This window comes from Haemaphysalis longicornis, unplaced genomic scaffold (genome assembly GCF_048455015.1).
Source record: "Haemaphysalis longicornis isolate Haplotype H1 unplaced genomic scaffold, Haemaphysalis longicornis Haplotype H1 scaffold_13, whole genome shotgun sequence".
Lineage (NCBI taxonomy): Eukaryota > Metazoa > Arthropoda > Arachnida > Ixodida > Ixodidae > Haemaphysalis > Haemaphysalis longicornis.
In genome coordinates, this window is record NW_027526233.1 from 40,129,755 (window position 1) to 40,201,843 (window position 72,089).

The window sequence follows — 72,089 nt, forward strand, 5'->3', positions numbered from 1 at the left end:
ATGTCGCCTTTCTTATGGATTAGGATGATGTACGCGTTCTTCCAAGATTCCGGTACCATTGCGGTCATTAGGCATTGCGTATACAGGTTTGCCAGTTTTTCAAGTACAATTTCTCCGCCACCCTTCAAGAGCCTGGCGTCGTGCAGGATGTGGAAGTGCTCGGAAGGGTAAGGTGTAGTGACCACCGTATAGTAAGATCTCGAATTAGGCTAGAGTTGAGGAGGGACCGCAACAAGCTAGTACGAATGAAGCCGATAAATGAGCCAACAGTAAGACGTAAAGTAGAAGAATTCAGGATCGCTCTGCAGAACCGATATTCCGCTCTAATGAGGAAGCCGAGCCTACGACACAGGAAGCCAGCGACAACTTTGCACGCATTATCACGGAGTGTGCAGTAGAAGTCGGGGGCAGTATGGCTAGACAGGATACTGGCAAACTTTCACAGGAGACGAAAGATCTAATCAGGAAACGGCAAACCATGAGAATCTCTACTGCAGCTGACAGAATAGAACTAGCCGAGCTCTCGAAGTTAATCAATAGGCGTAAGACAGCTGACATACAGAAGTATAATATGGATAGGATCGAATACGCTGTAAAGAACGGAGGTAGCCTGAAAGCAGTGAAGAGACGTCTTGGCGTGGGGAAAAATCAGATGTATGCACTTAAGGATAAGCAAGGCAATGTCATCACAAATAGGGATAAAATAGTTACAGTGGCCGAGGAGTTCTATAGGGATCTGTACAGTAGCCGGGACATACAGGATAATGCCGAACGAGACAGTAGTTAAGAGGATATAGACATCCCACCAGTCATGACCGAAGAAGTAAGGAAGGCTTTGAAAGAAATGAAAGGGGCCAAAGCACCTGGTGAGGATCAGATAACGGACACATCACGTGCCGGTTAATGAACTTCCTGCTTTCGTTTCGCACATTGCGATCTACCGACAAAAGCGGCTCGCTGCCTGCCTGTGCGGCTGCTGGATTGGCTCGCACTCTGCGATCCGCCGACGGGGTGGACTCGCTACCTCTCTGCGCGCCTACGGACTTAGGACAGGCTTCGCGATCTGCCCACACGGCCGAGTCGCTGCTTTCTGTCGCGGCTAGGACGTTAGCTCGCGTTTCGCGGTCTGCAGATACGTCCGGCTCCCTTCTAGTCTGAGCGCCTATGGGCTCAGCCCGCTCTTCGCGATCTCCCAACGCGATCAGACCGCTTCTACCTCGAGCGGCGACGCATACAGCTGGGGAATCGCCATCTGCCGACCCAATCGGCTCGCTACTATCCTGCCCGGTTACCGGTTCAGCTGGCGCTTCGCGACCTGCCGAGACGGTCGGCTAACTACTTTCCTGAGCGGCTACGGGCTCAGTCACTGCCCCTACTGCCTGCTGCATGGGCAGGTATTCGAAAAGCGCACACTCCGTAAACTCGGAGAGTAACCACGCCTTAGAGCTCATCAAGGGACCGCAAACGCATTCGCTAGAACACGGCTGCCTGCCTTCTTGAACTAGTTCAGAGGGTTTGTCTGGAAGTTGTATGAAAACTGTACATCGCATGCTTTCACTTGAAGTTTCCGTCACCAAACTCGCACTGTCCTCCTTGTTGTTAAAGACCTCGTCGCCGGATCAAGCAAGCACGGCCTTCCTGTTGATCATGACTGTCAGCAGCTCAATCTCTGCATTCAGAACTGCCAATTCGCGTTCACACTGAATACGCTGTTCTCGTTCAGTGGCTGCTCTGCGCCACACGCACAGACTGTCCATCCTTAGTGATTGTGCTCTCTTTGCATGCGCTCTAGGTCCCACAGCTTTTTGGCTAATACCGGTTCTATTCTCCTAATAATATCCTCAAGAGCCTCAACGGCTTCCTCGCCGCTTACTTCCTCTGGCTCCGGTAGCTTGAAGATCTGCTATTTTCGCCTTTTTCGTCTCCTTGGGCCAACAGAAATACCCAACTCCTCGCAAATTTCGAGCAGGTCCCGCACTCTGAAGTTGTCCTTCGTGATAGTGCACCCGGAATAGTTTACCCACGCCTTCTTACTACAACGAAGTAGAAACCAGTGACAAACTCAAAACGTAGAACGCATGAGGCTGCGCTATCAAGGTCTGGCAATACGAGAGGTAATCTTCAGGCACTCAACCCAACAAGGTGCTAACGCTGGCCGATGCCGCCGATCTGCCATCCACTGTTGAAAATTTCACCACTGGCGTGGTCGATGTGGGCCGAGGTTAGTGTAGCGCTCGGGCAGTCATGATTGGCAAGTGAACGAAGAAGAAAACTTTATATACAAGTTTTTACATATTGGTATCAGAGCGGTCAGTGCGCTCCCCCATGCGATATATTAAATAGGCGCGTTAGGTCCATTCCCCTTTACCCTTTTCCTGGGCTGACGTCAGGGCGCACCAATCACAGAATTCATGGCCCTGATAGCAGCGCCACCAAGCACAAACACACACGCACACGCACGAGAGACCCGTTCCTCTCCTGCGCAGGTGAGCGCTAGGTCGCCGCCGCCGAGACAATCCGCCTGGGGTCGGAGACAACTTTTTCCTGGGAATGTTGCAAACGCATGATGTCCTGCACCCCTCTGTCGGGATAATCATCGGGTGGCTTGAAGAACATGGCTCCAGCGTTGTCACGCACCTCAAAAAAGAACATGACACTGAGGTGCGGGCAGGCCACCGTGCTGTGCGGGGCGCCAAGCAATGGAATTGGGATCACCGCCGCGGGCAGGTTGGCGCTTGAGAAGCCACGAGGTCGCTGAAAAGCTATTGTCAAGTATCTGCATAGTTCGCCACCGTGAACACTCTGGGTCGTGGAAAGTCGATGACGGAGGGTCGAAGGCAGGTTTTCGGTGATTCACCCAAACAAAAAAAAAGGGGGGTTGCGTACCTGCGTCACAACAACGCATACCAACTAGGCCACCTATTCTCGCTCGGTTAGCCGCTTTCTACACCGAAAAAGCGTAGACCTACTCGGTGGGCGACACTCCCGCGCTATAATGAATAATTCGGCGGCTGTATACTTCCTTTGCTCTTGCTATTTCGATGTGTTTTTGACTACGCCCGAAAGTTCATAAAGCGTTACTGAAATGTATTAAATCATTTACTGAGCTAAAACCTGGTGAGCAACAAACGGTCCGGCAAGCAAATCGAAGTTTTTGAAAAATCATTCGCCCTGGCACCCGACAAACGTTTTGTTTCAGTTTTTGTGCGTACTTATTTTTACAGAACAAATATTTTGCTCACTACTCTTGTGTGTTCAAGTAGCGCTGCGGGCCCAGCAACGCAGGTTCGTATTCCTACCGCGGTGCCTACTTTTGTGATGGAGAAGAAAAGCGAAAACGCCTGCGTGTTTGAAATTTAGACGCAGGTGAACGGTCCCCAGGTGGCTTAAATTAATCCGGAGCCCTCCACACCGGCGCGCCTCATCGTCTGTGTAGCGTCTGCGCGTTATTCCTCATAATGAATCAATCAAGTAGATCCCGGGTGAATTGTGTTTTGGGACTAACCGTGCGCTACATCTTCTTTACGAAACTGAAACAAATTCGGCAACTATTCGTGCTTGCTGCACTTGTGCTTTCACGCTCGTTCTGCTTTTAAAAGCACTCTTGGGTAGTTCTCAAAATAACATGAACAACATGCTGGGTTGTGCGCCATGAAAGCTACCACCGCAATGCTGACCCACAGCTACCGAGTAAATTTGCAATCGAAGGAAGTATTTCGCCCTGAAAAAAACAATAAAATTCTGACCGTGATACTAGACGTTTAAAATGACCGATATGCAGAGTTGTAACAAATAATCAATCACATTGAATTAAAACTCACTTTCAAATAAATAATGCGACGGATGCGCGCTCTGTTGCCCAAAACCCATTTGCACGCCTCATGCGGAAGCACATTGCTTGTGTCAGAGAAATTAAAAGGCCTGTCATGTTTTCATTCCGTTTGCTTGTGGCACCAGTTTAATTTATTTCGTCAGTGTGACGACTCTGGTAACTTGTTTTACCCACACGTGGAGCGTTTAACTGTTTAGCGGGTGTTTAATTGATTCGTTGATCGAAGTGTTCCACGTGCTGACGCTTCACAGCCGATTAGGCGCGTCGTAGTAGAGGGCTGCCGGTTACTTTTGACCAGCTTGAACACACAGGCATTTTCGCTTTTCACCATACAGAGTTTTTATGGGTCGCCTTGTCATGCAAAGCTGTTACGGTAGTTTTGACCGCGTGTCTACACTTGCGCTCAAAGTATACATATTGAATATTTTTTGTGATCTTCGTGAACGGTTCAACAAGCAGCTACCCTGCTTATTTCGAGCAGTTTTCATGAAAGGGTAAATCACACTGTTGACAAATTTAGATGCTCTGAATGCCGGCTATCCGCCCCTGCTCTTAATTTTAGGCAATATACTAGATTTTTAACTGGAGCGCTTCTGTGTCTGCAGTAAATTTCACGGGTTTGTTGCTTCGTTTCAGTGGCTCTGACTGTGCTGTTGTGGTGCGTTGTTCCTGCTGCCGGAGACAAGAAAATAAAGCAGACTAAGAAAATAAAGCAGTTTTACCTCCACGCTCACCACAAAAAAATGCAGTGAAGTGACACCTTAAAAAATGATATGATGGGATTAATTCTATGAGGGGGCCACAAACTTAAACATTTAACTTGCTTTCTTTAGTTTATAATTTATGCTAGCTTGTAAACGCAAACACGATATCATAGGTTTATCAAAGCAAGCTTGTAAAAAGGAATCGTTTATTATATGAAAGTGAGTTCGACGCTGGTCTCCCCACCGACCGACATTATCAACAAAATAGGCAACCCTTCGTCGAACAAAGGCATGTGAACTTAAATGGCAATAAATATACCACAACTGCGCCTTTTTTCATGTTCACAATTTGGCTTGAAAGCATTTTTTTCACGCCGTTCTTTATTTTTCACTAGACGGGTATTCTGCGCTTTTGTTGCCCAATTACGCGACATAATCGTCATTCATCGTACCAACAATCACACATCAACCGAAGTGTTGGTTGTTTGTCCACAGAGTTTTTTCACGATACCGAAAAGCGCCTTGCGCTATGTATTTGGAGGAGCAGAGAATGTTTAACGCGCTTGCAAAACCTACCGTGGGAACTCCTCTTGGTAGAACGCACGCACTGCATTGCATTCGCGGTGGCGTCACGGATCGCAGTTCTTTCGTTGACTGTATCTTTCTCGACTTCCCAAAAGCCTTTCATACCGTTTCCCAACGTCTTCCATTACTAAAATTAAGCAACCTTAATATTGAATATAACATACTAAGATGGATTAAAAACTTCCTGATTATCGAACACAGTACGTTGCTACTAACAACTACGATTCACCTGCATGCACTGTATCTTCTGGTGCACCAAAAGGCTCTGTGTTCTTGTATGCAAATAATCTAGAACGTCTGGTGTATCTTCAATTAAAATGCATTTACATCTACCTGACCTTTCAGTGAGAAAAAAAATAGCCCGGTTGTGCCTTTTTCACAAAATTCACTTTACTATCCCTGACATCAAGTGCGACATTTTTGCAGTTCCTTCATATAATTCCTCACGCATTGACCAGAAATGCAAGTTTGAAGTGCCATCCTGCCATACAAACTTGTGCTTAAAGCATTTGTACTTAAAACTGCGACGAAATGGAACCACCTCCCCGCTTCGATCGCCAGTATCACCGAAGCTTCATTATTCAAGACGGCCATTACAAACTCTTTTTAAAAAACTTGTATGACCCACTCCTCTCTGCAACGCCCTCAAGGGCCTGAGAGTATCGTAATAAATAAGTAAATAAATAAATAAATAAATAAATAAATAAATAAATAAATAAAAATAAATAAATAAATGCATAAATAAATAAATAAACATTTCTTGCGTTGAATACTTTGTGATTACCCACCCTGCTTGAAAATTCAATGGTACGCAGTGTGAAAAAAATAAATCAATCAAAATAAATATATACGTACAGACATACATACATATATACATACATGCCTCTAGTGCGCTTCTAGAAACCTTCTCCATGTATAGTAAGGTTTCAAATATTAAAGATAAAGCTCGAAAGTAAGCCGTCCACGTCTGCGCCAATTCAATGATGTGGTAAGCATTTAGATACATTTGAATGTTTAATTGAAAATTCAGAGGCAACTACAAAGAAACCTCAACTTGTCAGGGCACTTGGAATGACAGTTTCATGAGTGAAGAGGGCAGGGATCAGAATCGCCGGGAAGAAAGAGGCCGAGGCTCCCCCAGGACACACGGTATGGGCTCGACCCCCTAGCTCTCCCCCCTTTTTGTCTTCGCCAATACTTGACACAACGTTTGGCTGTGGCGTATAATGTGTATGACAAATCCCAGCAATGACTCTTGGAGCGTCGACATGTCTCCTTTGGTCACCAGCCTATGTACCCCAAATACTCGTATTTTGCTGTGTATCACGTAGTGTTCGATCTAAGAATGGTATTTTTGTAGACTTCTCATAGGCTACCTATCCCAAGGGATGCAAGGTGATGGCTGTAGGAAAATTCGTGAATAGTCTGCATCTGCGCATGCACGTCCACTTTTATACGACCACTTCCTCCCGGTTCTCATTTCTTGACCGCCGCTGCTGCAGAGGTTGCTGGTGCCTAAACAAGCGCTGTTGGCCGTCGCTGACCCTGAAGCAAACGTAGACCGGCTGTTGCTTTGCGTGTGCCGTTGGTGCTTTATTGGCTCCTCCCGGGCCACCATTCCTTCAACCAGCTAAGACGCATGGCGTGTACTGTGCATAAGATTTCGATGAAGGTTTGTGTAGCGGGGTCATGGACGGCGACGGGGCGTTTCCTTGATCATAGAAGTACCCGACCGTTATTTTCAACGTACATGCTGAGCAGCACTGTAGAACATGGCTATGCACAATTTTAGCTATTGATATTCTAGAATACAGAAAATATACACCGCAGAGCACAATACAATAACAAATAGTACCAAGACTTAGTATCTTTCCTAGGATGAGAAAGATGCTGGAAGGAAGTGAAGGGAGCGGTGTAGAGATAATCGATTGGTTGTACGACCTCCGATAAAATTTACACCATGTTAGCGCGAGGAGAACCATGGGGTAGATGCGAGGCATCGGGGGTTGCCGTTGCGTTTCCGTAATGTTAGCCTGTGGATTGCTGTTGCTGCGTGTCCTATTTACGCAGCATGTTCACCCCCGATGCGTCGCATCTACCCTATGGGTCCCCTCGCGGGAAGATGGTGTAAATTTTACGGTTGTGCTGACCATCGCGGTATCAGGCCAGTTAGTCTCCGTTTGAAATCATCGGCGGTCACCGGAGGATGTAACCGGAGGAGCGCCGGCGGAACGACTGAGCGGAGCCACGGCGCGGCCTCTTTAGCATCCACCGTGGTCCCGCGTAATTCGCAACAACAGCGCCAAATCCTCCCCTAGTAGTACGTGGCGTCTGAAAAACGTTGCACTTATCGTCATGGCAACGAGTGGCGAGGGGAGAAACGAGGTTGGTGACGTCGCGGACGCTGCTGACGTCATTTTTCCCGCTGCAGCCAGGCCGGGCTGCCGCGCGCCGGCCCCTGAAACCGACGCTGGCCCAACTTTCGCGCCTGCCGCCGGTCGCTGCCTCATGGGCCGCTCGGCAATGGCACTAGGCGCGAAAGTTGGACGAGCGGCGGCGATGTCTCCAAATGGCCGCTGCCCGTCGTTTGTTATGTGTGAAGTAACGTGTTTAATAATTGAACGAAGAAAACATGTAGGTGATAGTATGTTTTCTGGTGTCGAATTGTTGTCTTTGTGGCGATAGTAATTGGAGCGTTACACAAACTTTCTTTTTGTTTTGCGTTTATTAAACATTTATATGAGGACGTCTTTGATTCGAAGTCATGAAAACACATGTACTACGATCATATATTTCACATACATTTTTTGTACACACTATAAGACTAAGCAAAAATATGTCATATGCAAATTTAGGCATACAATATTGTACAATAGGAAAAAAACGTGCTACATACACATTTACAATAACACGGTTAGGCGGGCTAGTTGGTATTCTGAATTCATGGCTGTAACTTTTGCGCAACTTTAGACGGAGACAGATACAGGTCTTCGTGTCCCTTTTTGTATCTGTCTCCGTCTGAAGTTGCGCAAAAGTTACAGCCATGAATACACATTTAGCTACAAAATACTTGATTACGAAGAAGAACTCCGAAAGTTCTAGTCCCTACACAGATTTTTTTTTCGCGCACACCTCGGCGGGAGAAGAAAAGAACTTGAAAGTTCCACTCAGTGTATACTTATTTCTTGGGCTCACCTCGAGACAGGAATGTTCCTTAGACATTAAAAAATTCGTTTCAGTTCAGAGACACAATAATTGGGAACCTATATGTTAAACGAAAGCACGCACACGTATGCTTCAAGCCCTGCCTTTCGGGTGAGACAAACGCAAACCCTGAAAGAGATCGTTGAACAGCCCATTAACCTGCATACACTTCGGAGAAATCATGTTCACACCAACAAAATGCAGCCATAAAAAACTGTTGCAACACAATGACCGCACTGTAGACACTCATTGCTGGATTATATCTACGCACAAAAACAATGCGCAACCATGTGCACGTCGTAGAACACAGAACACAAATCGAACGCACCCATCTTTTCTTTTAATGGCGCGTGAAGTCTGCTTACCGCGGGTGGGAGGAAAGGCGGGGGGAGAAGACACCCAGAAATAAAAGCTTTCCTATATTGTAAGCCGCAGATATCGGCCAGGTTGTTACAAGCTACCCTCTAGCTCGTTTCTGAGCAGCGCCTCTTATCTCATCCTGTCCGATACGGCATGACCATTCTAACTTCGGAACGATGGAACACCAAACCCACTCGCGATAAGATGACAAGGCGCGGGCGCGCAGTTCAGATTGAACAGCAAATCCGGCAATGCTACTTGGTTTTATTTATTTATTTTTAATGAGCGAAACGCTTGCAATGGCGGCTGCAGACAACGCATGTATTTCGGTTCGGCCTTCCACTGCTTTATGTGAAAATCGACTTTCATTGAACACCACGGTGTTACGTCGGGTTTTTCGGAGCACTGAAGCAACGCTTGGCAGTAGTTTCGCCGCAAATATACGTTTTGGAGCAAGACGGCGGAGGAAAAAAATGCTTAGGGCGCAGCACCTCCATGCCACCAATCGCTGTGGTAGTAGGTACGCCGTGAAAGGCAAGAAGCGCGTACAGTTGAGCTTGCCTTCTTTGTGAGCCGGTGCGTCGTGATGACATTGGATGGATTGAGGAGAGTCACCGGACGAAACGTCCAATGAAGTCGCAAACCGTCCTCGACTTGGGGCCCAAACCTAGATTCATACCTGCTGCACGAAACAACAAAACATACCTTGATAAGTATACTGCATCGACCTTCCAGCAGTTACTAAGGCAATCAAAAGACGGCAATGCCACCACAAATTGATCTAGCAAGCAAGAGTGTGCGTGCCAAAGACGCGTTTACTTCTACTAAAACTCTGCGTACTTGCACAGCTGGAATATATTTGCACATTAGTTTCCACTCCAAGACGAGTGACATGTCTCATTAACTTCACGTTACACGCGCGAATTAATTTGAAAACAGAAGAGTGCGATCCGTCGGCTTTTAAGGAATTCACTATAACTAGTACAAAGCTAATTTGCTTACTTGTCGTCTTTGGAGAAGGCGAGAAACTTGGCCGAACTTTACCGCCCTGTGTTGCTGCACCACAGAGCTGCGCAGGAGTGGTAACGCTCCTTCCTCCGCTACCTCATATTTAGAATACATTCGAATGTATTTTATAATGCAGCGAAACTTTCAGCCCATGGAGGCGTTTAGGCGACCCGCGCAACTCTTCGCACGCCGGCTCGCTCACGCATGCACCAAACTGGCCCGCCGTGCGCGCCGAGAGAAAGAAAAAAAAATATTGACGCCGGTGAGCTGTTGCGCATGCGTGAGGAGGCAAGGAAGCGTTGACGGCGTGGAAAGAAAGAAACGCCGAGGGAAAGGGAAGGGCCACGCCGCAGCACCGTGCCGCTAGGACCGCCACAATTTCGGAAACCGAAGCTAGCCAAAGTCGCCGACCAGTGGCGGAGCCCCGCAGTTAACGCTTTTATATGTACGGTGAGGGGAATGAGAGAGAGCAGCGCATGCGCATGTGTCCACCCGCACCCACGCACAGCTGGCACGGCGACGGAGCGAGCGCAGCCGAGCGCTAACACGATGATTGCGCTGCGGTGAGAGCGGCGCTAGCACGCAGTTGGCGCGGAGAGGAGAATGGGGGAGAAATGCGGACTACGCCGGACGACGCCGCAGGGACAGGGTGGGTGAAAGAGATGTGTTGCATCTGAAATGGATGTCTGTCCACAGAAAGCAATAGAAAACATCTTCAAGGTATGAAGCACTTTTTGCTATAAATTGCATGTAATGGTCCTATCCAAGGTCATAACACACAACTCATTAAATGTTTTATATAAATGTTTGTTAATTTTTACCGTGGACTTCATAGATTTATTCAAATCTTGTTGTACGGCTAAGAATAACTAGCATTACCTCAGTTAATTATGACTCTGTATTATTGCGGCTGCATTATGGTCAAACCCTCAAAACCGATTTCGCTCAGTCACTACCCACAGTCACTGTTAATAATTGATAGTGACTCTGGCTAGTCAGTGTGCAGTAGCAGTGACCATTGGTAAAAAATCAGGACAGACTGCTCCCATCCATTATATTAATACACTAATGTGTTGTTCTGCATTAGCAAGTGATCACCCTGTGTAGATTTTACCCTATTGGCCCGAACACTTCCGTGTACTGTTTAGCCTGCGTTACTATGACTAATTAGCAGTGAGTTTGGCGAATCAGGGAGCAGCAGCAGTCGGGCGCGTTTGGGGAAATCACACTTGACTGCTCCCATTGCGGCCATGCTTAGCACTAATGAGATCTTTGCTGTAGTAAAATGTCGAAACGGAAGACAAATGGGTAACACACTGGAAAATAATTGAAGTTTGTGGTCATAGACCACATGTAGAGTTTTCGGGTGGCATTTCCCTACTAGAGAGCTCTCCGTTGTCGCGCCAACTTGCCTTTTTCTCACTCTCTAGCTAGCAGCGTACAGTAATATTAGAATATGCAAATATGGAGCTCAGAACACAAATTAACCCGACATGTTCATTAGATAGGACGAGCTCACGTCAATGTACCAGCCCAAACCCAAATAAATAATTGGAGTCGACAATATCTTTACCCTTCCCCCCAAAATAGAGAGCCCTCATAAACCAATCCTCGCCCCCTCCCCTTCTTCTTTTGAACACTTATTTTTTCGCCGGTCTCTTGGTCTTTCGAGCTGTCCCATTCAAACACCATTACAGCATTGCATGGCCACAAAATTGGCTGAAACGGCCATTTCATACTACTTCTTTGTAGCGGAAGTACAAATGCTGCAAAGGCTGGGATGACTTTAGATATTCGCCGATACTGTGTCCTTTGCACTGGGCACTATAATTGCGAACATCTCCCTGTACAGAACACGCCTCTATGCGTACCGCTTATTCTCTGCTTCCTGGCCACGCAGAGTTACAGACATAACGTCACGACAATAAACGCCGCGAAAAGCCACAATAAATGCGGTATTGCGAGCGTTGCAAGCAAAGGCACCGCATCGTTACTTTGGTGAAGGCGCCGTAGAGTGGAAATACTGAATAAATTTGAGGTGCTAAACAAGGGGGACCAGAAGAAACACGTAGACACAGACAAGGCGCCACTTCCAACTAAACGTTATTAGTAAAAAACCCTGGATTAAATACACTGTTTTGACGTCATGCAAAAACGTCACACCAACAACGTGTGCCAACCTGCACGTGTCCATCTAAAAACTCGAGTTCTTTGAATGATAATGTGACCAATGGTGTACTGATGCACTTATCTCCCGCCTTGTGAATGAAGTACGCCTCCCCAATTTCTCTTTCTTGCCTATATCTCACCCATTTTTAAAAACGGGGCCTGTTTGAAGAGCGGAGTGCAATTAGTTCCCTGCTGAGTACACCCTTTGCAGTGCTCAGCCATGTGGCCCCCTGGGTTCTTTTTTACAGCCCAACAATGTTCGCGTGCTCTGTCGTTGAAACATCTGCCTGTTTGGCCAATATAACTCTTGTTACAACTCATGACAATCTCATATACAACTCCAATGGTGCATTTCGTGTATAATTCGCCGTGCTTCTTGGAGCACGATTGCCGCTTCCGTTCCTTCATTTATAAGAAAAACATTCGCCAATTTGCACGGCGCGCTAAACACCACGTTGATGTCGTACCTTTGAGCAACTTTTTTAAGGTTATGTGAGACGCTGTGCCAATACGGGATAACGTGAACTTTCTTTTTTTCGTTTTCTTCTGCACGTCACCTTCCCTCTGTTTTTGTTTAAATTTTTGCAGGAATGCCTCGCAAACGGCAGAAACAACTGCAGAAGAGAATCCCGCGGTGCTCAGCCGGGCAATCTCTTCATTAAATGCGTCTTGTACCTTGTGAGCGCACGACTTGTTTAAGGCTGCCGTGATGCATGTCTTGGCCACACCCCTTTTGATTAATTCTGAGTGAGCGCTATCAAATGGAATCAGCTGCTTGTTAGTGCGCGGCTTGTATTGCCAACACACGTGCGTTTTCCGAAAAGTCAGTATCAAATCTAGGAACAGCAGGCAGTTATTGCTTCCCACGTAAACTTGAGCGATTTTGAAGAGCTGACAAAAATTTCAATGTCTCCATTTACTACATCATTCAAGCTGGTTCCAGCCACCTGATTAACCACAACAAGATAGTCATCCACATATCTCAGTACGGTGAGGTGATCTGCGTCTGCCAGTTTCGACTTTACGCTCTTATCAAAGGCACTGAAATAAATATCAGAAAGAATCTGGGCTAGCGACAAACCAATACAAATTTCATGCCCTTGAACATAAAACCTGTCTTCAAATTTATCAACACTACTCTGAAGGTAAAAATGAACAAGTTCTAAAAAGCTGTCACTGCTAACACCGGTTTTTTCGTTAAATTTGAGTTCATCGAAGTCATCTATTTTGTCTCTCAAGGCACTGAACAACCCATCAAGGGTAACACTGTAGTATAAGTCTACAACATCCAGAGAGAAGGCATGCACTCCATTCCAGCGACCATCTTCCAGTAGTTGTACGACTTAATCGGAACTCCGTACCAGAAAAGGGTCTTGCAGTGGCAAGAGGCGAAGATGCCGCTGCAGGTATAGTCCAACCTGAGCCTGCTACGTAGCCTTCTCAGAAACTATAGCTCGGAAACTACAGCCTTAAACAAGTCGTGCGCGCACAAGGTACAAGACGCATTTAATGAAGAGATTGCCCGGCTGAGCACTGCGGGATTCTCTTCTGCAGTTGTTTCTGCCGTTTGGGAAGCGTTGCTGCAAAAATTTAAACAAAAACAGAGGGAAGGTAACATGCAGAATAAAATGGAAAAAAAGAAAGTTCACGTTATCCCGTATTGCCACTGGATCTCGCATAACCTCAAAAAAGTTGCTGAAAGGTACGACATGAATTTGGTGTTTAGCGCGCCCTGCAAATTGGCAAAGGTTTGTCCTATGATGAAGGAACGGAAGCGGCAATCGTGCTCCAAGAAGCACGGCGAATGATACACTGATACACGGAATGCACCATGGGAGTTGTATACGAGATTCCCATGAGTTGTAAAAAGAGTTATATTGGCCAAACAGGCAGATGTTTCAACGGCAGAGCGCGCGAGCATTGTTGGACTGTAAAAAACAACGCAGGGGGCCACATGGCTAAGCAATGCAAAAGGTGCACTCAGCAGGGAACTAAATGCACTCCGCTCTTTAAACAGGCCACGTTTTTTAAAATGGGTGAGAGATAGGCAAGAAAGAGAAATTGCGGAGGCGTACTTCTTTCGCAAGGCGGGAGATACGTGCATCAGTACACCATCGGTCACATTATCATTCAAAGAACTCGAGTTTTTAGATGGACACGTGTAGGCGAGCACACGTTGTTGGTGTGTCGTTTTTGCATGACGTCAAAACAGTGTATGTAATCTAGGGTTTTCACTAATAAAGTTTAGTTTGAAGGGGCGCCTTGTCTGTGTACGTGTTTCTTTTGGTGCCCGTTGTTTAGCGCCTCAAATGTATTCAGTATGTTCAACCAACTAGCCCTGATCAAGCTTTTGTTACCTAGAGCGGACATTCGTCAACTCGTCGTAGCGTGGTGAAGGAGCGTCCTTCAGATGAGTTGCGTGCTGTCATAATGAAAAGGGGACCATACAGAAATTTAACTTGTTTAATGTATGGCGGGCACAGAACATCCACGATTGAGAGAGTAGCACACTCCCGTGCTTAGAACTCGACAACTCGAACGGGCAGAGTGACGTTCTGCAACTGATGTCGGAGCGCACTGCATGACACTGGCAGTCCGCAGTTGCCACCAGAACTACTAACGGTAACCAAGTGCACTGCGTGTTGTGCACTGCGTGTTGTGCACAGCAGCGAAGTTAAAACACACAAACAAAATCACTCTCGCAGAGCTGAATGGGCGATAAGTCAGACGCCGCCACTATGAATTTCCGCTCTGATTGGTTCTGCCGCAGCGCATTCTCGAAGCCGCATGAGCGCTGAGTGATTTTCCTCGCCCATCTCCAGTGGTATTCGGGAAAATGTCATTGCGCAGCGCCGTTCTGTGCGCTGTCTAAACGGGGTTTTTAAACAGGCAGCAAAACCTCGAACACGCCCGAACTTTTTCTTTTACGCTCCAAGTCATCAGCGCTGCTTTCTGCGGTGGAAACCAAAGGTGGAATGCGAAAACGCTAGGAACAAACAATATATGCGGGAAGTAATGACAGTATGTTTGATCATGGTTGGGTTTTGTTGGCGCAAGGCCGACTGGTGCGAAGCGAGCGAAAACAGTTGTTATATAAAAGAATGAAGATGTAAACAGTAAAATCGGTTATCACAAACGCAAAATGAGTGCAAGACTATGGGGGTGGCTGGTGTAGAAGGCTAGTTTGTGATTATGCGTTCTATAAAAATAGGTGAAGAAATTTCAGTACCACTATATAGTTAAAAATGCGCTTGACAGAAAACATGCGATCTTCCGACAGGAAAAACGTTCTATGTGTTGGGATGTGGTGTCTGTAGAGTTGGGGGAAGTGTTTGTGTCGTATTGTGTCGAGTACTTTGCATTGAAGAAGTACGTGGGTCACGGATACGGCATCTCCAACCCTGCCACAGAGGGGTCTTAGAGCTCGTAAGAAATTAGGAGTGTGCTACATTGGTATGGCCCATCCGCAACTTAGCTACGCCAACTCGAGAGTTTTAAGTGCGAATGCACTTCTTAAGCGACCCTGAAGCACGCGTCCACCGCCGTCCGTCCGTCCGCACCACATACCCACTTAGGGCGATTGGCCAAGAAAAGTTCCTAATTTCTTTAGCACATACCCACTTAGGGCGATTGGCCAAGTAATCTGAATCACGCGTCCACCGCCGTCCGTCCGTCCGCACCACATACCCACTTAGGGCGATTGGCCAAGAAGAGTTCCTAATTTCATTAGCATATACCCACTTAGGGCGATTGGCCAAGAATCGGGCGTGTGAAGGGCTCCGTTTCCGCGCAGCCGCAAGGATCAAGTTACGTTTAGATCGCGTAGTAAACCTAGAAGTGAGGTTAATGTCATTGCTTCTGTTGACTGGTACGCCATGTGCAATGTCGATATCGGTTTCGTCAAGAGGTACCTTACAAACCTGCGCAATTTTCTAGACCAATTCGTTCAGTTTGTCCTTCACAGTTAATGGTAGTCCCTTAATTTATTGGTTGTACGACCGACTGTAGTTTTCAAGCTCGAGATCCCGGTCCTCAGCTTTCGCCAACCTCTCAGTCAACTTCGCATTTTGTTTTCGCAAAACCGCGTAGTACTCTCTTGTCCTTTTTAATTCAGCCGTGATCGACTTGATCTCCTTCAGAGCCGAGTTCAATTATTCTGCAGTGTCAGAAGTATCCTTCAGGCTCTGGTGTACTGCGCGAATTTCGCGCGCATTTCCCGCTGAAGGTCGTGAATGGCCTTAATCACCTCAGATGTGTCTCAACTCATCGCGAGTGACACTTACATGCAAAAGAAACAATTGGCACCAACAACAGAGACACACGCAGTCGGCAGAGGCAGAAATGGCGAGTATTGTAAACACTTCACAGCAATAAACATGGGCACACTCACCTGAAAAATGCAAACCAGATGCACCGTGAGCGCAATGCGTAAGCTGTGCCACTGCCGACTGGAAGTCCGCTCGGAGCATCTTTTACAGCGAAGCTGTTTTGCAACTCGCCATTATTTTGTAACCGAAATTACAAATACCAGTGAAATGTCGAGCGCTCCTGTGTGCATGCCTCTGGGTGACCACGTAGGGTCACCGGCGCACGTTCGTCAAGCGAAGCATAACCACTTAGGTAGATTGACAAAGATCAGACAAAAAAATAAAAACTGCAGTTCGCTGTAAAAGTGGGAACACTCGCTCGGAACGGGGAAGACACGACATAGGGCACACCCCTTCAAGGTTATGACCAAGGATTATCACTTCCAAATAATAATGGAAGCTCACACTGTTAGCATCAAAGATAAAGTAAAGATTGTTGTGGCAGCGAATGAGCGAATTGGCTGGAATCGTGAACTTAAACCGCTGTGCTTATCGTGAAGGTTGCGTACAGCTTAGCTACCTTCAACTGTTACGTGTTATGGTGAGGTTTTCAATTTTTAGCTCATAAGAAATGACTAGAGGGACTGAGAGATGTTGACAATTACGTGTGCTGGAATGGTGTTTCGTTTCTTTTTGAAGATTGTCAAAGAGCAAAGAAATTGTATTAGAAATGTTTTGTATACGGCGTCGTGGCATACTACTATTCTCCAGATTCCTTCTACGAATGACTATAATTGTGCTCAATGTGGGCAATGCTGTGTCCGAATCTACAACCCGCTTGTACCTCAGTGTCTCTAGGGTTACTTCAGTACTGCGTAAATTTTATTCAACTGTCGTCCTTCGATCCTCAGCAACGTTGTTTGCGAATACGGGGATCAAGACTGTGAAGACTGTTTTTTAGAAGGAGTAATAATGCTGGTACAATACAATACTCTTTACTATTTTTGAGAAGCTTGTGATTGCTTAGTTTTTAAAGAATACACCACGATATCACTAACTTTCTGTTTGTGTATTGTTACGTACGTTCTGACTGCCTCTTCGTCGGAAATAACACGACCGTAATAAATTAAAGTAAGGGTTGGGTTTAAACATGTGCAAAAGGAATGCTTCTAAGTATTCGTTATTTCTGGAGATGAAGGTAATCTCTATAGGTACGGTGTAATGAGAAGGGCGAAATTGGTTAGAGCTGTATTGGACAATTACATACGAAGGACCATTTTTTTCGTTCCTGCAAGGCATGCATTGAATTCCGCAAAAAATGTTATACCGAGTATTATGTACAAGTCGCCGCAAAAAGAAATACTGACACAGTTGAAGGAATTTCCTTGGGCAACACTCAAAGTAGCTCTGGCTAAACTTGAAAATTGCCTTAAATCCCGACCTCCTCACGAAGGGTTTTATGGAAAGGTAAAAATTGACAAGTCATTCACTTCAAAATTTGTGAAAACAAGAAAGGACCTTTTTTGGCGATTGATGTATACACAATTATTCGACGGCCCGGCCAGTTGTTTCGTCCCAGAATTGGTTTACCCATGGTGGTCGGTTTGCCGGACCCCGATTGTACCCTGAATAGAAGAGAAGTAGAAGTGCCAGGGCTTCTGCAAGAAGTGAAATGAAGAAGTGAAATCCTAGAATCTTGTCCTCGAATTGGGAGGAGTATAAGTGCCGTAAATGAGCAGACAGAGAGGAACCGCCGAGTGCTTCTGTTGGCCGTGCGGCAGATAAAAGGAAAAGCTTTGCATGTTGCATCACCGTGTATACAAACTCTAATACGGCTGAATTATAACAAAAGTCCCAACGCCATAGGGTGTATAGGGAGCGTGCGCAACCTAAAGCAATCGCACTGCTGTACAATGTCACCGCCACCACTGGCCACACCAGCCTACCGTGACTGATATGCTCGCCGCAGCCGCCTAAACTAAACATGCGTTTGAGAAGAATAAAGTATTCCTTCGAGCTGAAGTTTGTCGTATGGAAAGCTACTTATTTTATTACCGGCAAAAGGGATGACAAGGGCATAAAATTCCTCAAGAGCTAGCCCGTTTTAGGTTCGGTTGGGAAATTCGCAGCCCCGCAGAACTGCATGGACAAAGGTCCGTGCACCCGTCAAGCACACCGAAACCCAGTAAACAAGGAGTCTTACGCTGTGGCCAATCACGTTTGTCAGAAATTTAACCAAATTTACACATCTGTTCATATAAATGGTAATGCAACTCCTTTATCCAACACAGGCATTACATAAAAAGTTACGGAAAAAAGAGCCTTTATCAGAGGCGTTAAGAGTGCGTGCAAGCGTGTCTGTGTGTGCGTGTGAGTCTGTGGGCGCAGGTGTGTGTGCGTGCGTGAGTGCATGTGTTGTGTGCGTGATGTTGTGTTGTGATGTTGTGATGTTGTGATGTTGCGTGATGTTGTGATGTGTTGTGTGCGCGCGTGTGTGGGAGTGCGCGTGCGTGTGTGTGGGGGGGTTGTGTGTGTGCATGGGCGTGTGCCTGCGCGCGTGGGTTTGTGTGTCCGAGCGTGTGTCTGTGCGTGTGTATGCGTGAGCGTGCGTTTGCGCGGGCTGTTTTCATCATCAATATCTTGCCGCCTATCGCTGCTTTGCGTTTCTATAAGCCCTAGTGACATCTCCTTCGCCAACTGCTTACACTAGCAGGCGTTCTAGTGTCCGCTCCTAGGGCGACAATTTAATCGTGCTGGTGGACATTTCTTTCCACTATTCACACAATATCTGCATTCATTCAAATTCACTCGTAATAATTTTTGTAGCTGCAGCAGGGGATAAAAAACGCAACAGAACCACCCAAAAATATAAATTCTGCTGATCCAGCAAAGTTAAATTAGAGCAAAAAAAACCGTGGAAGTAGCAAATTGCAGTGCTCGATGAAATACGCGCACATACGTACTTAAAGGTGTTGATGATGAAATTGTTATCTGCAGGAAGTGACACAAAGCCAGACGCCCAAAAAATACCTGCACTGCACAAGAAGGCAACATTAATGTTCTTAATCATCGAGCAAATGCTCTATCCTGGCCTCTGCTCGGAATGGGTAAAAAGATTTTAACACATGTCAACTATTACCAAATAAGCAGCAGATGTAGTAATATACTTTCCTGCCAGGTAAAGCTGTACGTATGCCATGCAGGTGTCTTCTTGACAACTTGTTTATCAGCCAGTGAACTCCTTCTCTCCCTCCGCCCCCCAAATAGCATACGCTCTGGTGTCCACTCTTATTTGCGCGAAATTACGCCTACTGTTTTAGTTTCGTTTGAATTGTCCCGCGAATAAATTTATTTATGTACATGCACATACACTGGATAATAAAAAGGAACTAAAGTACCTGCACTCAGCTATGACCAGCATTTTGCGTTAGGTTTCGCGAAATACCCTAGCCCGAAGGATGCAAATCTTGGATCCGTCGATTATTTGTCACCAATACAATGGGCACTTATCCTTTTCGCCGGCAACCATTTGGTGGCATCCCCTTATAAGAAAAAAGAAAAACTCACACCCGTTTTTGGCGGAGGATATATATCACTAGTTAAACCTGGAGTTAGTTTACCCGACGGTCACTGTTTATTTGTCGTGTTCCTTCTCATAAAGGGAATATGGTGTTTAAAGTCGAAAGAACTATTTACTAGATGACAATTAGAGTAAGTTTTTGCCCAGCTCACAATGTAACACCCTTTCTGTACACAGTGTGGCTACCGTCTCAGCGTAGCAATGTTAGCGTTGTTTCCTAGTCTGCCCACCATGTAGTTTGGAAAGGTCCTACGAGTCGCCACCCGCAGTTCCGTCACACGATCTCTATAGGAATCGTAAGTAAAGAACTAAACATTTTCAATCAGCGCAGTGTACATGAGACAACTGGAGGCGGGCAAAGTAAGCACGCGTATGCCCTGCCATGACGTCAACATGGCAGCCGTTACACCATGAGGCCCCCGCACTACTTTTGGGCGCAAAGCAGACATTGTAAACAACGTGCGACTCCCGTGAGGAAATTGGTACATTCGCCACATGGTAGGGGCGTCAATGAAGGGGTCCGTGAGAACGGCGCAGCTGTACAGGAGGTAGATCTGATGCCTTTGAGTGCGTCAGCGCAGCCACGCTGCCTGTGCGCTTCCCTCTGACGAGACGTGCACTAGTTCTCTTTAATGATGGGCCCAGTCAGACATTTTAGGTGCTTGGAGTATTCTAACTGCCATTGCTAACTCTGTACAGTGTGGTGCGATGGTAATCGGAACACTTTATTCATTTCTCCTAAGCGAACAGCCGCACTATTCGCGCTCAAACTTCAAAGGAAGGTGCATTTTGTGGTCTATTTTGTTTGACACGGGGAATAACAACGGTACGTACCTGTGTATCCTTAAAATAAATAAAAATGATTTTCGCCTACGGGAAAAATGGCGGTGATTTGGACGTGCATGCCCGAAAACCGGGTTTTCTGATCGTGTGCTAGCTCATTTCTACGTGCATTTTCTGATCGCCTGCTGCACCGTTTGGCTCGGTACGTGAATCCCAAACGTGCGTTTCACTCTGCAGGTGGTTCCGTCGTTCCAACATCAACTTTTGCTGGCTCGCACGTCCAAATCAGCCACCAGTTTCACATAGGCAAAAATCTTTTTTATATTTTTTTCAGAATACACAGGTAAGTACCATCCTTGTTCCCGGTATCAAACAAAATAAACCACAAATTACGACCTTCGAGGCAAGTTTCACCGCGAACAGAAGGGCGGTACGCTCAGGAAAAGTTTTTAAATAGTTCCAATTATCGTCGCAACACCCTGTATGTCCCAAAGTGAAGAGTCGGCTGAAGAACGAAATGGATCATGAGTACCACAGGATTGCGCCTACGTATAACTGTGTAGGGTGCATCACCAGCTCTCTCTCAACGTTCCTGAAGATTGTTTTGAATAGGCTTTTTTAAATTATGCTGAAATATTCGAAACTAATCTATTTCAGGAACGCAAAATTCCGATCGCGTAGTCACTAGCAACAATAATTGCATAGCTGGATTCTTCAAAAGCAGCGTGTGACATGGGATTCATTGTAGCCGCCTTAAATGTTTTGTTTTTCTGAAAAATAAGCTCTGACTAGTGTATTGACAGTGTTTTTCTGAATCTAACCAACTAAATAAAAATTATTTATTGAAAAATATCTCCTGTACATTCACACAAAGTGTCTAATGACGTGAATATTTCTTATGGTAAAGGCCTAAAAAAATACAAGTTGTGCTTATTTATAACACAATTGTCTGCTTAAATAGACACGCACACAGAAAATGCAAGTTTGCGTAATCTGCACATAATCATGATTTCAAATAGAAAATATTTGCACTTTACCGGCCCGAAGTAGTCGTAAATTTTGCTTAACATCTAAAACCTCAGCTAATTTTTAAACGTTGCTTCCGATTAGTAGCCGTCCGGTTGAAATTATTACGCTTAAACGAATTTCGGAAGCAGTTGCGCTGGATCAATGTTAAGTGGTAAAGTGTTGTATAAAGATTGCCGGAAGAAGTTGCTCTCCCAGGCTCTCATGTATTCGCGTTAACTGTGAGCGTATTCCGCTAAAAGTGCTCCAGGAGTTGGGGTTGTAAAGGATAACCACTGAATAAGTATTTGCCAGAAAAAGCATCCATTTGGTAAAATATTTCTGAAGCAAAACATGAACAATTTTCTTGCAATATTGTTTTTGTGGAGCCATTCGGTAAATAAATGCGTGGCAGCGGTCACTGCGCACTATACAGATGCATGTATCCTCACCTCTGTAGATGCAAGATAGAAGGGTGCAAACTTAGCTGTGTCATAAGGGCATGTATTATAACAGGCCCTCCTGTATTTACAATGCCAAATGCGTCGCCCGCTCTCCAAAGGGTGTGAGTGGTACGCCTGCAGTGCCCACATGTCGTAAGATTGGGTCCCGAGCTTAACCGTGATCAACCACTAGTAACTTAATCTGAGAACGACCTCTGCCGATTGCCAAGGCAACGGATCTTTGAAATTGCCTAAGTACCGACGCTTTCGCCAGCGTCAGAAAAGTCCGAACCCCTGGCGAAGCACGTTTTGCCAAGTGGCCGATTTTAACAACGCGTCGCCCAAAGATTTACCGGTCACGTGAATAAAGCATTTGGAACTCCAGCAATTCGGGGAGAGGGGGGGGGGTACAAGGAAATGGCTCGGTTAGCTGCTGGGGGCTGATGCCTTTGGCATTTTAAAAACACTGGTGGCGATGTTTATAGACGTATCTTGATTATGGCTGTGCATGGTCTCAGCCTCTACAGTCACCTGAGACGTATACAAAGCGAGCATGTCCTTTAGGCAGCAAAAAAAAGTGCTCTGTGCAACCGTTTTGCTGGCGCTCGTGCGGTGGTGAGGCAGTGGCCCATAGTCAGAAAAAAATGCAACTGCGACTTCATACCAGACGATAGCAGACCAAACGTATCCATTGACGAGATGGCGAAGAGAGCGGTTGGGAAACGTTAAGTAGCACATATAGAAATCGGCAGTCAGTGAAAAAGCTTCTGAGAGAAGGTACGTCATAAAAAAGCGCGTGCGAATTTCTGGAGCGACTGCAATTAGTTGTTCTGAAGTCGGTACACAAGAAAGGGTCCGCCATATGGAGCCAAAGTGAAAGAAAAGTCCAGCAAGAATGTGAAGTGGTTGCAATAATCCTTCTGGCTGCTTAGTGAGCAGGTTACTATATTTGCCAAAATCAAAATGCCTACCGTAAAGCTTTCGAACAGCGGAGTTTTTGAGGGCAAAGGTCCGATAGTGATATGCCTTGCGGGGAATTCTCAAAGAGGGGATAGAATAAAAGACGTCTACAACTGGTACACAGGATGAGGAACCCGACGCTTCTTAACCAGCTCAGCAGTTTCAGTAGATGTGACTGGGGCCACTCTGCAGGGCAGCCGCAGTAACTCCTGTGGAAGGAGTCGAGTTGATTTCGAAACCTCGGGTTTTCCATCCTCGGCCCTGTTCTTGTTCAAAGCAATGTCTCCCTCTTTGGTAAGTACGAATGATTTCAAGATGACCAGCCATGTGTGTCTGAAACAGCCATTTAAGCAGATTTCCGCGCCCGTGCTGGAAACGATGACTAGGTGGTCAGGAACATCGGCATGAAACTCGTCTCAGTGTGAGCCGTCATACTGGACGCCGAAAAAAATGGGGAAAGTATGTTGTGAACCATACCAATGTGTTTGTGACAGAGCACGGTGAAGTTACCTCCAATATGGACGAAGTCAGAAGCTGCTAAACGGCAAGCTTCACTCTTCGAAAGAGTGTCCTGACGGTTTGACTGTGTAACGAGACACACAGTAGGGGTGCGCACGTAGGCGCCCGTCTGGCAGACACAGAAAGAAAATGCTTCTGAGGTCACTAAGCTGCGGAACCAAGCCCTGTTATGCGGAGTTTCAAAGAGAACTGCCTGAAAAGCGAGTTAGGGCGTTCCACGATGGCGAACTGTTTTCCTTACAACTACGAGCGGAATGTTACAACGGCTGAGATTAGAGCAAGAAATCAGATAGTGTAATTACGCTTGGATGTAGAAACCTGACGACTGGTCCACTCAATTGCTTTACCACAGAACCTCTTGGGCCAACCACTACGGAACAATAAAGCCTTGACAATTTAATTTTGGGCGCAGGCGTGAAAAAGGCCAAAATGAATGCGGTTATCAAAATTAATTTACCTGGCTAAAAGTCTCCCCTGGCTTCAGGGCTTGAGCAAAGGCCACGTTTCTCTGAATGAAGTCACTACCAGGGCAATATAAGGTGAAAATCTAGGATGAAGCGCAAAAATCGAACCTTGAGTAACAAAACTTCTGACTCATGACAGGAAACGCAATAGAAAGGCGTTGCATGAAGAACGGGTAATTTAATGTTGAGGTTTATTCAAACAGTGGTGACTTCTATCGAAAAGCGGCAGAGTGTCCTACACACGAAACAACAAATGTACCGTGAATATGCACGTAAGCGACTCCACAGAAGGACGATGACGGTAGAAAAGTGGGAAAACAAGCCGTTGAGTGCGATGGGCGCCAACCTCCTTCCGGATAGCAAGCCTGTTTTTTTCAGGCTGTGCTCTGGAGGGTGCGGTCATGAATCAGTGAGCAATAATCTAGGCGCAGAAATTTTATTCCGTGGTGACCGCCGCGTTAGCGCAACGTCACCAGAACACTTGGGAAAAGAAACTGCCCCTCTTCCAGATAGGCAGCTTCTACCGCACTCAACGCTGCCGCCGTTTCACTTTTCAACGGAAATCTGCGGATTGCCTTGGAATCATATTTGACGGTGATTCGTTTTTTGGGGGGCTACAGTAATATCCCACCAGCGTCTTAAGAATTGCACCAGCTACAATAAACGCGCGTTGGAAGGTGGCGCTCCAGCCTCCTACGTCTCTTTCTTCCTGCGATTTCTTAGGTTTAAGGAAGCTACATATACCTAGATTACATTTCTCTAATGTAGCGCCTAACGACAGCGCAAGCCTCATGAAGCGGAGCCCCCTACCTAGTGACGAAAATATCAAGATTTGGGAAAGGACATGATACATATGATCGCGCGGTAATCTCTGAAGCTTTCAACAGACTTTCTTGTCGGTTTTTAGTTGCGATGACCTAGATATCTCTTTGATTTGTAGTGCAAACCGCACTTATCAATAGCACAAATTTTTATTAGCGAAGAAGGCGTTCTGAAACACATATTAAAATTAAACACTACGAAATGCAAATGTCCTGACGAGTTCTCGTAGCGTTTCTCGCCCGTTATTCCGTCGTACTTCCCGTTATTTTATCGTCATATTCGAAAACATTCTCGAAACAGGCATGGTGCCTAGCTCTTGAAAATTGGCTAAAGTGGTACCGTTATTAAAGTTTGGTAAAAAGCATAGACTTATGTCATTAAATTCCTATTTATGTAAGATTCTGGAGCATAATATGAATGCGCACATCATGCAGCGCTTAGAAAAACACTTTGTGCGTAATTTTCAGCATGAATACAGGCGTGGATTTAGCACGGTGACGTAACTAACAGAATCTGTATACGACATAATTTCTGCCCTTGATTCTGAAAAACAGTTAACGGCTATCTTTTTTGATTTATTGAAAGCTTACAATGCGGTGCCCATCGTAAACTGATATGGAAACAAAATGTGATATGAAACAACCGTGTTTTGGTAAAATGAATATAAGATTTCTTTGAAATGGCCCACAGTTTGTAGCATTGAATTGTTCCGAAATCAATAAATCTAGCTGGATTTCCGGTGTTTCCAAGGGCTCTGTTCTGCGACTGCTGCTCTACCCTCTACCCTCCTCCTCACTCATTACTCACCGTAACAGACACTCGACTACTCTGGCACATCCAAATGAATGCCCTCATCCCTACCTCCTGCCTATACCTCTAGCGCTATAGATCTGATGTCCCTTGCCCCAACTGCCCCACTGCCTACGCTGATTTACCTCATTGCCTATTCTACTGCCCTGTCGCTCAGCTATCCGACTCGTATCCCTCCCCATCTCTTTCCTTCACAACCTGGACCGACTGGCTTGGCTCTGAAGGAGTAGAACAGCGCACACTGGTCGCCCAGGCGGTTGACATGCTCGGCCTGTAGCTTCGGCCGAATAAAGGTATTTTCTGCTCTACTCTACTCCTATTGAAGTTGACAATATTAATTTACACAGAGACGCGCAACGCAATATTGTGACACAGCGAGGAGGACATAGAGCCTGACATTGCTAAAACAGCTTGAAAAGCGCCGACACCTGAGAGAGGATAATTTACACCTGCAGATTACACCAAAATCTTTATTGTTAGCAAGAAGATAAGAGAACTGCCGTTCAAACTGTCTGAACTAGGGCGAACACGCACCCCTGGCCTTCCCAATGCCGACGACTTAACCGCGGTATATTTCGTGGAAAAGAGAACGGCATCAACTGTTGTGATACCCCACAGATTGTAGAGACTACGTTTAAAGAGGACCAAGGTTCCGCAGTAGAGACACGGAAGGAGTCGTGCCCATACAGGGAGTTGTGACTTAAAGCGGAACTTCGCAAAAGCAGTTCGGGCCTCGCTGCAGCATTCTCTCTCAATACTGCCGATTACAGATGCCTTCCTAATGATAACCGCCGCCCTTTCCATCGCTCCCGCAGTCTTAGTTTAATTTATTGATTTATTGTTTAAGGTGCCGACGTTACGCAGGCGATGAGGCATGACGAAGTGAGGGCTTCGGATTAGCGTAGACCACCTGGGAATCTTTGACATGCGCTGAAATCTCGTACACAAAGGCGGTTTTGCTTTTAGTGTGCGTCCGAACAGCGGCTGCCGCGGCCGGGAATTGAACCCGTGTCCTCGTGCTCAGCAGCGCAACGCCTTAGCCACTGAGCCACCGCGGAGGGTGGACTCAGTTTAATACCGAACCCTATATCCCCCAAAATGACTAATTTGTAGGCCTAAGGCATGCACTAGTCCCGTTCATTATGCCCTTGTTTTGGAAACTTGAAGGCCAGGGACTCGTTAGGAAGCATGCAATTGCAGATAACTGTAAACTTCAGTCTGCCACGTTTCTCTTTCTGATACTAACGCACGGAACGGGATTTCCGGTTTATGCGTCTTTGCTCAAAGAAAACATATCTAGATGTAAGGCCCTTGCCTTCTTAAGACTTCGCACTGACTTATCCAGATTATGTTTCAGAAACAATGCAATGGAGGTTTTCTTCACCTCTGGCGCTTTTAGATCAATTACTCTGAAGTTTTTGTTTGCAGCCGCGCACGCCTTTTCCTGGAAGGTCGCCTCTGGGTCAATATCAAAGAACCCTTCCTTATCCGAGGTCAGGATACGAAGGCTCTTACTAACAGCGTAGTCTACAATGGACTTCACCTTTCAAGGCTTTGAGCAAGAGCCTGCTGTACGGCTAATAGTATCGACACACTCTCTGGTGAAATGTGGAGGGTCCTCCTCAGAAGTGCGGCGCGTGACCTACCGTGCAAGTGCCAATTTCTCCGGTGGGGTCAGCGTCGGCTCTGAAGCAACCCTGGGTCCAAAGGCGAGGGTTCGCGTGTTGCTCAGCAGGGAGTGAACATTCCCCCAGGTACAGAACACCTAGTTCGCCCGGCCGGTTTTTCTTCAAGGTCGGGTGGGTATGCCGCACCAACTTCTACATCCAGATGGCCAGCTGGTCCGATGTCTTGCACCACTCCAGGAGGGTTCGTCTATGTCTCCGCTACTCGTAGGCTGTCATTGAAGCAACGGCCTTGGCTGTACCATTCCGCTCGGAGGAAGTTTCAGAATTTTCTTTTGTGTCCGGTTAAATGCTCCAAGAACACACTGAGTCCCTGCAGTTCTTTCGGGCACAGAGAATATCTTGTGTACCACGAGAAGATCCTGGCTTTGCAAATGCACACAGCCGTCATCGATGCGAGGACACTAGGGTTAGATAGGTCGAAGTAGCAGTTAGAACGAAGAAAAGAGCCCGATGTAGAAGAAATATACTGTAGAAGAAATGAAAACTGGGCTAGTTGGTAGTGCATATGCGAATTCGTGAAGGTAGCGCACTTGAACGCGGGTCATCGATTCAATTACATGAGGGTGAGTGAGTTTTTAAATCGCTCTGGAACGTCAATGCAATACGCGCCTTCATCCACACAGTTTGTTAATGCCTGTCATGTTTTGGAAATAATACGCTGCAATGTGACGTATGTATGATGTGTGGTCACATGAGTTTCGGCTGAAATATTTAGCTGTGTGTCTGCTCTAATAAAAATCAGTCGTGAGTCAGCGCTGTGGTTTGCCGTTTTCTTGCCCTAGTTTCCGTGTTTAAGTTGACTACCTTCAAGATGTCCCATATGCATTACCAACTTTCCCAGTTTTCACTTCTTCTACAGCATATCTCCACAAAAGGACAATGCTGTTTTATTATGCCTTAAGCAGCGGAGTGTTACGTCTTAGCAAAACTCTAATCCACGCTTCGGACCCAGCGGCAGCGTTGTTAAGCGAGGTGCTGGCACCATTGAGCGCAGAAAATGTCGTTTCTTCGAACTACAAATTCATGGCTCGAAAGTCGTCCTGCGGCGATCGTTGCACAAGCGAACTCCTAGCCATACCTGCGAGAACGAATCCTTTTACACGTATCTGTAGGACAACGATTTGAGCGGGTTGTTCGTTAGGAAGGGCTTTGGGCGATTCATGATGGCCCTTGTGAAGCGATATTCAGCTCTTACCGAGGAAGCTGAGTTTGGGACACAGGAAGCCAGCGACAGTCTTACACGCATTATCACGGAGTGTGTAGTAGAAGTCGGGGGAACGATGGCTAGAGAGGATACTGTAAAACGTTTCCAGGAGACGAAAAATCTAATTAAAAAAAGCGAAACCATTACAATCTCCACCGCAGCTGACAGAATATAACTAGCGGAGCTTTCGAAGTAATCAATAAGCGTAACACAGGTGACATACGCATGTATAATATGCGGAGGATCAAATATGCTGTATTGAACGGAGGGAGCCTGAAATCAGTGAAGAGGAGTTTAGGCTTTGTGGAAAATCGGATGAATGCTCTTACACACAAGCAGGGATACGTTGTCACAAATAGAGATAAATAGCCATCGTAGCAGCTATGGAGATCTGTACCAGTAGCCAGGACATCCAAAATAATACCGAACGAGGAAGTAGTTTAGAGGAGATAGACATCTAATTAGTAACGACAGAAAAACTAAGGTAGGCATTGAAAGAATTGAAAGGGCAAAGCATCTGGTGAAGACAGATAAAAGCAGACCTTTTGAAGGATGGCAGGCAAGTTGAACTAGTAAATCTTGCAAACCTATGCACGCAATGCCTAGTGACTACGATGGTGCCGGAATCCTGGAAGAATGCGAAACTCATCCTAATCCTTGAGAAAGGTTGCATGAAGGACTTGAAAAATTACAAGCGGGTAAACTTCTGTCCGTCGTCTACAAGGTACTTACCAAGGTAATCGATAACAGAAGTTCTGCCACCTGAGATTTCATGCAACCCAAGGAACAAGCCGGGTTTTTGTAAAGGCTATTCAACAACAGACCATGTTCACACGATCAATCAGGTAATAGAGAAGTGCGCTGAGTATACTGAACCCCTATATATAGCCTTCATAGATTATGAGAAAGCATTTGTCTCGCTCGAAACCTCAGCAGTCATTCAGGCATTACGGAACCCGGGTGCGAACGAGCATTATGTACGAATACCCGAGGATATTTACAATGTGTCCACAGCTACCATCACCCTCCATAACGTGACTGGAGAAATACCGATAAGGAACGGCGCCAGACAAGGAGACAATCTCTCCAATGCTATTCACAGCATGTTTACAGTAACGATTAAGGACATTATTGGGATTGGGAACAGGTGGGAGTAAGAGTTAATGGAGAATACTCCACTAACCTCAGATGTGCTGACGACCTTGCCTTGCTAAGTAACTCGGGGGGGGGGGGATTGCAAAGCATGCTTACCACACTGAAGAGACAGAGAACAGCTGTGGGCTTGAAAATTAAACTGTACAAAACTATAGTTTTCATCAATAACCTCGGGCAAGCACAGTGATTTGAGGTAGGTGGCGGGGCATTGGAAGTTGTAAGCGATTATATCTACTTAGGAAAAGTTGTGACCGCGCATCCGAACCATGAGTCAGACATACTCACAAGGCCAAGAATGGGGTGGAGTGCATACAGCAGACATTCTCAGATAATGAATGGCAGCCTACCATTTCCCCTGAAGAAGAAAGTGTATGCAGCTCCATCTCACCTGTACTCACCTATTGGGAAGATACTTAGAGTCTCACTAAGAGCGTTCAACCTAAATCCAGAAAGGCTCAACGAGCAATGGAACGGAAGATGATAGGCGTAACTTGAGGGACAAGGGCAGAGCGGAGTGGGTGAGGTAACAAATGCGTGTGAAGGACACCTTAGTAGAAATTAAAATAAATGGACGTGTCCAGGGCATGGAATGCGAAGGCAAAAAAAACATTGCTTATAATGGGTAACAGAGTGGATCCCAAGAATAGGCATCCATGGCAAGAGCCGGCACAAAGTTAGATGGAAGATGAGATCACGAAGTTTGCCGGGACAAATCAGTCGCAGTTAGCACAGGACCAGCATAATTGCAGAGTAATAGGAGAGGCGTTTGCCCAGCAGTGAAAGTAGATAGACTGGTGATGATGACGATGTCACAGGACTCGCAGTAATCAAAGAGCCCAGACAATGCTTCATAACACGCTTCACCACGTACTCGTCTTTCGTGCGCATAGTGGTTCATGGTATCGGAGCGAACGGCTACGTTACACAGAGGCTTCCGGGTTCTCATTTGATTGTTTTTCTGCCTCCAGTGAGGTGCAAGAAGCACCTCTATTAATATCCTTCATGCCTGGAAACATTACCATTACTTGTCTTAATGGGCATATCGCTGCAAAATGCATTCCTATAGAAATGTGGAACCTGAGAACCGTGTATATATTCAGCTGTCTTCGTTTCATCTATTGCACCTATTGTAACGTGCTCTTACATCGTGGCGACAACGAGTAATCTCGTCGTACGAATATCTGACATTAATAATAGCGCCGAACCAAGTGTTCAGAACTCTCGATTTAGCAAGAAAGAGACAAATGTGGTTAAAGAGTGAACGAGCGAAGGCGGTGTCGTCAGGTCGAAAAGAATTCCTCCATCTATTCATATTTGCTACCCCAAAGCAAAGAATTCCGCCATTTCAAAAACATTTTTAACAGCGGGGGCTTTAGAGGGCTGACCTTGATGGTAATCGCTGCTGGTACCGTGCCAGGCTCTGTCCGTTCCCGCGACTACAAAATCAGCGATGCAGTCGCGCCAAAGTCTACGTTGTTTACAATGTGACGGACAACACAAGTTCTGCATTAGCAATTTTACTTGCAACACGCTTGTTATCCGATACTATTGTAAAACCACAACACGTAATCATCTGCGGTAAAAAAGCTATTTCCGTGTGCGGTGATGTTGCTTTTGTTTCGCTCCTTCAAAATCGACCAACATTTCCCCGCGTAAATGTTCGCCTCATTGTGACCAAATTAATATTATGTCGGAGCACACCGTAAACAACTGGATTCAAAATAACAGGGGAACAAGCTCCTAATATGTCCATCAATTCATCGTACACGATGAAGTTACCGAATGTGAAACGGGACGTTCCCGGCCATCAAAAAGAAGACAAAAAACCTTGAGTGAATTTCGCATCTTGCGCTGTCAATTGTAAAGTTGAAATCTTGGAGAAGTCACATTTAATTTCTTAGTAAAAACAGTCTACACTAAAACAACGGTGTCAGGATGATGTGGAAAGGTCTCTTATTTGACTGTATACGTCTACACTGCGGGGAGGTCGCCTTTATTTTGCAGCTTTATAATTGCCATAACCGTGATTGTGGTCCTAGAGTGAAAAGCCAGCCGATTTTGTGACGCATTTGGTGTTGTTATGCACCTATGCCACATGATCAGAAACCATTGTTGTATCTCTGGAGAATTCTCTATCAAGCGCCACAATATTCCTGCTGTTTCTAAACATCAATTGTAAGAGAAGAAGCTGTACCAAGTAAAACAGTACAGACACATCCCGGAACTCGGACAGGTGCAACCTCTCAAGATGTGCGAAAGACTGAATCAAGATCAACAAAATATGTCGGCCTTGGCCCAAGGGTGCGTAACAATTTGCACCTTGACAATTTGCACTTTTTTTTCCCTTTTTTCGTTCAAACTGAGTGTCTGTAGCGCTGCAAAAATTACCAAAAAAATATTTTTAACGTAATGCATTTGGTAAGAAATGCTCTATTGACTTCGCGATACTTGGAGATGAACAAGGCAAGTTCACTCTTGAAGGTACCACCGACCAATTCGATTGATATTGGAAAGGCAGCACAAGCCACTTCACATTTCAATGCTACCGCATAAGCGTGATTTCTTTATGCAGGGATGAAAGGATGAGAACTTAGTGGTTTTTAATAAATTATAATTTTTTAAACTTTTCAAACAAAAAATTAAAAAAATACAAGGTTTTAAAAAATCCTTAGTTAGGTGTTATTTGTTTTAGAGTAAATTTTAAAACATCTTGTTGTAATAAGTAATTTGCCTAAAGTCTCTATTTCTGTTTAATTTACAGTTGAAGCTACTAGGCAGGAGATGTAAAGTAAAGTTACAAATTTTACGTGTACACTTTTGACCTGCCTTGTTGTCTCTGTGGGTGAGGCGCTAGTAGTGGATCCCAAAGCCACTGGTTTGATCCATGCGCTTGTTTATAAGTTACACTCCATTTCGCACCACGTGACATGCCTATTCATGCGATTAAGGTTAATTATACGGGGACATGGGCTGCGCCCTGAAGCTAAACTGATACAAAACATGTAAATCTGCATAATTAGAAAAAGGAAAGTAAATTTACCTTAAAAAAACCAAATGAGAAAAAGTAAAAAGTGCGCGCACTGGGGCTCCGGCACCGGCCGTAAGCGTCAATACCCACAAATTTGGCTGGAAGCTACCTAGCCAGAACGGTGTTCTACTTTTAGCAGGCGCTCAATGGAATACAGGGTGATCAAATTAAGTCGACAGGTTTCTGTAAAATTAGGCGGTTAGATTTGCATAAAATTTAATTATTCCGTGAGGTTATGCGCCCAGGGAGAAAATAGTTACTGGGTAATGATTGATGCCGGTTACGTAATTAAAGGGGTCCTGAAATACCTTCCGCCGATGCGTGGATGTACATGTAACAAAATAAAGCAATGTATTAGCAATCTCCTACGGCAAAAATTTTGTTTAAGCGATGAGTATTAACTGAGAAATCTTAAATCAAAAACCGCGTATTATCGTCGCGCCGCGTTTCCTCCTCCTTTCAACTTACTCTCCGCTGTTGACGGCGAGAAAGCCTTCCCTCCCATGATGCTGCGCTCCTCGGCGGTGACGTACTTCCGCTATTGCGCTGCTCACACCGCCGTCTGCTACGGGCAAGCTTTGTTGACACCATGAATCCCGCTCTCCGCTCAAGGCTGGAAAAGCGAACGAAAAATCTGGCCGCATGTGTGCGGCGGCCTGGCCTTGCCCTTTCGCGGTGTACGTTGCTGCAGAACTTTGCTATCGGCGGCACGCGACTCTTTATCGGCGGCGAACTCGCAGTCGCACGGGGAGGACCCTGCGCTCGCTCCCTTGGATGCACAGCGCACTGTTTATCCAAAAAGCGCCGTATCAGATGTGGCCCCGCTGGTGCCGGGTCTTATTTTGTGGCGGTGGTAATTCCTGGCGGCGGCATCTGAAAAAGACATTTTAAACCGATACAGAACCCGTGCACAAAACGCCAGTTCAGCTTGGGGCGACGCGTGGTGGAGAGCGGCAACGTTGGCAAAACATGCTCCTCCGCGGCTCTGAGCTTTCTAGCGCTGGAACGAGCACCATTTCTTTGACAATATCAAACATCGGTTGCCCTAGAAACAAGGCACAAACCGCTCTAGAAGTCAGTTACGGTTGCGTGATCCCGGTTCAGCTTGGGGCCCCACCTCGCGGCATATGGGCACTGCAGGCATACTACTCACTCCCATTTGGAAGTGCGAGATGCGTTTGGCATTACAGGAGGCGATGGTGTGTGTGTGTGTTGTGGACGCCTTTGTTTCGCGATGAAATGCGACGTTGTGCTTCTGCGGGTGGATAGTGCTTCCCATGGTCTGGATTATCTTTCTCAAGCGGCGTACGACTCAACCTCTCATGGCGTATGTGCAGTGTGCGTGGCTAAAAGCCATCTCGGCTTGTGCGCCAGAGTTAAGTGACTTGCTGTTCGTCCCCGCAAACCGCGCGCGAGGTGAATGCCGAATTTACGAGGGGCGGAGGAGGCAACCCATCGTCTGTCAATCGCGGTTCGGACTTGCAACGCATTTTGTGACGTTGTGTTCGTTCGAAACGCATCTCTGGATTGTTTGGAAGTTGAATAAAATGTATGCGTCAAACCCGGGCATTCGGCTCAGGGCGTTCTCTGCGATTGCAAGAAAGAAGTGCCACGGGGCTTCAACGCTTTCTTTATGGAACGTACTCAAGCAAGATAATATTCATGACGTGTTATGGCCCTGTTGCATTCAATACAAACGGTTAAGCGTTTGTTTACACTTGTTTCGTTTGTCGTAAAATGTCCAAGCACTCCGGCACTCCGCTGGCAGACCAGCCGGCGAGCCGACGCTGAGCAGACGACTCATCTCTTTGCCGGAAGTGCGTTAAAAAGCCGCCCAATAGCAGGATGTCTAGCTCATGACGAACATCTGGGAATCGATGATGTAGACATATGAAGATGCGACGAAGGAAAAGGTGAGAAAAAAGCGACAAACTTTGCAACAAAAGTGTGAGCTTTGCGCTGCGCGTAAAAGAGTAATACTTGGCACAGATGATGTTGACGACCCAATCTAACGATTGCGCTAGTCAATTTAGTGTGCTCAAAACGCCTTTCAGGGCCCCTTTAACTAAATATGAATAGTAATTTTTAGCGGCGGCAGTAAGCAGGACTGTTTGTACTGAAATTTTAGCAAAATCGTGTTTCTACGCAGTGTCCTTTGGCAGTAGTCTCCTAGAGCGTTTGTACTCGGAGATATAGAACGGGAAATTTACTTGCCGTTCGCATGATTACGCATGCTAGAGAGCAAAGACAGGTGCAAAGCTCCGTTTTTTCTCTGCTTCAATAGCTGTTTCGAGTACATCAGATTGCGATAACACCAGGGAAGACTGAAAGGGTGCCAGTTATCACTTTTGGCTATGCCGCCACCCTGTTGTCCAACTAAACAGCGTGCATAGAAGGGACGTCACAAAAGGGGGGAGTTTGGGTCGGTGTTCGCTGTTTAGCATGCGTAAGTATGCAAGCGACAATTAAACTTCGGAGTTCTATATTTAGAATTACAGATGCGCTAGAAGAATTCGACCAAAGGAAGCTGCGTATAAACATGATAGGGTGTAACTTTTCAACAAAAAGATGCCTGCTTACACAGCCACTAAAAAGTAATTTAATTTTGGTTAATAGCGCCATAAACATCAATAGTGCCCACCTAATTGGGTGTTCCTCTGGTCGTATAACCTTAGTGTAGACGTGGTCGTCACGTAAATCTGAGCCCCTAATTTAAAAAAAACCCTTAGGCTTAATTTTGACCACCCTTTATAGCATGCGTTGTGATCAGATGTGAAACGAGGGTGCGCTGTGCGGCGAAGTGTTTATAAACGCGAATCCAGTCCATGGTGGACGCTTTTCTTTGAAGACACAAAGCGAGAACGCCCGGATATTAGGATTTCGGCGGATGTCAAGAATCTCCAGGTGGTATAACTTAATCCGGAGCCCTCCACTACGGCGCGCATCATAGCCCGTGTGCAGCTTTGGAGAGTTAAATGTCACAATCGAAATCTTTCTGTGAACAAGTGTAATAGACCCTGTGGTTACCGCACACCGAACTCCCTATGCTTGGCAGCCATAGGTAACCGGATCGTCCAACACATATTAGAGTTTAGGACTCGCACTCAGACTGCGATGTTACCGACCCACTGCATGACCTAATTTTTAATTAACCGTTAAGCCACCCCCGCATCGTGAGTAATCTTAGAACACCGAAGTTTAATTGCTATTCTTCCTGAAATAACGAGATGAAGTATTATTTAAAGGCGGCAGAACACAAGGCATGAACCATAATTGATTCGAACGATGCATCTACATTATTTACATAGCTGCCATCACCGAGCCGCGAAGGGCCGAACCAACCCACAGATTCTTCTTTTTAGAGGCTAGATGCATACCACTGCGTTGCAGTACCGCCATCATCGTCATATTCCTCAATCTTTTCCTCGTCGCAAGTGGCGGGCTTGTCAAGACCACTGTGAATGAACTGGGTGGGCCGATGATGAGATTAGTATAAATAGTGAATTACTTGCCATAGCAGATGACAATGAAGGACTTGGTGAAGACTGCTCGCCAACCATTGACGCCCTTAAGGTGAAGACCAAATGACGAAGCGGCCGGGAACTACGGTGGGCAAAAGGGCTGGGGACCCGGTATATTCGGAAGGTCTCCACTGCTGACATTAGTTACAGTCTCGGTTTTTCTGGATCCACCGGGAATGGTCTGGAAACACGGGACGTAGGGAATCTTTGAGCGCAGCTCGCGGTTGCGCTGAAGCTGCCCGACGAGGCCCATGTAGCTTCAGTGATTGCGCCAATGCGTTCACAGTGCGATGCTGAGCCGCGATGGGGATGAAGCCGCCCACTCCACCAAAGTTGATATGATGATAAAAAATGGGCGAACGCGGGGTATTTATATTATTTACATGGCTGGCATCACCGAGCCGGGAGTGGGGACACCCGGCCACAGCTTCTTGTTTTGAGAGGGTAGGTTCATTTGGTATGCCAAAATTCCTGTTCGCCGTCGTCTGTTATATTATCTTCGAGATTTTCAAAAATCCAATGCAGAATGTGGTTTACATCTGTATATAAACGTGCTCACAAAACAGGGACAAAGGAAAAAATCAGAAGCCACCCCTCTTTCGTCCTTCGTTCATGTTGTATGAGCACCTTCACCCCCGATATCAATACTTTATGACTAACTCCTTTGTTCATAACGTGGCAGTATATTTTTACTTAATGCAATGAAATGGAACACAACCAAAGCCACGTTTAAATTCCTCTATTTATTGATAGATCCCGGTCATGGTGGGTTGTGAATACGACAGTTTAGGTGGCGTAAACCATCCTCTATGATCCCAACAGGCCGAGGGAAGAATCTGATAGGATCATGTGACCAGTCATGCACGTGTTTTTGTGCGTTATATCTAGAAATGCACAAGATGCAAGGAATTTAAAACACAATTTCGCGAAAGCAAGCCTAGCGTATAGGATTCGAATGACAAAGTGATTTCCTTTGAAGCCCTTTGAAAGCAAAATTTATTTGACACATTGGTGAATATGGTGGTTGCCTATCACCACAAGGCAGTGGAAGTAGGCGGCGGTGACTAGGAACATTTTCAAGATGCGAAGAAATAAAAGAACGAAAATACAGTGGATACTGACAATCTCATGATACTCGGATGGAATGTGATGATATTCTGATTCTAGGGCCACGGGTTTCAAAATGCGCGATCTCCTCTCGAGGTAAGGCAATCTATGCTTGGGTAACATATTTGCTAGCACGGTTGAAGTAGAGCATAGTTTGGGTTGTCTTTAAGAAGAGTCCGTGGTTGTGACTCTATTGCTTCAGATGAGGACAATAGACGCCTGCCCTTGTTTCATAAATTTTTATATTTTCTTCTTTTCTTAGGTACATAGAGAATATAAATATGTGCCCTTTACAGTAGAGCGGTATTCGAAAGTGAGCGCTACGTTGCTGGGCCTCTTTTCTCTCCGTGTGTTGTTAGTTTATCGGTCCTTAACTTCGGCTTGTCCGTCGCTTTCCAATCCCTAAACCTAGTACAGACCTACGTTGGAGCCAGCGAAAATTATGGTGCTTAGACAAACACCATGCGCCACCGCCCATGCCGTGTTTCCCTGTAAGAACTTAAACAACTAAAAAACGTCGCTGATATGCTTCAACCGCAAAGAAATTGGCAATCCTTCAAAAGTTTGTATGCAACAATCGTTTCGTGCAAAGATGCTGTTTCGAGCGGCGCAAGCACTTTTTGCATTGAGAAACATAATTCAAAGTATTTAATATTTTCACCAATTTGACTCGATGCTGCTCACCGTCTTCAACTTCGAAACGTTTTAAAGCAAAGGTTTTTACCTCTACCTGCCAACGGTTTTTTCGTGGCGTGCGTGATAAGAAACTCTCAACGCGGCTGGGTATCGGGAGGGCGATTTTCACTCACGAAGCACAGTGTAGATGGCGCGGTGATAGGGCGCGCGCTCTGCAGCGTTCCCCGCACTCAAGTGACTGCTTGCGCCGCGGGCTCGTCGGCGGGACAAGTGTTGTCGTCTGTTTTAGCAACAGTTGTTTTAGACCGGTTTTGTCGCTCCTTCAGGTCTATTTCGCGCTTTCTTCACGTGACTTCATTATTTTTCGACAGCACCTGCTGGGTAAACGGCACCCTACGGAATTAGGTGAGCGTACGGCAACGATACGTTAAGGATTCATTTACAGTGCGGGAAAACGAAATGTGGAGGCCACATATAGACATCTGGTCTATACAATAACGCTACCCTTTGCGCACTGTTTTCCCCAAATGAGACTTCGTTTTCTAAGTTGGTGAATACCAATTCACTTGTGTTTTAAGAGCTATTTCAAAACGCGAAATGGGCAACTGGATCTGATAAATATCGATAAGAAATATTCTCTCAGCTTTCTCGCAATTGTCAAACTTACCTAACTTTGAACATAAGTTTTCATTATCAAAGGTGAATCACTGAGCTCACATGTCGTGTTGTAACGGTGTCTGCGCTCGTGTCGCGCGGTTGTGAAGTCCCAATCTAGCACACCAGGAGGACTAGGTTGCGCGGTCTCACCCTTCGAAAGACGCTCCTCTCCGTTTTTTTTCGGCCGACGGTCGGACGGGATGCAGCGGTGGCATCCGCCGCTCTAGCCTGGAAGAGAGGCGGGTGTGGGCAAACCTTTTATTGTGCCTCTAAATGCCAATTACGGGAGCGCACGAGAAGGCTCGTTAGAGAAACGGATCCCCGAGTTGCTCCTGGCGTGACGAACGAGCGCCCGGCATTAAGAAGATCGGAAGTGTCGATGAATCAGCGTACCCATCACTAGCCGCGAGCACGAGTCTGACGCTGAAGCCAACAGTGCACCAGGCATCGAGTCGCCAACCAAGGGACGGAATGCTCGTATAGTGAACGCCCCAGGACCTTAAGACCTCGTAAGGCAAGTGCACAACCATCACATATTTTGTTGTACTCGTCTGCTAGTCGACACTAGGAGGTTGTTTCCGTGGGACCTCACTCCGAATCTTACCGGAGTATATAACGCTACTGTGCGGTTTTGCTTTATTACTTCGCCGAAGCTTTGTCTGCTTGATTCCTGTACCCGACCCACGCCGGCAAGTTTGAAGAACTTCTGTTTACCATCACAATTTATCTAGTTCCGCATTAACACCAAGCTCGCAATTCAAATGAATAAAGCTTGGAGAATAGACCTGGAGTTGTTACTCGCCTTGCGGAAGGAAATGGGAATGTCTGGCTAGACGTTTCAGCAATAGATTGAGAGGGAGTGCTTGAACGAAAAATAATGTCATAATGCAGAACGAGTTGCGGAGCGAAAGCCTTCCTAAGAGTCGCATGAGCAAGACTGCGAGGCACATGAACGTGAATGTGTCGGCCAGGCGGCCGAGTGGAAGCTATCGCAACTGACAGTGAGCCTGTCAAGTGTGCAAGCCACCTTCAAAACCACCGCTGGGGAACATTCCAGTCAAGGTGGACCATTGTTTTGGTGAATACCAGAAACTCCCATCCCATCATTCAATTACGCACGGGACGAGCTCGACGCCTTCAGCCGGGTTTGGCCCAATCACCAATTGACGTCTTCCTTAAATCCCGGTTGTCCTAAGCCCTACGTGTGCTAAGACATTCGTCCCCAAATGATGCGATAGATTTTTCCCAGCACTATCAGACATTGCTACCGCACTTCCGGTGCACCGAAGAGTGTGCCGGAGTGAAAATCCTGCAAGGCCACCTCAAGGTTAGGAAACTGGGGACAATTTCATGATAGGCAGTAGGGGTAAAATGATAGCCGATACGAATGATGCAAGTTACACGGCTGATTAAGTATCACTGCCTAAATGACAACTGAAAAATTCCATGCCAAGCACAAAACGTGATCAGCTAATAGTTACGGGTCCTTGCAGTAGGTTTTATTCACGTATACACAAAATAAAAAAGGGCCAAACACACTTCCTTGGGGAACACCGCACCGTATTGGTTGAAATGACGACTGATAGCCATTTATCACGACGCATTGTTCACGTCCGTTGATATAGGATTGCGTAAGTAAATACGGCACCACACAAATGCCGTGCTAATTTATTATCTGAAGTAATATATTGTGATCTAGAGCATCAACAGCTTTGGTGTAGTGAGCAAGTATTGCTAGAGTTCGCCCACATGCTTCAATAATTTATTACTATATACTTTTGTACTGAGAGGGCCGACTTGGTCGAACAGCCTTTCCGGAAGCCATGCTGGCATTCTGACAATTTTTTTGTTTAAGAAAGAAAGCATTCAAGCGGCAAAAAATATTTTTCTATACCTTTTGAAAAGATAAGAAGAATGGATTTAGGGCTGTAGTTTGCGGCTTCATTCTTGTCTTCTTCTTTGATATAACCGACACTTTCGCTCGTTTCGTGTTAACTGGGAAGCAGCCAGTTTGGAGGGCAAGGGTATAAATATGAACTCGTTAATAGCAGATGACGTAGAGGACATGTTTGACGGGCGTATATCTATATTGCCAACATGGACACTTTTGTGTTTCTGAGGGGCCTAAAAGTGCGTTGCAATTCAGAAAAGTGTGTTGGCTGCAAGAACGCGGTATCAGGGAGGTAGCACTGAACATTGTACGATGAAACACTGGGAAGTACGGTAATAGGAATGGAGTTGATGTAATGAGCATTGAAGTGTCCGGATATAGCAGTATTATTCAATGCATGGCCATTATCAATAATTTCGAATTTATCTATTGGCACTGTGCGAACAGTCAGGGAATCATTGATAATTTTCCACACACGGTCAGGATGCGAACCTTGAGCCTATGAAAAGAGCTATAGGTAATAAATGGTTTTCGCCTTGCACAGCTCCATGGCCACCCGGTTGCAAATTTTCTTAAACGAAATGAGGGCAGGAATGTTCCATAGTTTTCAAGAATAGTTTTCGTTGAGTTTTTTTTCTTCAATCATTTTCATCAGTTAAGCACTGCTCTAAGGTTTTCTTACGCGCCTTGGGGTCTTGAAAGATTTCATACGAATGCAGCATTGTAGTGCTCAGTCAATATGGTCATGAAAGAAATGTAAGCACCGTCGGCATTGGTGCTGTTCATAACTGGTGTCAAGGTGATAAACAGTATATCATTTCTGAATTTTTCCTGACCGCAATCAGTGATGCTTTGATAGATAATAGCAGATATGGGTTTAGATAGTGATGCGCATTCCGAGCAGGCGAGGAACACCGGGGAATAATCGCTTAAATCAGAGTTATTCGTGCCAGCTGCAGTGACAGGTGCGTCATAATTAGTAATGCGCAGGTCCAGAATAGAGGATGGTAACACGATTCGGTGTGGTCACACGATTCCGTGTTTGGATAAAGTTTTTAAACCAGCAAGAAACTATTTGGTGAATCAGGTCGTTTGAACATGAGCTGTCGCCAAAAAGACGGATGTTGAAATCTCCACCAAGGAACAATGGGAGCCTCTTGTAGGACGTATACCGAAGCAGGTCATCTACAAAGCGTTTAAATTGTTCAATACTACCTGAAGGAGGACAATGCAACACAGAATACATGAAATCATGATGTTGGACAAAAAGAGCTTCATTATTTTCGGTTAACGAAGATAACTGGGGCACTTCTTCGAAAAGCTTGTGTTGGCAAAAGTATAGATGGCGATGCCACCACCGCGCGAATGCCAAGGAAACAGTTGTAACCTGGTAATGTAGGTGCTGTATTGGAAGAATTGAACCAGGTTTCCGTGAGCATAATGACGTTAAATCTAAAACAAAACTGCTCGAGGAGGAAAACAATATTTTTGCTAATAACGGTTCTGGAGATGATTAGGAGAGGTGGCCTTTTTTGCACGAGCATACAGCCCAATACATCTTAGTTGCCAAAATTTCTTATAAAAGACGTCAGGAGAAGCCGACATCACGCCGACGAGATAAGCTATGCATGTGAGTGATACGTACCACGGCCTACGATATTTTCGATAGGTCATCTGCCGAGTCCATGTGAATGCAATCGGCCCCATCAGATTTCCGTGCCATTGGCTTGCCATTTCGGGTCTCTACGTACCGCCAGTAAGTTTCTCGCTTCTTTGCAAAGGCCAAGGATAGTAGGCGTTTCTGGCTTTGGCACAGGTGTTCATTTACGAAGCAGGAGCACTGCTATTTACGGGGAGAGCCATCCGCATTCACGCTTGGTTCAGCATAGCCCAGAGGAGCCGTTCTTCAGGATCATCGCTGACCACTCAGAATTATTCGTCGTAGCGGCCGTAACAGCAACAAATAGCAGGAAAGCTGCCGTTCTCGACGCAAGCCCCGGCATTCCCACCATGATGCAATGGCTTCTCCATCTGTTACGTCGGTGGATTGTTTGCTTCTCTCCGGGGGCTAAAGGGCAACAAATATACGCTGAATAGGCTTTCTGTGTTTGCTTCAGAAAATCAGAATAGTAACTTTTGCATTTTCTATCGTCTTCACTATTGCCTTAACTATTCAGAAGTGAGATAGGAAAACGTGCTGCAGATGGTAGTGAAGTTGGAATTGAAAATCCAAGAATGTTCAATATCAACGTCATTGGGTTTCGGCACCATGTGCAAGAACGTCCAGGGAGAAAAAGGACGAGGCTGTCGTGTATAAAAAGATAATATTTTTAAATTGTTTACAGCAAACCGGGTGCAAAGCAGCCATCTTTGCGAGTCGCGTGGTCGTCTTCCTCTTCGTCTATTCGTCTTCTGGGCTCTGTGCCAGCTTCATGTTCGTCTTTATCAAAAGTTTCAACACTAACCTTGATTTTCCCCATCGTGTCTCCGTTCAAGTGGCCCCCGATTACAAAACACCACTTTGTTGATTTATAAAAAAAACTCAGGTTCAGGACCTCACTGAGCTCTATCGCAGCATTTAAAGCCGCTTGTTCACCTCAAAAACAGAAGAATCCCCTAATGACTCAAATTTTTCCGTACAGTGACGTCTTACTGGCAGGAGTGACGACATGCGGGTCAGCATTAAATACATAATTTGCAAAGTTGTAACTGCACGTTAGCACGCTAGTGATTCAAAGAAATTTAACTAGGAGCTCCACTGCAATCGTCCACTAACATGTCCTAGCGACGGCTTAGTTCGATGGCCCCAAATCGCAGATACAAGATTCGGTGGCGTCATACAAATGTCGGATAGTGGCTAGGAAGTCAGAATTGATTCACAGGCCTTTTTTAGTAGTTTCAATACTTTTGAAGGTGGACAAAATTGGTATCATGCTTACAAGGACGAAACTGCCTTTTTAATGAACCTAGCTTGTATTTTGTTTTCATGGTCTTTTAGTCACAATATGCAATAGAGAGTATGGTAAAAGATTTGCGAGTCAGTACCCGCAAACTCGTTGGCATTTCGTGTTGTTATTCGCTTATGAAAATAATGTTCCGATTCCTTATATTTGATGCAGAAGTTATGCAGTGCAAGTAATTTCTTTAAAACTCGTGGTATCGCGGGTACTCCATAACGTGTCGCCAGAAATTCAAATGGCGTGATCTTCTGGGTGCATTCGCTCGACAAAAATTCTATAAATATTTCATATATATTTTAGCGACCTAATTTAAAGAAGATTTTACGAGTGCACCCGATATAAGAGATTTTGGTTATTTACAGACTTCGCTGTTGAAATGGGCAGTATAAGCCTCAGATGCAAAACAGATGAATTTTTTGGTTTGATTGACATCAGTAAACCATCTGTAATTTTGGGCACTGAATCGTGGTTAGATAGTAACGACAGGGATTGTGGCGTCTTCCCTAACAACTACGTTAGTTATAGAAAAGATAGAGACTGTCATGGGGGTGGTGTGTTTATTCTTGTTGATAAAAAAGTACAGTCGCAAATGTTAAGCACTTCAGATGATTCTACTGAGGCTGTTTGGGCGCTACTTCGTTTAAAAAATGGAAGATCACTGGCGGTTTGCTCCTTTTACAGGCCTCCGGGTAGTACGGTACAGGTTCTAACTAAGCTAGTGAAAGACGTAGAGATGAGAAATTCTGATTCCCTAGTAATCAGTGGCGATTTAAATTTACCTGAAATTAATTGGGTGCGAAATGCCACAACGCCTAATGTTTCTAGTGTGTCGGCAAAGAAATTGATGAAATTAAGCAACCCATTTGCCCTATCGCAGTTGGTGTGCCAACCTACCCGTGGAAGTAATGTGTTAGACTTGCTTTTTACTAATTTGCCTATGGATGCGGAACCTGTGCTAATCTTGCCAGCCATAAGTGACCATAATGCTGTTTTGTGCAACGTGAAATCGGAGTACATTAAGCCAACTAATGGTGCATGCGGACGAATATACAGCTGCCGGAAGGCTGGAGTCAATGACATTTCGCTGGCACTTGACTCGTATTTCGGCGTATTTGAGACATTGTCAGAGTCGCTGAACATAGAAGAAGTATGGAGTTCACTTAAAAAGAAGATGTTTGAGTTGCGTGACCAGTTCGTCCCATCATGGGTAATGACTTCAAGGCGGGGTAGAAGTAAGCCGTGGTTCACGAGGGAAGTTCGTAGGGCAGTAGAAAAAAGAAATCGCGTATACACGGCGTACAGAACGAACCCGAAACACCAGAAAAAGCAACAATTGTAGCATGCTTCAAATGCCGTGAAGTCCGCAATATCACACGCGCAAGGTGTTTTCTATGCTTATTTTCATTCTAGGTTAAAATCTAACCCTAGGGAATTCTGGCAATTTATCAAGAGGAATAGAAAAGACGAAGTATTGATTCCTGTGCTCGAACACAATGGGTCCCTTGTTCATGAAAGCCTCGATTAGGCAGAATGTTTTGGCTCCTTTTTTAGCTGTTTTTTTTTTGCGCGCAACTAACACGGATCATGTTTCACTACGGGCTTATCGGAGGGGAACCCATGAATGACATCATCTTTGACAGGAGGGGCATTCAACTGCAACTTGAGCGTTTAAGTACCACTAGTGCCAGCTAATCTGATGACTTGCCGAAATTTCTGCTCTCCGCTTGTGCAGGCCTGTTGTTTAAATGCCTATGTGTGCTTTTTACTAAGTCCTTGACAAGTGGTTTATTGCCTGAAGACTGGAAAATTGCCAATGTTAATTGTTCCAATTCCGAAATCAGGACCTCGAAAATTTGTGTTCAATTATCGGCCTGTGTCCTTGACTAGTGTCCTCTGCAAGATATGTGAGCATCTACTTTTTAGCAACATCATGAGCCACTTGAACAGGTTTTCCTTAATGATTCCTCAGCAACATGTATTTCGAAGTGGTTATTCTTGTGTTACTCAATTTACAGAATTAACCCACGACTTAGCATCAACCCTTGACAGAGGGGGTTGTGCAAATTGCATTTTTTAAAATTTGGAAAGGCTTTTGACGTAGTTTCTTATTATTTGCTGCTTGAGAAATTGTCTTGGTACAACATAAATAAAACGGTTGTTGAGTGGATAAAAGAATACTTAAGTTGTAGGACGCAACGTGTAGTCGTTGGCGGTGACGGATCGCACAGTGTTGATGTGTCATCGGGGGTTCCTCAAGGTTCAGTTTGGGTCCGCTCTTGTTTTTGTTATACATGAATGATATTTCCTTTGGTATATCATCTTGCATCAGATTGTTGGCAGATGACTGCGTTTTTTATCGTGTAATAAAAGGTCCCGATGATTACAATGAGCTACAGAAAGATTTCAAGAAGGTTTCAGAGTGATGTGATAAAAAGGGCTTGGGTATAAATCTTCACAAAACGGTGCAGATGTGCTTTACTAGACAAAGGTCGCCACATGTATATACGTACAGCATTATCGGGACAAATCTTGCATCAGTGTGTGAATATAAATAATTTGGCGTTCACTTGACCCAACAACTATACTGGCACCGTCATGTTCACTATATAATCGCTAAGGCGTGTAGAGGTCTGGGTATGTTGCGTAGAAATGCGAAGTGCTTTCCTCTAGAAACAAGAAATTTACTTTACAAGACTAACATAAGGCCAATTCTGGAATATGCTTGTACCGTCTGGGACCCCTGGACTGTGACCGACATAATGGAACTAGAAAAGGTACAAAGCTTAGCAGCACGTTTCGTGGTTCAAAATTATACTCTGTATTTTAGCGCATCCCAAACAAAAGAAAACTTAGGCTGGAATACCCTTTAAAATCGTAGACAGACATTCAGAATAAAATTTTTGCACAGTATATATCATAATAGAAGCAGCCTCAATCGTGGTAGCTATATAAAGGCATCAGAGTAGACTTCTGCGAGGCACGATCACCCACTTAAGATTAAACAATATAGATGTAGAACAGAACATTTTGAGATGTCCTTTTTTCCTAAGACGGTCAGTGAGGGGAACAAGTTGCCTAGCGATGTCGTATCGCTGTCTTCAAGTGATGCATTTGCTTCAGTCGTGTGATTTGCATTTTCGCATTTGGGTTTTCATTTCCTTTCAGTGCTTTCCTTCTTGCGCCACCAGAACCTAGTTTTGCTTCGCAAATGTACGATTAAGTCTTTCTTATCTTCTTTGTTGTCGTTGTTGAGCACACATTAACGGTTCTTGCTTTTGGTTTGTGTCAGCGATTTGTTTTGAACTGTAATTGTTATTTTCATGTGTTCAGTATGAACTGCTTTTTTTTCTATAATAATTATGTACTTCTTCCCCCCACTGTAATGCAAAACTGGCGCTGTAGGTACCATGATAAATAAATAAATAAATATTTGTGCTGGCGGCAGATGCTACAGCACATCGAAAGACAGAAAGCAAAAACGCTTAAATGACTTGCTTATAAACATTTCATTCAATGTTATTATAACGACACGAATAAATATACCTTCATTAAAGCTTACCATTAACTCTGCAGAAGTTGAACCAAGCTCCAGGATGTAAGTTTTACTGTGTCTTCGACTAAAAAACTTCACCTAATAACTTCCCCTAATTAATTCACCTAATGTCGTGAACAGTGATGTTAAAGGAGTACTGACACGAAATTTTTATGTTACGTTTTTTTCGCTGCTATGCGTGCCTACCAGCCCACTAATCATAGAATGACAGATTAGACGGTCGAGCGCAGCGTAAACATTCATTTACGGCGTCGTTTATTCGTGCCAGTTTCGGTTTCGACTGAAAAACGCCGAGTGGCCGCCATGACAGCATGTATAACATGACGTCACTATTCTTGCCGTATCGCTACCTCTCTGGAAGCGCGCGCGCGAGCGAGCGCACGCGCGCGCCCAGACCGGCCGAAGTTTTCGCCGTCCCCACAGGCCCGGGCAGCATGACGTCAGTCCCAAAACCATGACGTGTACACACGCCCGAGCAGCGCGCGCCAACCATAGCCAGCGCGTCGGCTTCGTCACGGGAGCCCCGACGTCGGCAGTTTGGGGCACGTAGCAGATGATGTCACGTCGGCCCGCTCTGGGCTTTCTCGTGCGGGCGAAGATTAAAATGGATTTTAAATATGTTTCGCTGAACGGTTGCTGTTGAAACTTGCTGGGAGATATCTCCTGATAAAAAGGAAGCGTTTTACATAGTTATGTCAGCTTTGAAATTTCGTGTCAGTACTCCTTCAAGAGCGAGGTTGCCTCGCCTTTTTTTATTAAACGTCCAAGAAAAAAGACCTCCGACTTGGAACTTCAGATTGAACGAAGAAACACCGGACGTTAGAAGAAAGCACGGAAAAAACGCGTACTATCAACACACTATCAACTAACGTAAATGGGCAATATGTACATAAAAAATGGCAGAGCATTGGCACAGCGCAACACTCTTTGGTCGTGCAAGAGCAGGTCTCAGGATAATCCCTTAAAAGGGTAATTTCTTTCTCTGTCCAAGCCACTGAAGGTGTGCTCACGCACGTGTCACCATGCATGTTGACAGCCGTGTCCTCGGCCATTACTAGGGCGCAGGGATTGCAGTTTGTTTTTCAAAGAACGTCAATATAGTCGATGCGCATGATCAATCGCGCATGATCACTGGATGCTGTTCGGCGTTCGGAGGTTCGACGCTTCGACCCAGGGCTGCCGGCACCGCGGTGCGCCAAGCGACCGAAAGAGTGCGCCATCGCCGCGCTAGAATCCAAACAGGCCACGGCAGATGTCTTGGTCACCGATAGCTCAAACGGCAATTATCGCCAAAAAAAGCTCCACATGAGGAGAAGAGGATGATAGTGTGGTGAAAAGTTGTGTAAGGGATGGTCAATCGTAGTTACACAGATAGCGGAGATCAAATATTCGCCACGATACTAGGACTGAAGTTCCCAATGCCAAAGCTTACCCAAGAAACGCCTAGCCAGCTGCCTTGGGCGACAGTTTTTTCGGCCGCCGCCGTGCACGAACTCAGTCCACGTTTCGCACTGTTTGCGTCGCGTAGAAAATAATGCATCTTGGCGTTGTCGCCGATTTGCTCAGACAAGCTTCCACTCAGCAGTACTTCCCATTCCGCAAGCATGCATAGCACTACTTGGGCGAGCTCGGCGATGCGCACAGGCCGCTCAGATAGGACACTGCGCAGGTTTCGGCACTAGTGTAAGGAAACACCATACGCCTGCCCCGAACTGACAAGCAAAGACGAAGAAACCCGCGAGGTGCCCAAAGTTTAGAAGCATTGCTCGCAGAGGTACACCCACGCCTCCCGCCCAAACGAATACCACCGGCAACAGCACCGCAGACTATCGTTTCCGGTTCCGAAAACGACTATACGACGTCACCCTGAACCGGCAGCCATGCCGGCTGATGTGTCGTCACGCCGAAAGCGGTTTCGCTAGTGCTGCCGATTGTGGAAGCTTGCGGCGGGAACAATTAAAATCGATTTTGGATGTGATTCCGACTTCGTATTGCTTGAAAATGTTCTTTGAGGCATCTGTACAAACTATTGAATTCAATCACATCATTTTTAACCACCAAGATGTGGTGTCAGTAGTACTTTAAACAGCCCAGTGAACATACGACAACTGGTGGCGAGCACAATAACCACGCGTTTGCTCTGCCTTGACGCACACGTGGCAGCCATTACCTAAAGAGCGCCCCGCACTGCTTGCTGGGTGCACAGCAGAAATTTTAAACAACAATTTCGATTTCTGTGTGGAAATTGGTACATTGGCAAGATGGTAGGGGCGTCAATAAAAGGATCCGCGAGAATAGCGCAGCTTTACAGGCGGTAGATGTTAGGCCTTTGAGTGGATCAGCGCAGCCCCGCTGCCTTTGCGCTTCCCCCTAAAGAGAGCTGTACTACGCCTCCTTATTGATTCGCCCAGTCAAAATTTTTTTGTGCAAATAATAACTCTGCCTGTTCGAAAGGGGACAGTTGGCCGAAGATTGAGCTAGATCATGACTGCCACATGATTGCGCGTACATATTTCAAGGTACCGTGCATCACCACCTCTGGCTTAACATTTCTGAAGATTGTGTTTACAGGGTTTTGTGAAATATTTTAAAATATTCGAAAAAAATTCTATTCCACGGACACAAATTCCAAACGCGTAGTCAGTTGCAGCAAAAATGGCATAGCTGCAGTCTTAAAACGCAACGCGTGACATAAAATTCATTGTACCCGCAATAACTGCTATATTTTTCCAAGAAAGCACGGTTGACTCGTATGTTTACGTAGTGTTTTTCTAAATCTAAGAAAAAGATTTAAAAATTATTTATTCAAAAATGCTTTTCTGTACATTTACACAAACTATTTTACTAAATTATTTACTTTTATGCTCGCTAAAACCAAAAAGATGTGGCACTTGTTTATAAAACGTTTTTTTGCTTATGTAGGCCCGTACAAGAAATATACGAATTTGCAAAATCTGTGTATAGGTTTGGTTTAAAATAAAAATTTGAACTTTACCGGCGGGACGCAATTGCAATTTTTTTTCACATTTGGGCCCATAGCAAATTGTTAGATTAAACGTCGTCCCAGGCGGCACAGAAAGTGTGCCCCAAGACCGTTCCGTCTATGGCCGCTTTCTGGCATGTCCGGCCAGCATCCAGGTTCTGGCAGCCACTGATCATGCGTTGAACGGCCAACATTCGGCAACAAGCGCTTCGGCATTTTGCCGTCCGCCCGTGTCCGGACGTACAACGGCAGCTAACCGGCTGCCAGATATTAAGTTCTCTTACGGCTGCCGATGTTGAGAAAGAGAACGGCCGAAGTACGGCCTTAGGGCATCCGTTTTTTCTTCGGGAAGCGGTAATCGGCCGAAGCACGGCAGGCGACCGGCCACAGAATATGCGTATTCTTGCGGCAGTTGGTGTTCGAAAGGAGACCGGCCGGAGCGCGGCTGCCGTGCATTGGTTGTTTCAACGGTGAACCGCGCGTCCGGCGGACGTACGGCCCCAGAATATACGTTTTGCATTCGGTTAGCTGTCATCAGCCGAATTACGGCAAGCGAATGGCAACAGAATATTTGGCAACCGGTGTTCAAGAGGAGACCGGCCTACGTAAGGTATCTGGTTATACGTCCTTTTTTCGGCAAACGGCATACAGCCGAACAACGGCTCGCGCCTGGGCCCCGAGAATTCATGCACAGACGTGTTTGGAAGGAGACCGACCGGTTTTTTCCTGGGGGGACAAAAAGCCGTTAGGGAGCCGAACGGCGGGGACGCGTTTTTCATCCGCTCCGTGTGTCTACGTTTTAAATGAACAAACATCGTTTGTCAAACAGTAATGGGTGTTCTCGGTGAACGGGCAAGGTGCATGGACTCACTGGACATTAGCAGGGAACCTTTTAGGCCATCGAAATGTCATTTATTGCCACAAGAAGACTGTGCCACACCGACGGGTGAGCTAAGCCTCGCCAGTCATCGCCGCTACCACGCTTCTCCGCCGGCTTCGTCGACGCATCATCTCGAGGCTATTCGCCCGCTGAAGAAATGGAGAGCATTGGAGACATCGATCCGCCAGAGATGTCCGATCCGAGATGGAGATGGTTCTTCCAAAATAACTGCCCTTCAAGGGCGTCGAGCAAGCGGCAACCACGCAGGAGCTAAACCGCCACCATGTCAAGGACTCCCCACCAAAGAAAGGCAAGTGGGAGCAAAAGCGCAAGTTATTCTGCTCACAATTAAACTGCGACAAGCAATGTTGCACTATGTTGTTGGTGATAAACGTAGAAGAGACTCGCTCGTGCATTGGTAGGATCAACTTCATGCCCTGCACTATGTTACTTCAGGGGATTTTATGACTGCCTATTTAGAAAAAAAAATTATTTTAAATTTGCGATAACAACAGAGCGTTGTCACTGACGAAGCCTAGCTGTTAATTTAGTTCCGATGTTCGAAGGTGAGCTTAGCTACTCTTGGGATATGACTCATTTGGGTAAACATAATCGCCAGCATCCTAGCAAACACGGCTTTGGCAGTATTTTCTTGCTCAACGCAGATTGTTGAGTTCACGCACGATTTGGCTCTTGAAATAGATAAGCTTAAAGTGGTTGACTGTATATTCTTGGACTGCAGAAAAGCAAATGATGGTGTTGCATATCACCCTCTGCGTAGTACATTTCATCCTATGAACTGAATGAATCGGTTTTTGCATTGTTATTACTATTGGTCCTATAGGTTTGTTCAAAAGTACTGTGTAGTTAACCGGACTATAGCGAATGAACGTGATTCCGTATACCTGCAGCTTTATTCGCATTTAATAACATCCTGGTGTGCTGATTCAGAAAAGTTTTTGGATGTTAAACAGTCTGTTAACGGCACCTTTACAAGAAAACCTTCATTCCAATTGGATACGTATACCGTAAATTATGCTGCTGTGACAACGGCCGAGGAATATAAATACATAGCAGTTTATTTAGGGAGTGGTTAGAGATTAAATAGGCAGGTGCACACCGTAAAAGTTACAGCTGCATATGTTTTTGGCTTTCTTAGACGAAATTTCAGTGAACCTCCATCTAACTGAAAAGAACAACCGTGTTTAACTCATGTGCGCTCAATCTTGGAGTACGCATGTGTTTTCGTGGATCCCTACACCAAAGAGCTCGTTGATACGCTCGAAAACATACAGAATATGTCAGTGCGATTCGTATTAGGTAATTGGCACGCTCAACTTAGCATGAGAGAAAGTAAAAATAAACTGAAATGGCAGGACGTGAAAGATCACAGACGAAACCACAGGTTTAACTTTTTTCGTAATATCTATCATTCGAAAATTGTTGTAGAAGGGAAGAAGTATGTCCAAGCGCCATTCTACATATCGCAAAGTGGGACCGCTAGCTTAAAGCAAATTATTATCTTTCCTTTAAAGGTGATGCCTTGCGCGATTCATTTTATTTTACATCAATACTTCAGTGTAATTATCTTCGACGTATGATTGTATTAACTGTTTATATTGACGATTTTCAGCGCGCTTTGTAGAATTATTTTGTTATTTTGTCTCATATTTAATGCTTAGTGTTATGTATCTCCCTTCTGTAATGCATGCAAAAGCAAGCACGCATCAAATAAATAAATAAATAAATAAATAAATAAATAAAATTCCAGAGGGGCAAGTTTGCCTCCGACGGGTTGAGAACCCTACGCATTCAACCTTGACCAATAAAATATTTATTGCCCTCTTCGTTGCAGTATGCAAGGTTTCCTGTATACATGCTACCATTGCTATGTTATTGGTTTGAAACAAATTATGTAACTCTAATTTTACGCCGTTCCTTGCGTGAACACAAAGGGATACAACTGCAGCCACCTGAAGCAGGGCGTCATTCGCGACGCGTCTAGAATTTTTTGAACGTAGTATGAGATTAGAAGAAAATTAAGCTCTTTTGGACTATTAAGTGGTGTGGACGTATACTCATGAAAACAACACTAAAATAGATTGAAAATGAAAGTACCTGTTCGCTCCTTCTTAGGATCAGCCCTGCGCAAGATCATCAGAAAAGTTGATCGAGTAGAAAATGTCTTTGCAAGAAAAATGGGCAAACACTGGACATACTTTTTTGTGAAGGAGTTATATTAAATGCTCCTGAGTGTTTTGTTGAGAACCAAAACGATTCGTAAAGGCATTCACGCCGGTTTTATATACATCAAAATTGGTCAAGCAACTGTTATAAAAATAGTTTATGTAGTCATAGCATGAAAGTGTTCCGGAATATTGCCCTAAAAAAAATTGGCTAAAAGCGGCGCAATTTATCTCTCTGAAATTCAACCCACTAAAGTATGCGCCCTCCGCCGCCCCCCTCCTCTTTCCCCGTTTATTACAGGTAAGCCGCCCCACAGAGGATATCAGGACCTGGACAATACATCTATCCAAGCTCTACAAAGAACTGAATAGTTTCTGTGTTCGGCAGTAAATGAGGCACAGCAATTACAGGAACGACAATTTTGTGAGCACTGTTTAATAAACGAATTTTGCTGTCTTCTGAGGCTGGTAATTAGGCAAGGCTGCGCTGAAAGCTTGACGGTTGGTGGCTGCGCGCGAGCTCACTTTGATGTGGCTGCATTGGACCCAAAATGCTGGGTTTGTGGTGCTTCTGCACTGCGCGAATGAGTCATCTGCTTGCGCGACATGCAGTGACCGACCTCAGTACAGCTAACGTACTGTGGCTGAACTGCAATGCCCGTAGCACGGCCGTATTTCCGGTAGCTGTAGTCCGGCTGGTGTCCGACGACCGCATCTCGGCTGTCCTCCGGCGGACGTACTTCGGCCGTGCACAGGTGGTTTTGGAATGGCCGGAGCCCTACGGCTGGAATCTGGCCGTATGACCGTAAGCCGGTCGACTGGCCGACGGACACTGGCCGTTGGACAGCCATGGGAGTACGGCCGTATACGGCCAAAAGGCCCACATTTGGACATGGGCCGAACATGGCTGCCGGAAAACGGCCGGACAGAAAATCACCGGCCAATGTACACCGGCCTGTTTTAGGCCGAACAGTCCTGTGCTGCCCGGGGTTGTAGTATTATAGCGGGGTACATTGAAAGTAAAATGCTGAAAGGTTTTCGGAACCAGTACCACTGCACAGATTATCATGATTGAAGAAACGGCTAAAGATTGTCTGAACTAATTGCAGTGCAAGGCTATCATGTATTCGTGTTGACGGTGAACGTATACCACTAAAGGTGCTCCACGAGCTCCGGGTATAAGGATATTTACTAAAAACGTTTTTCCCAGAAAAAGCATCTAGATGGTAAAATATTTCTCTGGCAAAACTTGTATAATTGTCTTGCAATAATGTTTTTTGCACCGCGATTCGGTAAATAAATGCGTGGCAGCAGTCCCTGTGGAGTATCCAGGGAAATGGTTCTTCAATTTTGTTGATACAAGATTGCAGTGTGCAAACATAGCTGTGTTATAACGGCATGTATTATAAAGTGGCCTCCTGTATTTTAAAATGCCAAACCCTTCACCCGCTTCCCAATGGGAGCGAGTGGTACGCCTGCAGTGCCCAAAATATCGTGAGATGGAGCCCCAAGCTTAACGGAAGCAACCAACGGTAGCTAAAACCGAGAGCGACTTGTGCCCTGTTGCCTAGGCAACCGACGTTTTAGATTGCTTAAGCAACGGCGTTATAGCCAGCGTTTGAAATTTCGGAACCGCCGCGGAGCACGTTTCGCTAAGTTGCCGCTTTCAACAACGCGTCCGCCAAGATTTACAGGTCACGTGACTAAAGAACTAGGAAATGCAGCAATTCGGGGAGAGTGGCCGGAGTACAAAAAAAGGCCTTGGTTTGCCACCGGGGGCTGATGCGTTTGTCATTTGTAAAATACTTGGGGCGATGATTATATGCGTTTTTTGATCCTGCGAGTGCATGGTCTCAGCCTATACAGTCTCCTCACACGTAAACATAGCGAGGATGTCCTTTAGGGCGCAAAAAAAGTGCTATATGCAACCATTTTCTTGGCGCTCGCCCCCCAGTAGTCAACGTGTGGCCCATAAAGCCAGACAAAAATGCAACTGCAACTTCGTATCATTCTTAACGAACGCTGTCATTGTCAAGAAGACGAAGAGAGTGGCCTGGAACAATTAGGTAGTACATATAGCAGTCGGTCGTCCAAGGAATAGCTTGTGGGAGTGGGTGGGTCATGACAAACCGCATGGGAACTTCAGCACCTACTGCAATTAGTTGTTCTCAAATCAGTACAGACGGAAGCGTTCACCATATGTAGCCAAATTGAAAGAAAAGTTTAGCGAGAATTTCAAGTCGTTGTAGCTTTCTATCTGGCTACTTAGCGAGCAGGTTACCATGTTTGCCGAAATTGAAATACTTGCCGTAATGCTGAACGAACAGTGGAGTTTTTGAGGGTAAGGATTCCACAGTGAAACGTCCGGCGGTGAATTTTCAAATAGAAGATATAAGTAAAGACTTCAACAAACCGTACACAGGATGCAGAACCGGACATTTCGGAACCAGATTGGCACTTTCATCAAATATGACTGGGGCCACGCTGCAGGGTGACCCCAGTCACTCCTATGCAAGGAGCCGAGCCGATACCGAAACCTCGGGTTTTCCATCCTCGGCCGTGTTCTTGTTCAAAGAGATGTCTCAATCTATCGTAACTACGAATGATTCCAAGATGGCCAGCCGTGCGTGTCAAGCAGCCATTGAAGTGCAATTACGCGCCAGTGCTTGAAACGATGACTAATTGGTCAGGAACATCTGCACGAAACTGGTGAGGGTGTGAGCCGTCATCCGTGACGCCGAAACAAAATGGGGGTAGTATGTTGCGAACCATCGGAATGTGGTCGGTGACGGAGCACGGCGAAGTCATCTCCAATATGGAGGACGTCAGGGGCCGCTAAATGGCAAGCTCCACTTTTCGACAGGGCATTGTGACGGGTTGACGGTTTAACGAAACAGATAGTCGGGGTGCGCAAGTGGGCGCCCGTCTTGCGGACGCAGATAGGGAATGCATCTGGAGGTCACCCCGCTCAGGAACCGAGTCCGGCTATGCGGAGTATAAAGGAGAACCGCCTTACAAGCGTTTGATGGTCAGCCACGACGGTGAATTGTTATCCGCACAAGCAAGAGCGGAAGTTTACTACGGCTAAGATCAGGGCAAGAAATTGAGTAGTCTTTTTGTGCTTGGATGTAGAAACACGACGACTGGTCCACTGAATTTCTTTCAAAGAGAAGCTCTTGGGCAAGCTCCTACAGAACGAATGCGGCCCTGATTATTTAAGCGTGGGTGCAGGTGTAGAAGGAACCCGAAATGAGTGCGCATATAAAGTCATTTAAGGTGTGCAAAGTTTCCTCTGGTTTGAGGGCTTTGGGAAAGGCCGCGTTTCCCTGAATGAAGTAAGTCACTACCAGGGCAAGATAAGGCGAAACATTTGGATAAAGCATGAAAATGCATTCTTGGGTAACAAAGCTTTTGATTTGTGAAAGCAAACTCCATATAAAGGCGTAGCATGAAGAACTGGTAATGTAAAATTGAGGTTTATTCAAACAGGCGTGACCTCTAGTCACAAGCGAAACAAAATCGTACTCACTAAACAACAAATTTACCGTAAAAATGCAAGTACACGAATCGAAAAAAGGCAAGGGGGTAACATGCCAAGGGGGTAACATAACAGGCCATTTAGAGCGGTGGAAGCCACCGCCTTCCAGATATCGAGCCTTTTTTTTCAGGTAGTGCGATGGAGGCTGCAGTCATGCGTAAGTGAGAAATATTGCAGGTGGCAGATATTGCAGTTCTTCGTGTCCCGCGCGTTAGCGCAACGTCAGTACAAGAGTAGGAATAGAAACTGTCCATCTGGAAGAGGGGCAGCTTCTACTGCAGTCAGCGCTGCCGTCTTTTCACTTTTCAACGGGATTCTGCGGATTGTCTTGAGGCAGATTTGACGGTTCTTCGTATTTTTGGTTTACAATGATGTCCAGCCAGGGTCTTACGAGTCGCAGCAGTTACAATAAACGTGCGTTGGAAGGTTGCGTTTCGGCCTGTTACGTGTTAATTTAGGTGATTTGTTTATTGTTTGTCTTTCCCTCTTATCCTGTTTGTCCTTTATATAGATAAAAAACAATAGAGGCCCAAGGACGGACCCCTGCGGGACACCTAATGTGACACCAACGATATTCGACTGTGACCCATTTATATTTACTAATTGAGACCTTAAATTTAGGCATTCCTAAATCCAATTACAACTTTTTCATATATATTCAAGTACAGCATTTTGTGCTCAAGCAACGCGTGACAAACCAAGTCAAAGGCTATTTGGAAGTCTATGAATACACAGTCCACAACAGAGTGGCTGTAAATAGTTTCGCTCACTTCATGAAGAAATTCCGTTATTGAGTTACGCAAGACAAATCCTGGCAAAACCCGTGCTGCTTTGAATTGAGCAATGAATGGGAATCTAAATGCTTCAGTATATTTGTGTTCAAAATATGCTCCAGGATTCCACAAACAATGTTCGTCGATGAAATTGACCAATAGTATACAACCAAATCTCGTGGACCAGATTTGGGAATCGGGACAACACCCGCCATCTTGCAGTTATATGGCAGGGAACAGGTGGCCAACGAGTTTGTAAACGATTGAGCCAAGAAAGGTGAGACCGATTGTGCAAACAACTTTGGCATGTTGCTGGGTGATCCATCAGGACCTTCAGCTTTATGTTCCTTCAATGCTTGTAGAAGGGCAGTTAGTTTGTGCTCATCTACTCGGATTTCCTCCGTCAGTAATGTCCCTCTCTATTGGACCGGATGAGATGGTAATAGGTGATCGAGGTGAGAATACAGAGATAAAGAAATGATAAAGGCAATAAACTTTTTAAGGTAATCTACCACCAACTCTCCGGAACGTTTCTGCCAGGGAATAGTGATATTATCTCTACCATTCCGTGTTATAGAACGCCAAAACTCCTTTGGGTTTTTCTTTAATCTTGATGAAAGCGAGTCAAAGAATCTGTGCTTTCCTAGGGTAAATCAATGCACGATAAGTGAACGATGGTTGGTTGAGTTGTAATGGTGAAGCACATAAGTGGAAATTCTTCATAAAACTTAAGGATGCTCAAACCTCCTCTTAGACGACCTCACTCCTCCTCCGTACCTGCTGCCGCCGACGTTGGCGACTAGATCGACTGTAGAAACAAAGGAGAAGTGAGGGGTCATTAGCATATTTTATTTTTAGTACTCCTAGCGCATGCGCAAGGCGCGCACACGGCCACTACACGTGTCTAGGGCGAGCGCACAGAGAAGCGGGATGTGCGTGACGCAGTCACGTGGCATTCAGCAAGAACGCAGGCGGCAAACCCGCTGATGTGTTCGGTGAGCTCACCGTCCGCCTCTCCTGTCTCCGCGTGGGTTTGTAGCTCACTCGGTAATACAAGGGGCTCTCGCTCCATTTTTATATTCGCTCCAGGTTCGACCTGTTGGAGCCAGTCACTCCTTTTATTTGTTAGCGGGGGTTTTCTGTTGACATCAACTGTCGTGACAGAACCCTTTAGGGGGCATAGATAAATGACATTGAAACATGCGCCACGGGAGGGGCAATACGTGGGGCAAAATCCCTTTGTGACGAACATCTGATTTCATAAGCGCCCGCCGGCCATTTAGTTCGAAGCTTGTTTAACGCCGCTATGACGTCAGCGACAGTAATAGTGGAAAGGCAGCGGGAATAGGTACTGGCGTTTTTATCTTTAACTTCTGAACTTTAATCAGGGCACCTTGATGCGCTGAGTGGCAAAAAACCTTCGATAAAAAGAGGAGAACGCGTATGAACTCTTCTCAGTGAGGACAGATCACCAATTTTCGGATTCAGTGCGCACACACACGCGCAAGCTTGTCGAGTTCAAAACGTTGCAGGGAACAGCTACGTATGGGTCTTAAGGTGTAAGATGCGATAGCGTTACTCTTACTGGCAGGGAGCGTTTTCTGAGGCAGTTCATGTATTTAAGACCTATGCTTCACGAGCACTGAAGGTCAGCGAAGAGATGAAGACTATCAGGGAGGATTTTTAATCGCCGTGGCTCAAGAGCGACAAAGTCTCTCTGCGTTTCTGTGGCTCCAAACGACATTGACGTGAATTTGTCAGGCTCCCGTTCTTGCTCGCACTGCGTAGACTGGCTGAAATGAACACACTTATCATCGTTAATCCTGGCGATGAGGCGGTATTTATTTTATAAAGCCTGAAAGAAGAAAACCTCTCATGCGCGGATTGCGGCGGCTGCACCAAAAAATTGGCATTGACGTCAGGTAAAGGTGCTACGTGATTGGACGATGTCCAACATTAGAATTCAGACAACTTTTGGTTTTGGTTTTCTCAAACATAATTGGCATCCGACGTTATCGTTATGGGCATTCGCAATATCTCTATAATCGCGATGCCGTACTTCTGCCATGTTGTCGGCTGTAAAATGCCGCAGATAAGCATATCAAGAAGGCTCAGAATCGTACCAGTCACAAGCCGAGGGCTACCCAGTGGATGAACGCCGTCCGCGTAAGCGCAGACGCGGAAAAGTCATGCGCTTTTCCTCCATCTTTGGACTTTGCCTCACTCAAGTCTGCATCGTAAAAAGCGTATTCGTACAAGTCCAAGGGTCGGCTGATCATAGCTTGCGCCCACTGCCCTCAAGCAGTCAGTAGTTATGGCAACAGTACGAAAACGAGAACTCGCTAGCGCGGCAGTGTTAGTCTACGCACGTTCGGCGTACTCGCTCATGAAGCCATGAACGTTACCCCCCCCCCCAAAAAAAAAACAAATGGTGAATTCATTATAGAAAAGATCCACCGAAAACGACAAAATAGCTTACAAAAAAAGAGGGATTTGACCTTGCGACTACTAAACTAACAAAACCTACCGTTCGAGAACCCCCGGGCACTATAGCCAGTGTTGAAGGTGTTGCAAAAATAAGTTATATAAGGTATAACCCGTTTAATTTTTTTAGTGTTACCATTTCAACCAGGTTAGATGACTATTTGTTGTATAGCGCTCTTGTAGTGAGCGTCCCCCAAATGGGACGGGCGCATGTATTCGCTTTGAGAAAGAACCGCGTAAATTAAAATTGCGTCGTCTGGAACAGAAGCGCGAATGGTCACAAAAACAACGCACAGCCACTGGTGCTGGTGTTGGAGCCTTTAAATTGATCTCGTCAAGTAGCTGGGAATCCTTCTCAAAGAACAGTTACATGACCACTTCGAAACCCAACGTCAGCCAATATTATATGTTCCGACTAGAGGGCTTTCAGAGAGGCATTCTACACACGCGCACTTAAGCGGTTACCAGTTGGTTTCAGCACGGGCTGGCAGTGAAAGGAAAGGGGGGCGTGCACGCGCAGCATTAGGTTTTCTGTCCTTACAGCGGATATGAAGACTTAGGACCGGAGGTTAAAAAAATGGACGTTAAACTACTTAATGCGATTAATCGAGCCTCATTGGTCGATCCGATTGGGCTGGTGAGTCAAACGGATACTAAGATGCGGACAACGCCGGAGGGAAGCAGACAGCCGCTTGTAAGTTTGTAGAATAAAATTTGGATTCTTTCAAGATTGATTGAGCTGTTTGGCTGGTAAGTATGCTCAGTACAAAATGACAAACGAAGGTATCCTGTTTCCTGCAGTCCGCCTACTGCGTCCAGATTCGCAGGTCAACCTTCTTCACAGCGTTAAAGGGTCTTATTTGTTTTACGTATATATGTATATCGTTGCACCTCGTGACAACAAAACCAGTTAGTAAGCGCCTGTACAGCCATCTTTCTTGTTTCCGTCTATTTGTTGTAGCATTTCCACCATGTCGCAAACTTCACGCCAACGCGCACAGCAGGAAGGTATTCATAAGAGTTTTTGGCACATTGCATTAGAAATGAGTAGAGCGTTTCTTTTAACAAATTTTGGAAAAGGTTGCACACGCACTTGTAGCGTTGTAATTGATCACTTCATAAAGTTTTTAATCAAACATTTATAAATTCACATCCTTAAAATGCGTATGCAGCCAATCAGAACGTTTGGATTGCCTTTAGCTGAAAACGCTTCAAAATAATATCTAGCTGAAAACAGCCGCCGATTTTAAAGAGAGCGAAAGTATGCCGCAGCAAAATGCTCTCCACTGTCGACCTTGTGCCGCTAGAAAGGAACTCCAGAAATAACCCCGTACACCTTGGTGGATTCGCTAAGCTGGTAACTTCGTCTGCTGTGTTCTTTCAGGAATCGACTATGAACTCTTGTTTTGTTTTGCTTCCCGTCTCGTAAACCCACCAGAAAGGGCACTGCGAAATAAATGAGCTTTATTTTATGAGCACAAAACATCGAATAACGCCTTCTCTGCAAACCAAATTAGGCGTTAGCCTCCAACTGTTGTAATCTTCTAATATCACTGCTTCACACCTGCTACAACATTTTTTGTTCGCAGCAACACTTTTGAACGAATATATATTTTCGTTGCAGCTTAATCACAGATGACGCTTTCCCTTTCATCAGCTGAACCACAAAATTAGGCTACGCATGAGCTCACTGCGATCAGCAATGGCTTGGATACCGAGCCGCTTGCTCCAATATATAACGCACGTAGTCATAACGACAGCAACCAGCAGACATGGTACTAGGAGCTATATACCACAGTGTCTTTATAATGGCTCCATTCTGTAAGATAGCGTTCCCTTTTGGACGGTATAGTTTGAGGGAGGCATCAATTGTCGCTTCAGATTCCTTGCAGCAATAAAGTAGAATGACATACGGATGTGAGCCAAGTTGCGCGGGTTGAAGTGGTCGTACAGTGCATGGCCGTTCTGTAGGCATGCATGCTTTGACAGTCGCAGAAATCGGCGTTGATTTATTAGCTCGTCAATTGTGTTGAGCTGAACTTGTTCCTTAAGGACCGGTATTGCGGTGATGCGAGGGAGACCGGTGATGGCTCACACGGCTTTTCTATTATTAGCTTCCAGTTTAGCAATGTTGAGAAACTGTTAGACACTTAAACTTGGCTTAATAAACCAATCGTGGTTGGAGCACAGCACACGCCAGCCTGTGAGCGCCCTCAGTTGTTGCACTACCCACTTTTGGTGCAATGCGGCGAATTAGGCGAACGCTACTTTTCGTCATTTGCCTCACTGCTTTCAGTCATGCTGTATCGGTACCAGCCTGGCGAATATGCAGGGCCAGAATACGGAGCTCTGTTGCTACAGCAAGCTGATGAGGGCCAATTCGTATAGATTGTAGGTGGACGATGAGCTTCTCGCCGCCAGCTTTATTAGCGCCTGTCATGTACTTCGCCTTCTTGGCGGAGACAGTGAGACCAACCTTCGCTGCAAATGTCCCTATAATTCCAAGAGCCTTCTGCGGCGCTGTGTACTGTAACTGTACGTTTTTACGCGTCAACCATACTGGAACATTGCTCACGTAGATGAGGAAGCGTGTGTGCTGCACAGTGTCTATCTGCCACGCTAAGTGAATAAATATAATGTTATAAATTATCCATGACAGCACAGCTACCTGGGGGACACCAGGTGGGGGACACCAGGTGGGGGACACCAGGACAGTCGTACCGGCTTCCCCTTTACACGGAAAGCAAATGTACGGTTTTTTTAAAGGTGTTGGCATGATAAACCACACGACTTTGGAGACCCAACACAAACATAACTCGTACAATGGCATCGTGGGATAGATTACCATACGCCTTTGAAATACCGGTCCCCCTTATGGAAGGATAGCATCTTTGGCTTTTCCACTTGCTAGCCACGTTGCTGTAGCAGGAGTCATTGAAGATGGCTTCAGACAACATCGGCCAACCATCTTCTATGACAAGATAACGAGGAAACCAGATTTTTGCTGGGTTATACTTGGGATGCTTTTCCAGCCACCAAGAAAGATGTGTCGCTAGCATTCTTTCTGCAAATTTGCAGATGGTAAGTGTCAAGGAGGTTGGGCGGAGATTTCCTAATCTGTTTGTAGGGTACGGACGAGGATAGGATAGGAGGAGGATGGATGGGGTGGAACAGTTGCACGCTTCTGTATGACAGAAGTGCTAGGAGTTCTGCTCAACTACCTGATTGGTAGAGTGGTTAAATACATTGGTTGTTATTTGTCACATTTTTTCATTCCGTAACTCGAATGCAAGGTTTTGGGCCTTTCCAAAATCAATGAGGCGTTTTTCGGGGAGGCTCGTGCGGCCTGAAAGATCTCCATCGACGCTATAGCCGGAAATTTAAACTTGCTAGCCACGCTCAATTTTTTATCATTATCTTTGAAGTGCAAAAAGTTCGCAACAGTTGGCCTAAATTTGTTGGGTTGGAAGGACACAATGCAATGAGCACATTCAATTTCACGGGGCTGAAGGTTTACTTTAAGGAGACGATAACTTATATCAGTTATTGTCTTTTCACTCTACAACCAGTTTTCAATATGCTGGTATTTCACTCCTTAAAAAACGACGTTGCTTCACCTCGAATGGATTTAGCCATTGTTAGCCTGGCCAGTTCGCATTTTAAGCTCATTTGGGCTTTCAATCGTAGCTGTCTATATTTCACTGATTTCGCACCTAATAGCTTCGATAGACGAATAGGTTGCCTCGATCTCGTCTAGCCGAATTTTTTATTTCGGCAAATGTTTTGTCATGATCATGCAATCTCATTTTCATAGATTTAAGCTCCTCAAACAAGGCTGTCTGGCCGGATTGTAAAAAAATTTAGTATGTTTATCATTTTGGTTGGGGCATCGGTTAGGACATCGTCGGGAGGACCGGGGTTGGTCTCAATATCACCGGCTAAGACTGAAAGATCACGCAAACGCATGCACAGTGATACACATTGTCACAACTGCAGCCTGGGCTCGGCAGAACGAGAAGGCCGCGGTTACTAATTCGTTTTCTCAAAAGCACTCAGTGTTACTTACCTGCACAAAATCGCTGGGGCGAAAGGCCCATTTTGGTCGCGCTGTCGAGAGCACTAAATTTTCCCGGCTTGGTCGCGTTCGCGAGCATCAATAGAACAGCGTACTTTAAATGCACCTCTCTTTCGTACTATTTATTTACATTCTTTTTGTGTCATTTGCGTATGTTAAAGCATTTAAAGATGTATTTTAATAAAAACAATTGCGTTCTGACATTTAAAATTGTTTTTCAAAATTTTTGGGTTTTTTTGTGCCGGAACAAAAAGGCCTAGTCTTTCGTTGTTTTTAGCCTCATATGTTACGGTCTGAGCACTAAAGCACACTATTCGTTAAGCTACAGCCTTGCGCTTCCTTTGAACTTGCTACTAACAGGTGAGCGATGAGCCGGTATAGCTGATAAATACCCTTGTAAGCATGCGCTTGGGAGGACTGTCTTTGGTGGAAACAGCGCCTCAAATCAATGTCAAAGTTAACATTCTTCACGTTTCTTGATCCCAAATACTCGCGCCTTAAGAAGACTTCTCCGAGCAAAAAAACACTAAAGTACGAATTGAATGAGGGACAAAAACGCGTACTGTTCCGCAACAATTCCGGAAGGTGACGTCACGAGCTACCCGAGGCATCTTAATGGTCTTACCGCCATATCGCCGAGCCTACGAGCTGGGCAAGCTTAGTTGCTTTCCGTTAAATGTGCTGCTTGCGATCTATATACCCTGTATCCCCAGGTTTGTTGAATTTCGTTGTGTCGAACATAGCCACATAACCGAGATGAAGAAGAGCAACTTTTGGGACGCCATGGTCTGAGTGACAAGCAATTTAGTGTGATTCAAATACAGATATTCTTTCTTTGCGGCGGCTAAGGACTCCACTCTTCCACTATATGTGGTACCGAAACCCGGGAACGAATTCGGAGCTACGAGATCCGAAGATCAACTCCCGAACGAACTGAAAGCGGTTACTGTGTCTACCAGTCAGAGGCAAGCAACGGAGCATGCACAAGGTGAAAGAAAGTAGAACGGCTCGTAGGCAGCAAAACACCGGGCTCATTAATGAAGCTAAGATGGTGCTGGATACCGCGGATGTAAAAACGTTGGGTTCACTTATAGAGCGGCTGCAGGGGAATAATAATGCGTTGAGTAGGTGGAATGCGGAGGTGGAAGACGCCATACCCTTCCAAATTTTGCGGATGAGTTCGAAGAAATGATGAGATACGAGGACGCCTCCAAAGGCATGCTGTGCAAGATTAAGGCCAAGGAGAAATCACTTCGGAGTGGTCCACGCCTGCCTGGATCGACAGCCCCAGCTACGGCGGTGAATTATCACAGTGACGAGCGTCATCAGCATGGAGACTCCGGGAAGCTCCCGACGCTGCAGCTGCAAACCTTCAACGGTGAGTTGTGCCAGTGGCTCAGCTTTTGGACGCAGTTCAAGGCAGCCGTCCTCGAAAACACCAGCCTGAACAACGGCGAGAAATTCGACTACCTTCAGTAGCTGCTGGGTGGATCAGCTGCTTCATCCATTACCGGGCTGCAACCGACGGAAGATTGTTACCCAGACGCCGTGGAAATTCCTTCGCGACGCTTCGGTGACACCCGCGGCATTGTGCAGGAGCATTTAGGGCAGCTTCGAGTCCTTCCTCAGTAGTTAAATTTTGTTGTGTCGCACATAGTTCGCACCGATCAAGCCTTCGAGATGAAGACTGTTTCGTCGGCGGAGCAGCTGCGCCACCGGCGTCATTTGACTGTGAGCTTGCCGCGCTTTTAACCCGCCTTCTGAATAAAGTAGAATGCCGAGAACGGAGTTGGGTTGAAACCCGCCTTCTGAATAAAGTAGAATGCCGAGAACGGAGTTGGGTTGAAAGCAAAAAGGAACAAGCTCGGCCTAAAGAACGAGATGGGAAGAAAGGTTTGTGCATGCTGTCAACGGCGGCGGTGCTGAATTCTAGCACCTCAGTCGAGTCCAAGTGCCTGTTCTGCGACTCCGAACAGCATTAAACGCCGCAATGTGACAGGAACATCCCTTACAAGGATCGAATGAAGAAGTTGGCCGCAGACAGACGATGCTTTCGGTGTACTTTGAAAGGACATTTTTCCAAAGAGTGTCGTCGCACTGCCAAGAGCGGAAACTGCAGTGGGCGACATGTATCATCAGTGTGAAATATTACCTGGCAGCCCAGAGGAACTGACAGTACCAATAACGTGAGGAAGTTGGATACCAATAGCCTTTACTCCTGCAAACTACCCATTAGAGACACGGAAACACTGCTGCAGACTTGTCGGCTGTGGATTTATTGGGGTCGGCAATGTTCGTACGTTCATCGTGGATGGGGGAAGTCAGCCCTCTTTCATCCGCAAAGATATCTCCCGCAACCTTGGTTTACGGCAGCTTGGGAAGACCAGCTTGCAACTCAACATCTACGGTCAGGATACTTCACCAACAAAGGAATGCCGTCTAGTGAAACTGGTCGTCCGCCGTCACCACAGTGACCAACTTTTCGCTATGGAAGCCATCGAAGTTTCTTACATTTGCAAGGACATCGTGCTCGTGCCACTGGAGAGTGACTTTGTTTTATCTATCGAAGCTACCGGTCAGCCTATTGCGGACAAGCTTCTTCAGCCAGGCATGGGTGGCGGTGCGCCTTGGATTAGCCTGCTGCTTGGAGCTGACCATCTCTGGAAGGTAAGGATGGGAGAGGTTCGGCGCCATCCCAGAGACACTCGATTAGTTGCACTTAACTGTGTTTTTGGGTGCGTGTTTCAAGGTTCCCTTTCCGTACTCGGTTGATCGAGTGTTGCATCAAACGTATGCGTGCTGCGAGCTAACCCCATTAGGGGGAGTGGGCGAAGTTGGGAGATTCTGGGGCCTTGAAAGTATTAGACATTTTAGCGCAACCCCACTATATGACGAAAACAAAAGGAGCGTACCTTCCAAACACTGGCAAGGTGAAGCCAGCACAGAATCGACTCGGCGAAAACGGCACCCAGCTTTTCACAGACGCAGGTATAATTCTAAAAGCGATCAATACCAGGAGGGACCAGCAAAGGCGACGTAGCCTCAGTCGAAACGTAAAGAACTTCCGAGAATTTTCTGTAGCCAATGTACGCCATTTTCCGACGTTCCGACTAAGAGTTCCGACTAAAACGGGAGCCAAGATTGGAGCGGTGAATTGTGTCGACGCAAACGTTTACCGCCCGCGGCCCAATAGGAAATGGAACGGGGTACCAAGAAGCGACATTCGGTACTAGCAAGTCAATGATCAGACTACGGTTCATCGCCTGAAAGGTTTTCTGCACAAGGCAAAGTGAAACTCAACTCTGCACGTAGCAAGGAGGGGCTACGGATGAAAAGTAGCGAGGACAGAACAGGGCCTACATCCCTGAGTAAAAAAGACTGTAGGAAGCGACCTAACTGCAACTGATCCGGTTTGCAGCCAGCACCAGTGATTGGAGGAAGTTTTCAAACGTTGCACATCTCGGTAGAAAGTAGTAGATGGTTTACCGAACATTTTGCTCTATGAGGCGAGATAGATATTCAGTGTTTTCGGCGTGCTGTGATAGTAGCAATTTAGTCTACGGCTGTACGGACAACGCCAGGAGCTTGGACTACAATTTTTTATAGTGGGTGAGGCAGGATGTTGGATTCTGTTGTGTCGCACACAGCAAGGTAACCGAGATGAAGAGGAACTTTTAGGAAGCCATGAGTGTAGTGACAAGCAATTTAGTGTGATTCAAATACAGTTATTCTTTCGTTGCGGCGGCTAAGCACTCCATTCTTCCACCACAAGGTTATTGCAAACTATCACTGGGTGGAAAAATGTTGCCGTTCCACAACCTTGACACTGAGTGAGGAACCTGGGAAGTACGACCAATGGTAATAATTTCTAGATTAACTTTAACAACCAAGTAAAGTTCTCGCGAACCGATGTATGCGCGGACCCATTATATAGAAGAAACCCCGTGAAGTGAACATGGGGCCGCATACTCAGGAAATCAGTCTGCAATCCACCCGTGCCGGTATAATTTGAATAATCGATATTTCATCCGGTATAGCAATGAAAAACAGTTGTTTAGGGATTTTTTACGTGCTAGGATTCAAGCTTAGTGTTCGTCTGATAAGCCGCGCCGGTGTTCTACTGCGAAGAAATTTAGGGCGGCCTTTCACGTCAGGAAAAAAAACAACACATGGGGAACGCTTAGAATTTTAAAAGATTGCAAGGAGAATAACTGGTAGGAATTTATGTTGAGTTGATGTTACACTGTTGTTGAATCTTTGCGGACGCACCCACCCGGACTTGGCCAGAAACCCGGGAAAACACAATCGGAAGTTCGTTTAACTCGTTCTACACTGCCAGAAGCATCCATGTCGCCCACTTCCGTACCTTCACCTATGAAGTCGGCTCGTATTACACGTGAGGGGGGGAAACATCTTCTTCCACCGCTGCTGTTTTCCCTTTCTGGCGCACGCTCTGATATTCTTCGCTATTCTGCGTACCTTACAACGACTTTCTGCATATGTCACAAGTCATACAAAATGTAGAGCTCTAATCTTGCGCCTTACAAATATCATTCACCAGTATACTCGGTGACGCCGGATAAACAGTGAACCTGGTAATGTAACGACACACACACGACAAACTGAATATATGAAAATTGACTAGGGCTCAATATTGAACTGACCATAAAATTAAACGGTGTATAATCGTACATTCATCTCAGCGGTCATTTGTCACTGCATCGTGTATGTATATTTTCAGGAAAATCGGAGTCGGAGCCGTTTACTCTAGAAAAAGGTCATCCCGTTTATACCTATGCACTTAAAACAGACAGGAATTCTGTAACAAGTTCACTGTTTACTAGTTGTGACAAAGAAATCCCAATTATACATTCGATATATTCGTTATAGCGGCCAAGTTAATTTTGGGGGATGTTTTAGTAAAGCAAGAGTTGCATCATGCAAAATATAACGTGAGCTTTGGCGTGTTTCTTTGAATGTGAAGTGTAGTCCCCGCCCTACTCTCCCAAAGGAACGCGTGCGGGGCATAAACATGGGGATATAGGAAAGGAGGTTGGCTGACAACGTTGTTCGGTTCTACAACTTTTAAGCCTCGTTAAGGCGAGCTAGAGGAGTGTAGAGAGAGAGACCAAAAATATTGCCCTTCCACTCTTTGAAGAGGATGACCGGCAAAGCTGGACGCAGTTAACGGAGTGCAGTGAACAAAATATGTTTGTTGTAATTTGCGATGGAGAACTTTTCCTAGCCAATTAGCTGAATGAACATTTGAAGGATCCAAGGTTTCATTTTGCAGACAAACAAGCCTGCGTCCCTCCCACGTCGTAAACATCTGAGTGTTTGTTTGACACGCAAACCGAATGCGTTCTACCAGGAAGGACTCTGTACAGGTCGAATTGTGCTTTTCAAAGTCCGCGTTTAAACCTCGCACTAGCACGACGGATGTGCCATCCATAATTACGGGCATAAAACCTATAGCTGCTCGTGCACGCCCTTTTCTCTTCCACTATTGCCCACTACAAACCTGCGCCTGCATGAACCGGCAACCGGTCATATGCACGTGCTTAGAAGTGACGGCCGCGATCAAAAGTATCGCCTGTAAGCTCTCTGAAGAGATGATAATGATTCAAGCCGGCGTTCCAAGCAACCAAGTGGCTGTTGATGTCGAACGGATTCGCCGCTACTCGGTGAGCTGAACTTGAATCGGTAACGGCTGATCCTGCAGCTTTCCGATGTTTTAAATGCAGAGCATTTCTTTAACTCACATGTAGCGTCCGCCGTGCGTCCGCAACAGCTCAGCGCGCAGGTGCGCCCTCTCCCCCACTACTCATCCCCCGCATCAACCTACCCTCCTCGCTCTCAACAACAGGTCCGCACCCCTCCCCCTACACTATATAAAAATAATACTTCTCGGCGCCTGGTTTCGATCCCACGACCCTGCGGGCTGAATGCAAGGTACATTGTGCTCTTCCCACTGCGCCACAAAGCCGACACAGATTCAAAGGCTACGAACGCGCCTTATATACTTGACTCATTCAAACTACGTCAAGAAGCTGCTGATACAACGCATTCACTACCTGTGGGCGGAACGCGAGGTACATGGTGCTCTTCCCACTGTGCCGCAAAACCGACACAGAATCAAAGTCTACGAACGCGCCTTATATCCTTGCCTCATTCAAAGTACGTCAAGAAGCTGCTGATACAACGCATTCACTACCACCAACTCCCCAAACACTAAACCTTAACGCAATACACCCACCCCCTATGCGACGCATTTACTCGAGTCCCCCTCGCGGGGAGACGGGCCCAGTTTTTTTTGCGCCCGTTCTCGTTCGTGTAAGAGGTAACGCTTCAATTCTTGCTATTCTTCGTCCAAACGAACGGCATGCATCCGTTCTATGACGATTTTAAACACGGAATTCTTTGAGCTCTATTCCCGCGTACAAACATGTGGCTGTCTGTTTCTCTTACCCCTCGTAGGCATCTTAGTGTCTGTGTATGTGTAACACATCAAAACACATCCGTACCAGTCTACTGTCTGTGTAAGATGTATGTGTAACACATCAAAACACATCCGTACCAGTCGATTAAACAGGACAGCAGACTAAGCGCATTCAGACATGTTTTTCAACATCTAAATCTCCAACCAGCACAACCGGCATTTCATGGGAAGCGGCATGATGCCTTGCTGCGCGTGCACGCCCCCCCACCACTTTTCTCCTCGCAAACCGTGCACATATAAACCGGTAACCGGTGATGGCGCATACTTAAGCGTAAAAAACACCGGCAAAAATGTCGCTCGGATACTTCAACAAGGTGGAAATTTGGGCTGGTTGGTACATTTTTTGATGAGCGAAAAAAACAGCGCGAAGAACGGGACAAGGAAGGACAAACGGACGAAGCGCTGACTAACAACCAAATACTTTATTTCCGCGCACGGCTATAAAGGCATCGAAGAAAAGGGGGGGGGGGGGGCGACACAAACACACACAAGCTTGAAGATTACTAGGCGAGGGGTTCAGATAGATAACTTATTTCTTTTGATAGTAAGGCCAATGATGGGGCACTCACGCACGTATCACCGAGCTTCTGAATTCTGTGCGCCTCGCTAATCTCACGAGTTCGTTGGTCCCTGTACTTTTTTATTATTTCGCACTTTTCAAATAAGGGCTTGCACCCGCATTGTCGACAATGGTCAGAAAGATGACTGGTGGGAACGCCTTTTAACGTGTTCGCATGTTCGCGCAGGCGGTCATTAATGCATCTGCCTGTTTGGCCTACATAGCATCGACCACACGGAGAAAAAGGGATTTCGTACACAACGTTGACACAGCATTTGACAAACTTTCGGGCGTGATTCTTCGTACACGATGGCTTTTTGTTGCCTTCGGCATTTGCCCGCTTACAAAGACCAGATAATTTGTTCGGAGCTGAAAAAACCACCTTCACACCCGCTTTTTTCGCTACTCTTTTTACATTGTGTGAGACTCGGTGAATGTAGGGTATAACGGCAAGTTTTTCTTTTTCTTTCTTTTCAGGCTGGTCACTATCTACATTGGGCTTCTTTTTTAGGTCACGAACCAGCCGTTCTGCAACACTCATGATGAAGGCATTAGGAAACCCCGCATCAATTAGACGGTCGACTTGCCTCAAAAAACTAGACTCGACCACATGCTTACAAGAGCGCGTAAGGGCTGATTTTAAGCAGGAATTTGCTATGCCTTGTTTCACAAGTTTAGAGTGCGCCGAAGAGTAGGGTAAAAGCGCCTTCTTCGACCGCGGCTCATACGACCAGCAAACGTGATTAGGGGTGAACGAAAAATGCATGTCTAAAAACCTAATTTTGCAATCTACCGGAAGTTCGTTAGTCAGGTTAAGTGGTTGAAGTTGAGTTTTAAAAACGTCAAAACGTCACTTAACCTGACTAACGAACTTCCGGTAGATTGCAAAATTAGGTTTTTAGACATGCATTTTTCGTTCACCCCTAATCACGTTTGCTGGTCGTATGAGCCGCGGTCGAAGAAGGCGCTTTTACCCTACTCTTCGGCGCACTCTAAACTTGTGAAACAAGGCATAGCAAATTCCTGCTTAAAATCAGCCCTTACGCGCTCTTGTAAGCATGTGGTCGAGTCTAGTTTTTTGAGGCAAGTCGACCGTCTAATTGATGCGGGGTTTCCTAATGCCTTCATCATGAGTGTTGCAGAACGGCTGGTTCGTG